Genomic DNA, 72,089 nt, shown 5'->3' with positions numbered 1-72,089 from the left:
AGGTAGGGACACAGTAGCAGCTACTTTTGTTCATCAAGAAAGCAGTGGTAGAGGCTGAAAACAGACCCAGGTCCTTTGCAAAATCCTTCCTCCATTCACTTTTCCTTAATATCTGTGCATGTGTTCTTCTTCAATTCTTCTGGAAAGTCATTAGATCTAAGAGAAAGACATGACACCTGAATAATTTTTAAAGCTAGTTATGTTGATTACACCATCTCTAGACCTACAAATCTCAGTGATCAGTGTGGATACCCCAGGTACATTGTACTTCAGCTTTTGGCTGGTTTGTCCTAGGACGTAAATGGTTCTCCTGCCTGTAGCAGCTGTATTTGTAATGCTTTGATATATCGCATTTTCTAGGGTTCTCCTGGTCTTCGGACAAGCTGTCCCTTCCTTCTCTGCTTGTTGAAAAATGAAGTTTTTAGCTCTTCTCCCAGGATCAACATGTGGCTGGGATTCCCTAAACACACTGAATAAATCACACTGATTTCTCTAGTGTTTTTGAGCATCTGTCTTTTTAATATGATTGCTATTCTGATGCATGGAAAAATTGGCCAGCTCAACATTAGTCTCGCGGTAGTTGTTTGTTTTTTCCTTTCAAATCAGACTAGCTACATGTCAGTCTGGAGTGTACACCGTTTGCCTGCCACTTTGAAATATTTAATTAGCTATCCTCTTTCTCATCCTTCCTCCATTTCCAAATGGACATACAGACAAATAGGCAGGAAGACCTTCACTTGCTAAAGTGGAAATACGTAAGACTCTTTGGGAAAAGAATGTGATATTTCATATTTCAAATACCTTACATTTTGAATTTTCTGCTTAAAATCCCTTTGAAGTTCATTTTAATTGAATTAGATGTGGAAATTAATTATCAGCAGTTAGAGACAGCTTTACCTCCTCTGAGCCTTGCTCAGATGTTAATGAATTAAGGATAGTTTCTATCTAATTTGGATTAGGTGACTAAACAACCCAAGAAAAGGCTTTTCTATTTATAGTGTCTCATTTTGTCTCTGCCGGGGGAAGTACCTGCTGGGGGATGGCTGAGGTTTAAGGACTTGTGCAGTGAGGATGCTCACTTTTGCAGCATGGAGTCATTAGGGTTTGCTCCAAGTGGGCTTTCTTGCCATGATGCTGGAAACAGTTGGGCTCTAGCTCTCCCTCAACACACAGACAGCTGCACCAAATCACTCAGAGAAACAGCCAAAAAGCACAGACAGCATGTACCAGAGTAGATGGGCATATTAATGTGGTAAATACATTCAGCCATAACCAATGGTTCACTGCTGGTGGGTTAAACAACCCACCTCCTTGCTGAAGGATTTTATTTGACAGCAAGGTAATAGTGAAACACAGAAATCCAATATCCTTTCTATAAAATACAGATGGAGAAAAAAATTATGTGGACTAGAATTACGGCTTCATATCACATTCAGTTTGTCCTTTGCTTGGATTGGTAGGCTGTGTTTCAAAGCTTTATAATTGATATTGCTCATAACACTAGGGGAAAAGAGAAGGAGGGCAGGCTATAAACTAAGAGATTGGAGCTGTAAGACAAGCATATTGTAAAACGACGATAGGGAACAAGGAGGTTCAGGGATCACTAGAGGGCAGTCAGCTCTCCAGCAAGGAAAATCGAGAAAGGGAGACATGAGCTTGTGGGGACACAAAAGCAGCATGGAAGAAAGCAGCTGTAACGCCATAAAATTCTAGAAATTGTGTCAAATTTTCTCTGCTGTGCACAAGGAATCCCAGGGCAAGCAATGTTCTCTCTCAAAAGTGGTCTCATTGTGTCAACAGGTTTACTGATGTGAGGAGAGCAGGTGGGATTTGTCTGTGCACATATAAAGCAAGGAAGAGAATTAATTCAATTTGAAAGAGAAAAGCTTAGAAAGAAAATTATATTGCCAAGTCTTTCAGTCTTGTATTGGAATGTGAAAATGTGGGAGTTAAAACCTGAGACCTAATTAATTTTTAGATACAGATTGTACACATTTATGTTATGTGTGCATGGTACCTGTCCAGGAATGCCTTATCTTTTAACAAGACTGAAAACAGTAGAGTATCTGTCTCCAGAGCTTATTAATGTTGTTTATTATTCCCATTGCACTGTTCATGGTGCATATGCCTGTGCTAACTTCAGCAGAAAAGGAGAGGTAGCCCCAGTCCTTAAGCCAATACTCAGGAACACATTAAAATAACCTGTATTCAGGATCACTTCAGCATCTCCATTCCATGGTTATAAGAAGGCAGAGATTTAGAGGCTGAGCATCACAGATCAAACAATAGCTATGGTTTAGTTCACTTGACCTTTTTCAATTCATATGAGACTCTTCTCCACATTAGCACTCATTTAGAAAAATGGCAAACACGGCTCAGTTCTCCATACAGTTTACTGGAATAATTACTAATTTTAAGGGACCCAAGATTGATTATGTTCCTACGTACCAACAAAGACCATAGAATTACGTTGAATAACATGCTCTTGCATCAGTATTGCCCATTTGTTGTTGAACTAGGGGCCGCATTTTTTAACCTGTGGTGTCATCATTTCAAGTAGAGGGTCACAATGAGAGAAGGAAATTGTTAACATTAGTCCTGTAATATTTTTTTGACTGTTAAGTCAAACTTGTCTTCCTTGTGGGAATAGAAATGGATATTTTTAGCAAGTCATCTAGATTTGCTTAATGATTTAGAATGATGGAGAAGTAAATGATTTGTCTGGCCATTTGCTTCTTCAGCCTAACTCCAAGAGGCGTCACTCTGAGACAGTGATTTGGAGGCACAACACCTAAAACCTTGGAGGAAGCGTACACAGAGAAACCATTCCCTGAGAACACCTGTCCCCTTGGAGGTCTTATCTTGGAAACAGGGCAAAACTTCTTGACTTGCAAAATTTGGTGCCCCTTTCTCATTTTTCCAGATGGATATCCTTCTCTTGACCCTGAAGTTAGCTCCAGTGTGCTTTCATCCTATACATTTAACATTCAGTCCTTGGTTCCTTTCTGCAATTAACTAGATGGGTCTTCTATACTTTCTCCTTGCAATATAGCTCATTGAATTTGAGTAAGTCTATAAGCTTCTCAACAAACACCAAAGATGGCACACCTTCAGCCTGTCATGCTGAAATGCATTTTCCAGGCTTCATATCGATTGTGTCTTTCCTCTGAACTCCGACTTTTTTTTACGTCACTTTTTTCAAAAACAGTGACAACGAGATTAGACCAGATAGCCATGACTTTTTTTTCCCAATGATTGAGAAAGGGAATGCATCCTACAGGAATATGTAAGAAGTGTATCAATGTCCCCACAAGCAGACAGCCCCACAGGAGTCAGGAGTAACTGCTAAGAGATAAAGATTAGTTGTTTATCAAATAAGATATCCATGGTCTTATGCAAGTCATCTCTTTGCAGGACAATCATCTAGTCCATTTTGTCCATGTTCTTTATTTCTAGAGGGATGAGTTTACATTTGGGCTCAACAAACCATTTGAGAACTTTCAGCACATAAACAAAAAATGCTGATTCAATAAATTCAGAGGGACATGATGGGGACACACATATTGCACATGATGAAACTGACATCTGAGACTTACCTGACATCTTGATTTTATTCCCATGCAAGCTACCTTCAGAGTTCTCATACTCTCCTAAGGAGTCCTCTGTGCATTGTCGGCAGACAAACCTTGTTTTTATAGTCTCATAGCTACAGAGAACTCATACTCTTTCATAAGAAGAAAAGAATTGTTCCTAGTGTTTCTGAAATAAAATACTTTAGAAAGGGGAAAAGGAAGGAAATGCTTTGGCTCATTTGTACTCTGTATGAACATTTCCCTCAAAGTCTTGAGATTTTCAGTGGAATCAAAATTTTTTGTGTCTACATCAGTATTTCGATTCAGATCAACAGCATACATTTGAAGCAAATTTCCTAAATGTATCGGTCACCCCACTTGGACTCTTACTTCATAATAGTCTTGGATCATGTTCTTTATCAACAAACCTAAAGTATTGGAAGGACTTCTGTAGTGCTCCAGTCACTAACAGGCCTTAAATCTCCAGTTAGTCCATAGTCAAACTACTGAAAATAAGGACACCATGGGTCTGGGTTCATCAGCAACAACAGTTTTGCTCTACAAATCTGATCCTATTAAACAAACTGCTTTACAATATGACATAGCTGGTGTACTCCAGCCAACTTAACAAATGCATGTATTTAAATGCATAAAATTTCTCAAGCAATATCCTTGCTAGCCTTCATTGTAAGTACTTACTATATAAACTTTTTCCATCAATTCTGTTACCAGCCCCAGGCAGGATTCTTAGTTTTCACAAAGGCAGGTTTCCTGCAGTCTGGTCCGACCTTTGCAGATATCAACTCAGAGTCATCAGCATGGTCTCTCTAAGAACAAATCAGAGGACCTGATAGAACCTGGAGAATCTGGTCTCCTAGATGTTGCTCATTGATCTATGACACAGTTTCATCATGCTCCATTGACCCACAACCCACAGAGGAATATTAAATTCTCATTATTTTCAAGGGATCCAAATCAACCTGCTTTCATTATCTAGCAGTGGACATCTAAAGCTGATCTATTCCCAGGAGGCTCCTTCTGTAGCCAGTGAAGAGAGATGGGGCTTCAAAAATCATTTTAAATGACATACATTAAAAACTCTACTTAGGATAGGATTTGTCTCCCAACTGAGATACCTTCTTTCCTACACAAAACCTACCCAAAGTTAACTATGTTGGATTCATGTATTTTGGTTTTTGATGCAGATCAATTCTATCTGTGAACTGCTTAGAAAGAGACGGAAAATGAAGATTTTTAAGGAGCAAAAAATTGACATTTGCATTTTGTACTGAAGCCATTATAAGTTTCAGCATAATAGAATAAAAATGTCCACAATTATAAAAATTTCCTCAAGGGAAAGGACAGGGACAGAGTTTGCTGTTACACGAAAGAATTTAACTGAGATGAAAGTATTGTCCACAGTCATAATATGCATACAATGAGCAATTATCAGTTAAGAGCTCCACTCTCGAGGCTTTTTGTAGAAAAAAAAATGTATCTAGCTCTGCTACTCAGAATCATTGTCTTAAGCTGAGTTTCACCTTGCTGGAGTAATGTAAAACCAGTGAATTCTTTTACCTTTTTTACCTTTTGTGGTGGTGATAAGGCATTTGTCATTAGTTTTCATGGTGGTACATCATCTGTTTCACACCTCATAGTTCTTACTTTTGCCTGCACTGCTGCCTTACTTGGGAATAGAAAAATACCTCTATCCCCTTCCTTTTACTAATTTATTTCCATGATGGAGTAAAGAAATTAGGATAATTCATGTCAGCCGACTGGGATTTGTGGATGTCATCACAAATCATTAAAATTGCTAAGTCCTGCCACTTGCTCCCTATTATTCTGCAATACAGTTTGTATATGCATTGACACACTACCAAAATTGCATGAGAACATATAAGGTTTCTCCATAGAGAAACATCCCGCTGCTTTATTGTCCCAGCTGAGTGATATGCTTTCCATACTCTACTTAGGTATCAGTCCTTTGCAACCAGTACAAATTCTAGGTCTCTCTCTTCCACATATTTCCTTCCTTGATTCTTTGACTTTCGTCCTCCTGTAAGTCATATAGAAATCAGCAGAGTTTATAAAGTTGTCTATAGCATTTTAAAACCTAGCATTTTTTGCACTTAGAAAACAACTGCACTTTTGCTGGTTGGTGCTATGGATCACTAAAACAAGATGGATAAAGGCCTCGTGAAAGAAAGTATATAGGCTTTTTGAACAGTTTCTTTTTAGTGCAATTGTTTTTACAAGACTTCTTTCAAAGATGGGCCTCAGAATGAAGTTTTATCTCCTGGGCATATGGAAGAAAGGCTTGTAATCGCTCTGAGCCATGCATCACACCTAAATTCTGCTCATACATCTTGCTATTAAAGGCTTGAATGGCACTTAATTTCCATCTCTATCTAGTTGTTCCCCTTGGCTCCTTTCCTTTATTTCTTATGTCTTTTAGTCCTTTGTTTCCTTTCAGGACTTTCTTCCTAAATTCAATATATCTCTTCCTGATCTGCTTCTTGTGATATTATCATAGTATTTCTTATAAGCATTTTATTTGGACCATAAAACATAAAAATATTCTTATTTCATTATTTCAGGTGTTTTTACATTCTGATTACTGTAATTAAAAAAATCAGGTTTTATGTTTGGTTAGGAGTTTTTAAAAATTATTTTTCATATCCCATCTGGTATTGTTCCAAGCTGGCACTTTACTTCAAGAAAACTATGGTTTTGAGACAGGTTTCTTTGGCCATGCATCCATTGACTTCCATTAACAGTTTTAAGACAGAATTGCTCCTTGTGTCAGCTTACGTGAAGCATTCTGTATTCTGCTGTAGTCTTGCATTTTTTGCAGTCCTACAATAAAGACAACTCATCCCTTTTCTTTTGCTGATGATCAAACTAGGAATTAATACTAAAAACTAATCCATGCCCAAAGAATGAGTCAACATTTTTTGTTGTTGTTCAGGGTGATTTTTTTTGTTTTGTTTTGTTTTTGTTTTTGTTTTTGTTTTTGTTTTTGTTTTTGTTTTTGTTTTTGTTTTTGTTTTTGTTTTTTAAGAGCAGGGAGGAACATATGGTGCTCCCTGACTTGCTTAGTTCCTAGACATATGGATGCCTTCCAGCCACCCCAATGGAAGAGTGGGCTGGAAACAGACTTTGTGCATTCAAGTGTGCCTATGGCATTGGCAGTGACTCCCCTCTGCTATGGGGGGAGCCCTATGGGGTACCCAGGGCAGAACTTCCAACAAAAAGTTGTCTTGAGGTGCCCCCCAGAAGATCACAGAGCAGTGTCCAAAAGATTAAATGGGTGGCGTATTTGTCGGTGTCATCTTTTGTAGATTTTTGTCCCTAAGCTGAAAGGTTTTGGCAAGCTACATGTTCAATTTTAAATTCTGACCCTGAGTAACTAATAATAAAGTATTTGCTGTCAGCAAAGATTAATTTATAAGTGTAATAATAGTTATATGCTTACCATTAAATATTTCTAAATGGAACGTGCACATATGGAACAAAGTCAGTTTTGTGACATCTCTTAACTCTGGTCCAGTTTAATTAACTTCTATTTTCTTCACCTGCTTCCACTGTCATTACCATCAGCCTTGGGGCAGGAACTTTTGAAGCATTCATTTTAATTACAGCACAATAAGAATGAAGCCCCTTGTGATATTTATCAGCAGAATTCTGAAGAAATTTTTAATATATTGAAAATAAATTGTGTTTATAGCACACTGCTTTCCCAGCTGTAGAAGACTTCAACTGTTCATATATCATGCATTTACCACCTTTTTAACATTTAAACAGAGCCTGAAATTTATACCCACTGATGATTCACCGGTCCCTGCTTGCTCAGATGTAATCCTCATTCAATAAGGAGTGGAAGTCCTGAGTGAACACAACTTATGCTGCAGTGCTGACTGGGGTGGCAGAGCTCAGCAAAGTGGGTTAATAAATTCCAGCATGATCTATTCCCAGCAACAGACATTGTCACTCCAGAACCAGCTGTATCTGATCAATACATACACAAGGCCAGATAATAGAGAAAGTGATACTGCTGGATGCTCAGTGCAGAAGCTCATTACAAAGGTTTATGGTAGACTTTTACTGGCCCCTTAGAGCTTGAGAAATGCAACCTTTGTTGAATGAATGATTAACCATCTGCTGGGAGCTTGGGGAAATTGAACAAATTATTTGTAGAACCTGCATGAGTAGGCTTTGGCACAGAGGACCACCTCTGACAGGCTAACTGTACCTTATTAAAGTAGGAAAACACTTCATAGACCCATTAGCAAGGAAGTGTTCATGGAAAAGACCATCTCGCTCCTGGGAGCTATTAGCACATAATACTGCATGTGGAAGGGTTGAACATAATAGCCAAATCCTTGGTCTCACAGCTCTGCAGTTGATGTCTTTTCACAATTAAACACACGAGCTGATTCTGCCATTGTCTGTGGCCTTTAGCTGTAACTGAGATCAGGCCATGGCTTGGCAAATCACTGACCCTCATGGGCATCACCAATATCTCCTTTACTGTCTGGCATGAACCCACTGCTTTGGCACCCCCAGTGCGTGCACAGTTGATGTGTCCAGGAGGTGCGAGCAGGTGTGGTAGCAATAGGCTGTAACTTACTGAAAGGATTGCCAGGATTAAGCCTGTTGCCAACCCAGTCTGGCATAGGGGGGTGTCTGCAAATCCCCCAAACATGCCTGGAGGCAGCTGTGTGACTCCTTGCATGCATGAAACTCAGCTGCTCAGAGCTTAATTTCAGCAAGGTTGTATTACTGATTTATCCCTCTTTATGATCTGTCCATACATATTTATTTAAAATGCTGTCAGATTCAAGGTATCTTATATGCCTGTGTGGCCTATATTGCTTTTAGGATGACATAGTGTATCAAGTGACACAAACCTCAGTACTGTATTTATGTGAGGTGTTGTCCCCTTCAAATGGATGCCTGGCAAACAGCAGCTGAGTGAATCAAGGTGGTTCAGGGATAAAGAAGTATTTTAGCAACCATAAAATTGTAACACATCATCTTCTCAAGGTCTGACCCTGCCTAGGTGTCTTCAGGTTGGGACATGAATGAAAGCCTATCAACGGCAGAGATGCCTCTGCAGGCTGCAGGAGGGGAAGAAAGGGGAAGATGCCAGTTAGCCATAGTCAGAACTTCCTCTTCAGAATCCAGGGCTACTCAGTGATGCCAACTCTAGCACAAAAGTAGGATCACAGAATTCATCTAATGTATATACATACACACATATGTATATACACATGAGCAGGTGTCACTGTTCATGCAATGTATTCCATTTTCCATTCCCCTGCCCACAGCCTTGTCTGTTTAAATGCAGCCTGGTTGGGTCCAGGGCTCTCAGCCCATCTATGTATCGTGCTGTGTGCTATCAATATCAATATCAGTATCATGAATCAATAGATTTCTAATCTCAGATGGCCCTTTAACTGCCACAAATATCAACATTTGATTTCAGCTAATAGATATCAATTAGTGTCAAGGCCTCATTTTTTAACTCTGAACCCTTTACTTGCCTGAAAGACCAATTTGTGATAACAGACAGATTGAAGTGTGGAGTGCTGTAACCACCTGGAAAACCCTTGTGTTTATTTGTGAAAGCAATTTTTTAGAAATGCTCCAGGACTACACACATAGTTGCAACTATGGGAATATGCTGCAAGTAAGTAACCTTTGTTAGCTTTTCTAGTTGGGATTCATATAATCAAAAAAATTAGGAACATAGTCTGTGGTGTTAATTTGTATTCTCTCCATAGAAGGCAAAGACAGACAGACGTTCTCAGAGGCCAATTCATCTTGGATGTCAAAGATCCCCTAACAGATGGCTCCACAGATCTCCTCTCCATACAGTTCAGAAAACTGAATTCTCTCCTCAGTAAAAACACTCCTTGGAAGAGAAATTAAACTTCTCTTTCAGGAACACTTTGTGTGCACTTCTCCTCTCCACACGCAAACTACAAACCTAAACGAGGTCTACTCATATCGCCTCCATATCTGTATTCCATATTCCTTTGCACTTTATTCTGCCTCATACCATTGGAAGTCTGCTGTAAAGACTACAGGCACCTGTGCTAGAATTGAAATAAAACCAGTAAGAGAGACATCCTCTACGAATTGTAGATTTTGAAAAATGCTAACACAGTAGCACTTGTTTTCAGTACTTGCTTGTTAGCCCACAGACCCACCCTCAAGTCTTAAAAGTTGTCCTTTCTGCAGGTCCGTTTTGTGAAAACCTGCAGGAGACCCAAGTGCTGGCCATCCTACTTAAATTCAAAAGGAGCTGAAACTTGTAAGAGAGTAATCACATTGAATCTGTATATTACATTATTTTATCTTTATGGCTGTGCTTTTTTATTGTAAGTTTCACCTATTTTGGTTAAAATATCTTCTATTGCTTTCTGCTGAAGACAATTATCAGTGTGCAAAGAGCAAGCAACGCATTTTCTTAGATTAAAGAGAGAAAGTGGAATGAAACACTGCTTCAAACAGTCCTTTTTTTTTTTTTTTTTTTTTTTTTTTTTGAAGGAGAGCCAAGAGAGAAATTGATTTAAAGAGTTAAGCAATTGGCACTTTGAGTTTCAATCCCACATAGGAGAAAAAAAGTTCAAGAGAACAGAAAATTCATCAAAATTGATCCAGAGTGAGAAGGGACAGCAGAACTTCTGAAAAGCCATGTAAAATAAAGGTTAATCCAAAAGAATTTGAGCCTGTAAAACAAAACCATTTCTTGCCTCTGGAAGAAATGAACAACAACAACAAAAAAAAGAGTTTGGTTGAGGGGTTTTATATTGATTTTGCTTTGTAGTCTGGGGTTTTTGGGTTTTTTTCCTATTTTTTTTCCTGTTTATTTGTTTTCTGTTTTATTCAGATTGAAAAGAAATTGGGCACACTGGATGAAATTTACCTGAGAAACTTCCTTGTGTATTACAGATTTTACCATTGCAAAGTGTGCACTTACGTTAACCTCCAGCAAGAGGTCCAGATTAATTCATTGTGATGAGTGTCTTTGTTTTATTTAAATGTGGTTGGATCAGGTACATGAATAACGACAAGCGGGCCAGTTTCTAGGATTGAAGGCTCTGGTCTCTGCTGTGCAAGCAATTGCTGATCTTCAAGATGTGCTAAAACAGCACAACATCTGTTTATTAGGCTCTCCAGGAAGATGGAGGAAGCATTTCAGTTGTGTAGATCAACAAACCAAATACAAATCAAGCATGCCAACAATTTTTCTGCGCCTTGAAAAAAAAAAGAAAGAAATCGGAAAAGAGAGAGTGTCAAAAGCCGTGGAGTTTCTCCACAAAAGCAGAGCAAGAAATAGTATAGGATGGTTTATATTAAGGAGGAAATTGTAGATTCTTAAGGTGAGAAATGCTTTTTTTTCCCCCAAGTTTTTATTGATCATATTCAATTGAACCAACCAGCTAAGAAATATGTTGTAAAGATTCAACCTGGTTGTTCTGCTCTTGGCTGCTGAGCCATGGTATTACTCACACCTTTGAAGTTGGTTGGACAAGACGTTTGTTATCAGAGCTATGCCAAGACTGCATTTGTTACTTTCTTCTTCTCCTAACTTTATTTTTGCCTTTGTAATCAAAAACTTAACTTTTACCTTGGGGGAGTAAATATGGAAGGTGGCTACTAAAAGCTTATTTTCTCTGAGATGAAATTTTACAATAATGAAATATGCTGCTCTCCCAGTGGCCACCAGTCATGTACCATGGCTTGTGAAAACACCCCACTCTAGGCAGAGATCAAAGGAACACCTGCACAGAAACTCTGCCACCCCCACAGATTAGCTCCATAGCCATCACTGTACCATGGAAGAAGCAAAAAAGTGAAGTCCTTACTTCTGATTATAATATACATACGTATTTATTTATGGGAAACAGATGACTATTTCAGATGGGAATAGGGAAATATATCTTTTTTATTCCTTTAGCAAAGCAGTGAGTTACTAATTATTAACAAAGCAGACTTGGACCACTGGCTGTAGATGTATCAACTGATGAGCTTGTAAAAATGCTGTTTTCAAAGCAGGATACTGGATAAATCCTCTGAGATATGGTGACTGTCCAAAAGATTGAACAGAGAAGACAGGAAACAAATTTTTCAATGTTTCCAAAGGATAAAGTGCTGAAAAACTAACTTTAGGTCTGTCAATTTAATGCTTACCAAGGGCAAAATCTTAGGAAAGCAAAAGAGGATGTGCTGAATAAAGAATTAAGGGTGAACAGCATAATTAATACCAGACAACACAGCTTAATGAAAGATAAAAGTTTAAATATGTAGGAGTTGCATTTATGGTGGGATTTCTAGTCTGACAAAATGTGCATTTGTTAAAAAGAGCAGAGTTATACAAGGCCATATGACTTTCTCATATAAAAATAAAGAACTACTCAAACTTCAAAGTCTGGATAAGAAAATTGAGAATTTGCTAGAGACCCTTTAAAAGAAAATATTAAATGGGAATCATCTTTCAAAGAAAACATTTCTGTTAGGGTTTTCTTACCCAAATGTAGTTCAAGGGAGTGCATGGATTGGGAGGGAAGGCAAGAGAAATTGGTGGCAAAGACTGTGGTTGGCACTAACTGAATGAGAGATAAAGATAGCTCCTAGAGAGAGGTCCAGGCAGCAGGAAAAGCTGGCTTGCCTTCTTTTAATTAAAGAGCTAAGTGCAAAGATCAAACAGCTAGTAACAGGGCATGGGGGCTCAAAGTGAAATAAAAAAAAATGAATTAATGTTGGCAAGAAATAAACCCACTCTTTTTAATGAGAGCAGATCAGAGGGAGTTCAGATGAAATCCCTAGAATGGTTTGAAATTTGGAAAGTCTTTAATGAGAGACTGAAGAAGTTCAGGTGAATTTTCTCATTTCAAGCTTCCATTTCCACCCAGTGACAGTCACAGTGAAAGCTCCCAACTCTACTGACTGTCAGCATCTGCTGAATGCCTGCCCAGGGCTGCTACAGCATCCAGTCCTGCTCATTGCAGGGTCACTGACAGTAGTTTGCTCAAAAAAGTCTAGGGATGTGAACCCAGCAGCCTCTCTGGGCAACCTGTGACACTGTCTGGCTATTTAAAAAAAAAAAAAAAAAAAAAAAAAAAAAAAAAAAAAAAAAAAAAAAAAAGAAAGAAAGTTGCATGTTAAAATAGAATTTTCTGTATTTTAACTTGCGCCCATTGTCCTGTTGTTAGCCATCTGAATTCATGTCCTTCACTCCCCCGCTTCCCAATATTTACTCACATGTATGAGATCCCTCTGAGCCTTACATTCGGCAATCACAGCTCTCTCAGTCTGTTCTCATATCAAGGATTCTCCTGTCTCTTCACCATCTTCATGGCCGTTTGCTGGACTCACTCCAGTATGACCATGTCTTTCTCGTACTGGGGAGCCAAGCACTGGACCCTGCACTCCTGATGTGTCTCACTGTGCTGACTAGAAGGGAATTATCACATCCCTTGACCCACTGACAATGCTCTTCCTAATGCAGCCCCATGCCAAGATGGAAAAGGACAGGTTAAATAGGGGACATAGAGAGGAGTCAAGAGCACATATAGGTCTGTCAGAAAGGAAAGAGAAATGATTGCAAAAGAATAAATGTTACATTGAAGCAGCGAATAGCAATAGTATTTTTTCCATTTTTAATTCCAGAGGATATAGCAGAAAAAGAGTCTGTTGAAAAAGCCAAGAGTACTAAAGAAGAACCCATGGATTACTAGAAAAGGGGAATGACTGAAGGCTGAAGGGGAATGAGGAGAAATACTTAAAGAGGGAGTGCAATGGATTTCTGCCCGACAGCTTGTACTTCAGGAGCAAAAGTGGAGAAAACAAATATCTGGAAGTGTGGAGGAGTCAATGTCAGGAAGCCATTGGAATCACAGAATCATAGAACGGTTTGGGTTGGAAGGAACGCCAAAGATCATCAGTTCCAAACCCCCTACCATGGGTAGGGACACCTTCCATTAGACCAGGCTGCTCAGAGCTCCAAATACTATGATGGGGAGCAGAGTCATAACATGGGCCCCAGCAGTAACATCCAGGTTATATTTATTCCTCATGGAATAAATAAAGCTATGTTGCCTTCTCATTTCACATGATTTTCTATTCTTTTGCACAAAGAACAGTCACCACAGCCTGGGTGCTGAGAACTACTCTAAAGAGCCCAGTGGTTAAAAAGTTCTCCAAGACAGGAGACAAGGATTTGGATTTCTTGATGCAGAGGCGTGAACTGAACATGGGTGAGTACCATAAAATGTAAGCTTTGGATTAACTCCCTTTCTAGTAGCTAATAATATTCTGCCTTAGTGTCTGACTAGTGGGGCACATACCAAAAAGAAGATACAGTTACTCCAAATCCCATTGCATCAAAGGCTTTCTGCAAATCTGGGATATTTTTAAAAACAAAAACTGAACAAAATAATTCAGAAATTGAATGAAGCAATCCAAATTATGTACATTAAGAAAAAAAGAGTCTCGGGAGCAGAAAACTCTGTAATTTACCAAGTAAATGCTTAAGAAAATTCATTAACAGTTTTATGAAACTTGGTCAGTTTTTTACTAGGAGTCAGGAAGATACTTTTAAAAGTAGGGATAGATAAACCATTGGAACAACTTTTGGGTAAGAGAGAATCAGTCTTGTAAGTCCCTAAATGAATACTACATATCTTCATAGGAAGGTAGCTTCTGATTTAGGCAAACCATAAGTCTAAACGTAGGACTCTTACTGTCAAGTTATACCAGAATTCAGGATAGCTGATTATAATGGCTCAGTCAGTTTGTTAAAATGAATTTGACTCAGCAATGAAAAAGCAAGGGGGTTTCCTCTTGCAAATTCCAGACCCATACATCTTCCTGCTGGAAGGTTTTTCCTGAAATAACAAGGAGATCATCAGTGTAAATCATATGGTGACAACAATTTGAAAACAACAAAAACCAAAAAACCCAAACCCTCCATTTACAGTTATGTAGTAATAAAATCTGATTTTATGCCACAGCACAAGGATAATTAGTTTGGTTGGATTAAGTTATAATTAGAGGAATTATCTGAGTTTGAAAACCTTTACTAAAAGTTTGCTCTAATGGGTAGAAAGAAAAGATGCCCGACTATCAGTTCCTAACTCTCGACAAAACCTGAAGCTGTTTTCCCAGACTACCACTAGTTTATTTCATTATAATGCCTTTAAAGAGATGTCATAACAGCCCTTTGCTCTCAATCTTACAGTTTGGGGAGGGTATGTGTGTATGGAGGTAGTAATTCTGAGATACTGGAAGCTTTCCAACAGGATAAGAACTGCTTTTTCCAGACATCCTGCTAACATCAATTTGTGGATGGATGTAACTTCTTATCATCTCCATTGCAGGGCATGGCTGTCAAAGACACTTCCTGGGCCACTGTTCACATAGATTTGTTTGTCCTGTTCAGAAAGATAGGGGAGGAAAAATTCAGATATTCCTCCATTAAAAGGGCTGTAATAGTTAATGTGTAAAATAGTTTGTAGACAGCATTTCAAATAAGAGATTGAAATGCTGGATAAGGGGAAGCACTTTGAGGACTGTGATCAAGTTTCATCTTTGAAATCAGCCAAAAGAAAGCAGAAAAGCTTAATGGAAGAGGTTATTCAAGGTGACCTGCCATCACTGTTCCTGAATGTAAAAGTAGCAGCTTCATAAAAAGTTCTTTTTCTTTGGATTCAGAAACAGAGCAACACAGTTAGACTGAATTTCAACCTGTTGGGGACAGTGGTGACTTCCCCCCCCACTCAGCCTTTGGGTTCACTGCTTCAAAAAGACCACCTGCAAGTGTGAATCCCATTAGAGTACAATACCAGGGGCTGACTACTGCAAAAAACATTTCCTAAAAAAATATTGTGTGTGTGTATATATATATATATATATATATATATATATATATATATATATATATACCCACACTGCAGATATTTAGCCCCAGCAGTAACATCTACCAAAGGAGGCTGGGTGAGGGATTTCTTGGAGGCAGAGGTAAATTTAATTTACAAAGAAGTCCAATGGCACAGCCAAACACCACTTGCAATATGGTACCACTATGTAGGTATGGAAAAGTCTTCTGAAGGAATTTTCCCAGGAATTTTTACCTAAAAAAAGTCTTAACCAGAAAATATTGCCAAGATCTCCATCATTTCCTATGAACATCAGCTAGCTAGCAGTATGAGAGATCTGAGTAATACTTGGAGCCAAAGGCAAGTACAGAGTGTTCCACAAGGGAAAGCAAACATTGCAACGCCCATGGTTCAAAAAATACCCTTCAGGTGACTCATTATGAAGTTTCCATATAGCAAGGGTGATGGAAAAATATCATGGTATGCCGGCATGCTGAACAAAATTGCTCAGGAGACCTTTAAATCAGCCTAAGACACACTTGCAAATGCCATGGATACTTTTTCACCTCTGCATGGTTTATGTAACATGTACCGTGAACCCTTTTACATTAGAAATATCTTGGTCATGTAGCTGACTTTTAGAAAGCATTAAAATGTTGTCATCTGTCTCAGAGGCAGGGAGAAACAAATTAAATTACACTGGACTAGAGGGACAAAGAAAAGCAGGAAACTAAAACTAATGTTGGAGTAGTGTTCCTCACTCCTGTAACAGAAGTTACCGTGGTAAAACAAGAAAAGAGAAAAGACACTACCTCATATCACAAAAGATGTGGAGAGACCAAATACATTTCAGTGTTATTTCAAGCTTTATTTCTTTCTTTCACGTGTTGTGTTTTTCTAAGAATTTATTTAAAAGATACTGTCTACAATGCTCATTTTTCTTCTTGAGTGTCTGCTGTTGAGTACAACAGTAAAATAATTTCAAAGAATTTCCACAAAAACAAACAGAAAACAAACAAACAAACCGAACCTCAGTAACATTTCTCCTTCCCTTCCCAAAAGAAAACTCTCTACCTGCTTTTTCAGATTGTCTCTGAAATGTTTTTTTCTGGGTATAGAGCAGCAAGTAAACACATATATTACTGCAGTTTCTGCAGTCACTTATGTCTTCTTTTCCAGAGATCATGGAATACTGGGATAATTACATTCTCCAAGAGGCAAAACAAAATATAAAAAAAAATTACACATATTCTTATTAAAAATTAAATAGGACTTTTATAATCAGCTGTTTCAAATATGTATGCATGAATAATGAGAGCTAGAAACCAGTCTCTGCAGATTGCTCATGTAGAGGGTGTGCAGCTGAAGTCAGGGAAAGAAAAGAATAACAATAAAGAGCAGTTTCTTGGAGCTTTTATGAGGTGATTTGGCCTAGGCCAGATAAAAGTGAATATTTCTGCAATACCCTGTAACAAGAGGGAGAAAACAGAATTGAAGTTTATCTTTTACAGCAAAAACAAAATTCAAAGTCAGCTTCTCAGGGATTAAGTCCACCGGAAAATAAAGTCTTCCTTTTCTTCCAACAGGTTTTAGCTTTTAATTCTGTAAAGCCTTCATGAAGGGATTTCTATCTTTTTGGTAAATTTAATTCACAAAATGTCCTAATTACCTGCAGACATATTAATAATTCTTTGAACAATATATTGACATAGCAGGCTGAAATGTGTTTTCAGAACAACAGTTAAACAAGGCTTAAAAATACACCCATCCAAATTTCTCGTACAGTTCATATGTAAATACATTATTGGTATTGTAAATAAGGTAAAAAACAACAAAGCGTTGAACTCCTTCAGCTGTCTACAGGTTATAAAGCCTAATAGTACTGTAGACTGCAAAAACCAGCCATTTCTGCCCCTCCAGGGAATTGCCTTTCTCTACACATTGTCATTTTCTCAGTGAATTTGAGCAAATTTTAAATAACTATTTTAATTCTCATAAAACTGAAAAGACAACTCATGGGAAGCCAACAAGATTATTTAGATACTGTCTTCAGAATAAAGCCCTGCTGCAATAATATCAACATAACTGTTGGACTAGCTAATTATGAAGAAAGTCACATAAGAATATCTAGATTTATGGGAGAAGGGTTGGAAGCAAGGGGCTTTTAAAAGTTTGATTATTTTAAATTCCTTTTTATAACATGCCAGCTCTCAAAAAAAAAAAAAAGAAATAGAGTTATGTCAAAGCCATCTCCTAAGGAACGAACAATCTTTGCCAGTACCTGAAATTGCTTCAAAAGTCTCCAAGCCTAGAAGTAAAGGCTCTGCAGACATACTTGTATCAGAACTGAGAATTAGAGTAGGGAACCCCTTTCAGAAAGGAACATGGGTGCAGCGAGCCTTAAGAAAAGGACATGTTTTAAAACAGAGGGCCTGATTTCTCTGATTCAATAGTGATGTGTTACTGACAGCCTCCACGGATAGGAATAGTCTCCCTTTTTGTTCATGAAAAGTAGTTGGAAGAACACAGCCCACGGCAGTATTGCCTTTCACTCAAGAACACTTAAAGTTTACTGAGTCACCTCCTGCACTTCCAGGCACATTCCTCAACTGTTCAGGTTTATCCAGGCACAGTCCATGAGGCAGAGAACATGGCTGTAGTGAAGTTTTAGCCTAAATATCAAGGCACTCCCAGAAGATGCCTTCAATACCATCATCAATTCTTATTACCTGCAATACATGTTCTGTGATCCTTTACAAAAGCAATGTTTCAGATTAGGTATGTGCCATTGCATGGCCCCCAAACACAGAGTTGGAATGCATTTATTTTAAGATCCCTGCTCATATTGCTTCAAAATTAAACTACGTAAGTTGTCATAATGAAATGTCAAACTCAAAGCTAAATTAATACTGACATTGGTTCTAAAAAGAAAAAACAAATTCATTAAATTCATTAAATAAATTCATTATTCTTATCTTGTTCCTCCTTTATTCCAAGTATTTTGATTCCTGGATAAAAGAAAAAAAATGCATTAGTACAGTACAATGTACAGTGTGCACTACAATCACATATTTATGCAAGGAATTATGGTCTCTAGTCGCATAGAGCTTTTTTGATTATTTGAAGCCCTTTTCAAACTTCACTTAAAATAACAACGAAACCCTTCTGCAAGATTCCAGTCCTAGCAAAAAACATCTTTGATTTTAATTCTAAATAAATAGCAGGATGTATTAACTCATGAGATAAACACATCTTGCTTCTGCTGGGAAAAAAATCTAGAAGTATTTCAAATATTTTCAGATACTTCAATCCTTAACCTCACACAGTTTGAAAGAGTGAGAAGTTCCTTCTGTTCATGCCCAGATTGCCACTATTCTCATTTAGGATGAGATTCTCAAAGCAAAGAATGATTGAGCTCAAGATCAAGGCAGATGAAACATATCTGCATATGATGTTTGACAGTCTTGCCAGAGGTGAATCACTAAACTGAGCTATAGCATGACTGGACCTACTCATCTGAGGTCCCTTTATTGATGCTGATACTTCTGCTAAGTAGTTTCTATATTTTCTGCCAGGAAGGACAAACATGTTATTCTCAGTAAAAGGAAAAAAACAAACAAATAAGAAAACAACCAGTCTTAGGAAACAAATTAATAACCTTTTCAACTCAGATTGTTCATTGCCTAACCAAGTTAAAGCTCAGTTAGCAAGACACATTATTTACTTAAACAAATGTAACCATTGTGGATTGCATTTTGGAACCTTCTTGTACAAATATTCTTTTCTCAATATTCCCATGTAAAGTAAACACTTTTTCTTTGTTTTGGGAAACCAGCATTTTTAGTGCAACTTGATCCTTCTGAAAGTATATTAAAGGCAGATTGTTTACAGAAACTTGTGGCATGCATGCTGGCCTAGTGACTTCAGGGCCCTTTGAGCATTTTTTGCTGTGCAACAGTAAACTTCATGACTTATTCTCTCTTCAACTGGTCACAAATGGCATAAATCAAGTGCTGGTTGAGACTCCAAAGAAACTTTCCCATGGGTCATGCTGCAAGACTAAACAAAGTGCAAACCCACAAACCATGTTTATTTAAAATAGTTTTATCAGGAAATCATATTTCCTCAAAACAAATTTGTGCAGCATCTTACTAAATTCCTGTTCTGCACATGGGAAAGGAAGAGAATGGGGTTTCCTGTCCCACTACACCTGTGTATTCAGGGCATAGTTGCTTTCCACAGCAAATATCTAGATTTATGCATCTACTGAAAGTGCAGAGTCAGCATTTGAGGGAGCATTTCTTTCTTATGCATCACACTGGATATACTGGAGACACGAGACAGGAAGATGTGTCACCTTGACTTCTAGATTCTGGGTTTGCTATGGTGCAGAGAATTTCAGCAAGACAACTTGTATTTCATTAAAGAAGTGCAGACCTATAAATTTCATATGTTCACGATGTGTCCTCTCCCCATTTACAGAATAAACAAAAGGGTACTTGACAGTGCCCCATTTTCATGCAAAAAATTAAAAGGTCTCTGTTACAGGCTTGCATTGCATTAGCTTTTGGTCTCTGCGAATCTCTGCATACTTGGATGCGGACAAATCTCACAAGGTGGTAAATAACAAAATGTGCAACTGTTTTAAAGTTATTCTTTTTTAACCACAGAAGCTTTTTACTCATCATTTGTGCCATAACAGTGAACAAATACTATCTCAGTTCTAAGTCCCAGCTGAGTGACGACTAAATCAGGAAGAAATTCTTTACTGTGAGGGTGGTGAAGCACTGGTGCAGGTTGCACAAAGAAGCTGTGGATGCCCCATCCCTGGAAATGCTAAAAGCCAAGTTAGTTGGAGCTTTGAGCAACCTGGTCTCATGAAAGGTGGTCCTGCCTGTGGAAGGCGGGTTGGAACCAGATGATCTTTAAGGTCCCTTCCAACTCAAACCATTCTGTGATTCCATGACATGATCTTATTTATTAAACCTCGATACCGAAAGGACAAAGGTTATCCTCCTATCCTAGCAGGTTTATCCTTGTGTCAAAGGCAGTGCAAAGGGCATTAAAACTTTCTTGATAGCATACAGCAAGACTCAGGGCTTTCTCAAGGGTGCAATAGCTCACAGATAGAAGTGGAACTTCATTATGTTGTTTTCCCATTAAAAAAGGAAACTATATATCTACCCAGAGAGTGCCCTGCTATCTATAATCAAAAAGGCAGAAAAAATTACATTCGTTAAGATCCATCTTGATACAACAGCTTATAAATATTCCTAATAAAACACAAAATGTCTGGAGGGCATTTGAATTAATGAAAACTGATTTCCTATTGCTTAAGGGACAATTGGACAATGTAACTTCTCTCCTGCCCTCTGCTCAGACATACACAATATATTCAGCCTCCTCCCCTTTTCTCCACGTCTTCTGTGATATCCATGTCCCTTTCTGAATCCCCTAGCCCCCAGGAAATCAGGGCAGAGCTGCAGCTGCTCTGGAGCTCTGCCCATGCTGATCTGCCAGAAGGCTGCAGTCAAACAATGCAGAGAATGCACCACCCATCAGAGCGGGCACTGTTTTAGGCTGTCTCCTATGCTAGTAACTGCTTTTCACAAAACACACAGAAATTTAATTATCTCTGAGACTTATAATCCCTCTCAAATTTGGCTAAAATTGGCCAGCAGCTGGAAAACCTTATTACATGCAGACAGACAGTGTGATTGTCTAAACTTAATTTCTTTAGGAAACCAGGCTAATAGAACTAACAGTGAAAAATAGAGCAGGTACATCAACAATAGAGCCCAACATTCAGTTTCTGTTGTGTGAAATTCTCATGACTGTAAAGAGTTCAAACACAAAAAACAAAAAAACAAAAAAAACAAGAGGGAAAGAGAATAAATATTTCCTCTTTGGTGCCACTGCACAGCTGGAATAAGCTCAAAAATTACCTTCAGGTCTTTACTTTGGGAACGTTTTTAACTTCTTTTAATCTTAATATATAATATGACCTGTTTCAGTTAGCTCCCTTTGAATGTAAAATGCCAGGCTGCAGACTACATGACTTGTAAGCCCTGCCTGGAGGTCAGATCTTTTTGTTTAAAATCCCAAAGGAAAGGAGAAGAATCTTCATATAATCAAAGACACTAAGACTGCTGCCTCTAACCTATCTTTTGAGAAATTGTTTTTCTTTCTTGTACCTGTTACCAATACTCGTTTTTTACTTCCTATCCATTATGATATTTTCTTTCATAATTTAATCTTTTCCTGCTCTGTTTAGTCTTCAAATCTCAAGTTATGACATAAAGGAAAAATAGATCTAGCATTACCCAACAGAAGGCAGGCTCCTTGGGAGTCATTAAGTAAATAACAGAGCAAGAGATTTATCACTTCTATACATGGTGTTTTATTGCATTAGTGTTGATGCATTCTTTGAATATATATTAAAAAAACCCTCACATGGATTGGCTGCATACATCACAGAGTCATCTGATGTTAAAACTGTGGCTGGGCTGAGCACCACTCATTTGTGGTACCAACCCCCATCCTGTCAAAGAGGGCATGTGCATCTGGCTAAAGACAAACCTCTGCCACCTCTGCAGACAGTGGCAAGGTTTCCAGGGGTGAAGGCAGGTGCTCTGATGGAGACGCTCGAGTAAGGAATCAGGGATCTTGACTGTGTCACATATTTCCCTTGGAAAAAGTACACAAATGGGGATAAAAGACAAAGTGCCCTCATTGCCTTTGTTAACCAGGCACCATCCAGCAGACTTTACCTTTGGCACTTTCACTGTGTATCAGGTGGCTGTGTCCTGCCTGCAGTCTCTAATTCTGCTATCTGCAGACTTGCTGTCTTCAGGAGGTGGCTCAGGCCTGCCATACACTGTGCTCACTTACTCACACTCTTTAATTAGCCTGGACATCTGTATCTTGGTTTCCATCATCTTCTGGACTGCCTAATGTGTTTCAGATCAGTAAAGCTGCTAATGTCTGCTCACGGACCTTATGGGAGATTGAGCTGGCACGTCCTATCTCCTCTCACCAAGACCAAGAACTGGCACAAGCCCAGGGCTTGCCCAAAGCTTGTAGTGATGAAGACACCCTTTGCCCACTTCCAGTACATAGAAAATTCCAGTAGCAAAAATATCTGATTTTTAACTATGCCTTGACTTTGGAGATGCTTGAACAGAACTCTTCCTGGAATTCATTGGCCAACATACACATCCTCACCAACTAATCCAATTCGTGCTTTTATATTTTACCAACTAAACACCTTTCTCTACACTGTCACACACACTAAATTCTCTTAGACTCTCATCATTTTGCTTCCTAGTCTTCCTAACTCTTCCATTTCTGTACTAGGGTCCTTTCATCAATAGAATTTCAACCAAATGGAAAATTCCATGATGGGCAATACATATAATTTTATTTTTTTTTACACTGAAAAGTGCAATTCTAAACTACAATCACATTAATGTCTCATTGGGACAGTCAAAAAATGAGTGGATGTTCAATATATTACGGTCAAGGTATCTTTTCTTCAAAGAATCCTTACAAATACTGGTTTTAAATCAAATGTAGTTGAGTCTTCTTGTCATAATTTTATATAGATAAAAAAAGGAACAGCTATGCATGGAAAGAAATAAAGGTAGATAGATAGATCAATAGATACAGATATAGATATGGGATTTTTTTCCCCCTCCAACTTCAATATCATATTGAAATATTTACAGCATATCCAAGCATCTTTCATTTAAAGATTTTTAAAAATCCCTAATGATTTCACTATCTTTGTTCTGAACTTAAGGAAGTACCTTGAATGTGGCTCCTTGCAGTGTGTACCTCGCATGCAAGGCCACTGAGTTTAGCTGCAAGAGCAGCTGTTCCTCCCTTCTCCCATTTGAACAGGTTGTATTTTAGATAGAATTTCTTCATGACAGGTATTGAGGACAGCCAGCCAGGGCTCTAAGTTCTGCCTGGCAGGCTAAATACACACAGACACACAATAGTTTCTAGAGAAAATTCAGCATTTAAACAATCCCATTGCTTCTACATTCTGTACCAAAAACTTACCAAGGGGCCATTATTGAGGTAGTCCAGTACATCCAGGGTTGTAGATGTTATTAGGCTGTATTTTGTTCTGGAGTCGGTCCAGGAAAGCATTATTTACCCTTAAAGTACAATAAAAAATGAATAATGACTGAAGGCAGCTGAGAAGTTCACAAACTATTGAAACTTAACATTCTGTGAGTGGCTTTCCCTTCCCATCTGTGCAGTGCCTATCTTCCCATATTTTTCAAGCCTGTGCTGCATAACCACGGACAGGTATGAGATCAGGTGGATTTAATTTTCAGTTCACCAGATGCACCCCTATCCTGCGATTAGCCTGCTGGGATTGAAAGACACACATTGCTGCTGTGCATAATGCACCAAAATTCTCCATAGAAAGGTGACCTGTGTACCACCACCCACCTTTTTAGGGAGGCTACATATTTAGACAATTCATCTTAGATAATCTTTCAGCCTTCAGTGAACAAGGAAAGTTTCTAGAAGTACTGATTTCCTAATAAAAATGAAAAAACCCACTTAAGCTTGTTACTAATAGAGACAATTTATGCAGCTGACAACTTTCTCTTCTATCCAGCTCTGAAATTCTAGCATTTCCTTGCACTGCTCTATCAATCTGGAAAGCATGGACAAATATAGACACAACTTTTCTCAATCTGTTTTAAATATTTTCACATTGGGATTGTTCAGCATGGAGAATAGAAGGCTGTGGGGTGACCTTACAGCAGCCTTACAGTACCTAAAGTGGGCTACAAGAGAGATGGAGACAGACTTTTTACAAGGGCATGTGATAAGGGGCAAGGGAGAACGGCTTTAGACTGAAAGGGGGTAGATTTAGATTGGGTATTAGGAAGAAATTCTTCACTGTGAGGGTGCTGAGGCACTGGCACAGGTTTCCCAGAGAAGCTGTGGTTGCCCCATCCCTGGCAGTGTTCCAGGCCACGTTGGATGGGGCTTTGAGCAACCTGGTCTGGCGGAAGCTGTCCCTGCCCATGTCAGGGAGGTTGGGACTAGATGGCCTTTAAGGTCCCTTCCAACCCAGATCATTCTATGATTCTCCAGAAAACTGTTTCTTTTTCCCCTTGATTACTGCTTAGGACTGACACACATGCTTAGACATGACTGTTGTTTTAATATTTTACAGTGGTGTTTGTAAGAATGAGATAAAAAGCAAAATACTGGGTTATTTCTGTCTAGGGAGATGAGATGGTCTGAATCAAAAACCCTACATTGGCTTCTGTGGGTAATTATTTTGATGTCTTTGATAGAGAAAAAAAAGAAATGAAAGCAGTCTTAAGAGTGATTGTCTACCAAAATATTTTTTATATTTACATAATGATTAGAAAAAAAAAAGGAAACAAATGGTGTTTTTACTTTTGAGCCTGAGCATTGTTTCTCTTTACAAGCAGAAAACAAAGCTGAGAATAAAGCTGTGCTTCAGGATAATGAAAAGTCAGTTAAGTAACAGAAGTGGAAGATGAGAACTGTTGAGCACAGAGAGGTCACAGTAGGGGGTGCAAAGAAATGCAGCTGCACAAGGCCTTGCTGCACTGCAGGTTTCATCTGAATCGATATCAAATCCCAGGTTTAGCTCTGTCTGCTAACCTCAGAGACAGCCAACAAAAAGACACAGCATGGACAAAGTTGACCATTCTAAAATAAATAAAAATATTGATATAAAAATAAAAATATATAGACACCTAGGTTCATATACAGATACACAGATACCGCGTGTCCCAGCTGAAGCTACAGTACAGTAGGCATCCATGAAACTATTAATAGTTTCTATCCTATGCTGTATCCTATGCTGATAGGATAAATGAAGTGAGAAAGGCACTCCGGGTCATACTGCATACAGTAAGCAGTTGTAATTATGGATATTACTGGCTCATTTGAAAGCAAAGCTAAACCAGAGGTGAGGTCAGGGATCCACATTGCAATAGTCTTCTAAAGCATGAGTGCCTGCAATTTTGAGGCCCATTCCAGGTGGGAATTCAATTGGAGTGTATTCTGCATTTTTTGCATCATACCTCCTCTGTTCATTTTTAAGTGCTCTTGTCCTGGTTTCATCTTCCTGCTTTTGTTTCAATTCCATTAATTCGGCCTGGCAATGATAAAAGTGAAAAAGAAACAAATAAACAAACTTAATTAACATACTTATGCTGCAAACCTTATTAATTCCACATGATGTTAACCTCAGTTAGAGTCAGAACTACTCTCACCAGCATTTTACTTATGCGACAGCACTATGTTAAAAACTGAGTTGGTTTTCCTGTCCAGCATGTGGATGATTTTTGTTTGTGCCTTAAAAAAATGGGAAGTTACAGGATCCAGACATTTAGATTTAAGGGGGTATGGCAGACACCAGTCATCTTCCCCTTGTCCCAAAATACAAATTTGAATTTCTTGGTGGGTCCAAGGGTGGTCAACAGCCAAAGTCAGGAGCAGAAGCTGCCATGCCCACAGGGTAAGAAGGAGACGTCCTTTGCCTCCTGCCTCTACAGAGTGCAAGCAGAAGATGAGATCTGGGGTATGTGATACAGTGTGTCACTTCCAGCTCTCTGGGGCTCCCTTTATGGTTAGGAAGGTAAATGGTACTTGTTGAAAATGGTGTGGTGGAAACATATACAAGCTCCCAGCATTGCAGCAGACTCCCAGCCTTACATAGGTAAGATATATAAACAGTGTCAAAGGGAATTCTTTCCAGAGGAGAGTTTGCTCCTGCAATTTTAGCCAGAACTGTGAAGAAAACACAATTGGTATGACCCTGGTCTGTATGCATGCTTGCTTGTCCATCTCCTCCTGCCTGCAATGCACCCAAGAAGTTGCAGATCTTTCTGCAAAGTAGATTTGGCTTGCAAGGCAAGGGGGAAGGCATAGGAACAGACTGATCTTTCATATTTTCCATAGCAACTGCACAGCAGTAGAAATAGAAACTAAAATAAAATTATGTGGTTAGATAAAAGCTTCAATAACTGAATGGAACCACAAGACTTTTCTTTTTTTTGAATCAATTTAAGTGGAACATTAAGTAAAAACTATGCAATAAATGTATGGAGAAAATCAATAACTGAGAATGTGTTGTGTATCAATATTTGTCTAGCCCTAAAAGAAGAAACAGGATTAAGAAATAAAAAAGCCAACCTCAATTTTCACTATTTTAAATAACTATTCAACCTGAAAATTAAAACTCAGTATCTGGCTTTCCAATATGCCGACTCCTCTCTTGGAGTAATGTTCTGAAATATATTGTGTGTATATGATGCGGTGTTCAAAGTGTACTGAAAATTTCTAAATCAAGCAATACATACTAAAACCTGTTCTGAAGAAAAAAAGGGAACTGACAATACCTACACGTTTTATAGCTGCACTGTGCTAGGAGGTACACACAAGACAGAATTCACAATTACATTAATAAATATTAGTCTGAAGTAGAAACGAGCCAACACATATATCCGAGGGACAATTATTGGAGCCCTTAAAATACATATTATTTACAGTAGGTTTGTTGTAAGTAGTGCATTACTCTGAACAATAGGTAGCAGCAACTGTGATGGCAAGGAGACCTTGGAACCACATAGTAAACAAGAGCAGCCTTAGAAGCAGGCAACACCTCCTTAGCAACCCATGGAAATCACTAAAGAGTCTACAGCTCTACACAAGTCCCTTAAACCAAACCCATGAATTAGCAGCACGCTAATTTACATCTGCAGTTATTTTCTCTTTGGAAGGATCCATGTACAGACTACAACAGGAACCAGCCTTACAGTCATCCAGGCTGGCTTTCAAAAATTCTTCCTCTGTAAAGGTTCTTGGAATAAGCATACACCTGATGGGATAGCAACTAAGAGAATCCCTTTTGCCCCACTTTTTTTTTTCCTCAGTAACATAGCTGTTACAATACTATGAAATGAGGACACATCCTCAACATGTAAAGAGAGATATCCGTGAAAGGGGGTGAGTAACATCTCCAGCTCTAGAAGAAACTCAGTGCACAGAATTTGTTGTGCTAAAATTCTCCTGCTGGGGAAGTAGCTTAACATTAATTTGGATGTTAGTAACAGCAGAGGCACAACAAGTGGCTCAGCACTTGCTCACATGTTTTCAAATTATTTGCTAGATTTTCAAGTGCTGCCCTCCCTATACCTTTACAGTCAAACCTGCAACCAAGACAGGTAACTTTGCACAGTGCCATCACCTTTGATAGAGGAACTTTATGTGGATATGGTACCCAAATCTATACCAGAGGGACTATACATTTCAGGCAATGCAAGATGCAAATGCTGGATGTGGAGTTCAAAGTTGAAGTTATGGCATGCCTACTTTTCAGGCAATTCAAAACTCTTTAGTTAGGCAGTCAGCAAGGGCACAGAGAGGCGTACTATAATTAAAAGCAAATCTGAGCATTTCCACATCCCCATTTGAAAAAGCAGGGCCCATGGCCCTCAATTGTCTAGAAAGAGACAATTAAGAGAGATCATCCTTAATTTCTCAGTAAGACGACTTCTGCCTGCAAGAGAGTAAAGTGCTTTCTTTAGCCTATGAAATCGGTTGCCATGGTCAAAAAACCCTCTGCACATTTATTCAAGTGGAGAGGTGAAAAGGAGCTCATTTTCCAGATGCAAACAGCCTTGAACTCAGAAGATAATTGTCCTGTCCCTGTTTAAATTTTACAGCTAGACTCATCTCTCTCACAATATTTGAAAACAGTGACGGAATCACTTTTGCTAAAGAGAAGTTCTGTGCATAGGCTACAAGTAATCAATGTATTTAATTGGTTTCACAGCATGCAAAAATGATACAATATGCAAAGTGTTAATGTATAATTACCTTCCTCTGTTGTTCTTGCTTCATTTCCTCTAATCTTCTGTTTTCATCCTCTCTAAGAGCTTGCTTATAAGCACGGCTTCTTTCCTATTGTTCAGCAGAAAATAAAAATATATCGGTGTGGTGAGAGGGGGGCCAAACTCCCAAACTTTACTCTCAAATTGTTATATGGGTAATTAACAAACACAAATGGTTGAATGATTCCAGTTACTTAAGAAACAGATCAGTCTCAAGCCTAGAATTTAAACAAGAAGTGGCCTAAAGACTCTCAGTCATTCAGTTTGGTTGAATGTCCACCTGTGCATCACACCCAGGCAGTCACAGCAAGTGCTATTCTATGTCCCAGTGACAACCATAAACATATCCTAGAAGTCAGAAAACACAGTTGGAATATATCGTAGTGAGATGGGGTATTCTGGGAAGAAAGAAAAGTAATGAAAATATTACCAAGATAAAAAAGCAGAATGGAGGCCTTGTAACAGAGGGGAATACAGAATTTTTTGTGGAGGTAGGGCAACAGGAGAGATCAAACCTGCTATTATTTGTGAGGCATCAAGAAAATTGAAAATCTGAACGAAACATTATGAATAAAGTAATACCTGTGCAATAGGTTTTCATTACAATAACTAGCCCTGGTGTTCCACAAGTTGTAATTGTTTGTAAAAAGCTAACCTACAATTAAGGTCTTAGAGGATCCTTAGGATGTTATACACTGGAACTTCTACTGTAAGGTCTTTGAGCAGGCACATAGTGTAGCACACTAAAAATGGGCCAGTATAATTTAATACAAGAATTGTGCATGTTTGACTTTAGTGAGGAATTTGTCACAGGTCTACAGAATATTCCCAAAAATTGAAACATGTATGCAGAATGACACCATTAAAACAACAGGCACATAATTTGCTAAAAAGACTGAACAAAGAAAGCAATTATTAATAGCTCAATTTTGAGCTGGGAGAAGTTGCTACATGTGTCCAGGGAGACTCATTCTGGGTCTGATATTATACATTACTCTCTGTAATGGCTTGGAGAATTGTGTGGAGAGTATGTTAACCAAGTTCGAAGACAATAAAAATCTACACAGGATTGGTCACACTTTGAAAGCAGGATTAAAATTAATTATGAGCTTGATTAAATAAGCAGGCCCAAAAAGTCATCAATGACAGAGTCACTCAAAAGAAGTCAAATTCATTCATGGAGGTGAAATAACATTTGGCAAGGACAGCTGAGCTAGGTGTGCTAAATTAATATCACTATCCAAGAAATGATGTGATGGAAAAACTTTGATCTGCATCACATTGTCCCAGAGTGTTCTCAGAAAAAGATTTTCAAATTTTAAAAAATCACATACATGTATGTATATTCCCCCTTCTGGCATGCATGTTAAGCATGTCCTAAGCTTATCACACTTCACTAATGCAAATGCATTGTTCCTAAATCTTTTAATTACTCCAAACAAAGGACACATTCAAGGTAACATCCAAATTAGAGTCCTAACTTTCCTACTGGTTTAGCATTTTGGTGCTGCGCCAAGTTTATTTAGACAAGAAGTCACTGTTTATGTGCTTTGGATTCCTGGCTCAGAGGCTGTGTCTATGCCTATAGACCGGAACTCATCCAAGCTGGTTGGGAAGACTTTGCTAACTGCATTGCTGCATTACAAACAAGTGATTATATGATTCACAAAGCTACAGAAACACAGCCACACAGAAGACAAGTATAATGTCAGCTAGTACTAAAGAACAGTACAGATAAATGATGTATTTTATCTGCTTGGACACTAGCGGAGTGAAAAATGAACTATGGCATATAATTTGGCACAGCTTTTTGAGAAACCTGTCAAAACATGGAATGAGAAAGCAACACATAGGTAGGTGAAGCAGGAGGCCAAGGCTAAAAGTAGGACCTGTACAACTGAAAGAGTTCAATGTTCCTCCAGCCATCCACCCACTTCTGTATGGGTATGAAGACAGCACACCAAAATACTGAAATCCAAGTTAGTCGTGGGGACATGAGCTCACTTGTCTGCACAGTTCAACGCTCACACCATATGAAGGCTGTAGAGCCAGGCCTTCCCTCCCAAAGAGCTCACTCCCCACTGGAGTGTTGGATGCTTCAAGAGGGAGGTAGAAGTGGTTTCAAGACATCTTTTCTCCCTTTCCACATCCTTTCCTCTTGGTTGTTCACCCAGGACTACAAAATACAGTCTGAAAGCCACTCTCCTGCAGCTGACCTTCTGTCCAGCATTGCTGGGCAGAAATTGGCACTTTCTAGCTATATATCTGCCCACATTTGCTAAAATGCCTTTAGGGTTTTCAGAGATACAAGACATCCTGAAGAATTAAAGGGGAATGGAACCTATTTTCCATATCACCTTCCCTTTTCATGCAATGAAAACCAGGAAAGATACTAGAAGCAAGACAGAGGTGTCATATATCCTGTTGGCAGCAATTTCTATAAAGGGAGGATTTTTTCCCATTTCTAAGGCATCAGAGGAAATATGGAACCAAATCTTCTTGTTACTCAACAGTTGGTGCTCAAGGCTGTATACAACACAGGGCTGCCCAGATCAGATACTTCCAAACTTCTGCTGAGTTGCTTCCAATGTTAATTTCTGTCCACTTGGCTCCCTGTTCTCTATCCTTCCCCAATTAGAAATCTCCCTGCAGGAGAAATACTTCTCTCTCAGGGTTAATACTCCTCACTGAAACTTTTTACTTTAGTTGGAAGGGTTGGTTTAGACATGAAGAGACTAATTGTATGTGAAAAAGCCTCTTAGAGTCAATTAGAATAATGAAATTGAAGCAATACTTTATCTATTTCCTAATTACACTGATACTTACTGGAGTAGTTCAAACTGGGACAAAGACCCCCAAGCAGTGTATGGAATCACTTTTAGGATGCAGTGAGAAACAAGCTTCTCTTTTGACTGGATTTCTAATGCAGTAAAACATCAGCTGACATGAACTAATTGAGATTTCCTAAAAGCTTACCACCAGTGGCTGGGTGCAGGGCATACTTAAGATTGTCATCTAACCTTAGAATATAAATCTGGTTCTCATTTATCAGAAAGAGATCTGTGAGCAGTCCTCAGCTATGTAGAATACCCTGCCAGTACAGAAGAGACAAGGCAGGCAGTCTCATTCACCCAGAAAGGCTCCTTGGTACTCACTGAGTTCTGTCTCAGCAATCAAGCTCAATTAGGATATTCTAACATTACACTATTGACAGCACCTGGAAAGCAGATAGAAAATACAGCTACGGTTTTGCTTACCCATGCTGTAGATCCTGGGCCAGGATTAGCAATCTGACAGGAATCACTCTTTGGCAAACCCATGTCCAATCTGTTCAGTAATTCATTGGTTTTGCTATGAAGAAATTCAATCCAAATAGAATTGTTAGTGCATCCATAAAAATAAACACAGCTTTTTATTCCACCCTTGGAATCTAGCTAGACGTTTTATCATGTGTCTGCTGAAAAACATCACAGGTAGAAAAAAAAGGTTAGGGAAACAGACAAATGGGACCGAGGATACAGAACACCATACTGTGGATAAGATATTTGCTGGGATGATTCTTTAAGCAAACAGTTATGGTCATTTGCATATTTGGGGTGCACAGTGGCTATGCTTTCCTCATTGTAAAGCTCCTATAAAGCAGACTCACATACCACTGAACTTCATAAGGATACAACTGCTTCACTGAATTGTTGTAAAACCTTCTACAAGATCTATAAATCTCAGCTAAGCACTTTAAAAGATTATTTTCAGGAATTTTCCTTCACAGTTAATACAATTCAGTCTTACAACAAATTACTTTATCAAGCAGAAAGGCTTTCAAGCATTTTGTACCATTGAAAAAATGCTTGTCTTTAGTTAATGCACAACATTTTCATTTCTTATTCTGGCAAGAGCAATTTTCTTTTTTCAGCTGCATGCCTAATAAACCAAGAATTTCAAAGTAGCATCACTTTTCTCAGTTTTGACCAAGTACAATTAAACTAGGTCAAAAACAAAAACAAAGAACGTGAGTTTGTGCTGCGGTGAGGATTCAGTTTCTTAACCTGCGCTCCCAGGCATGTATATTGAAGTCTTTTCTCACTCAAAGGAACAGAGTTAGAGGAAAGAAGCAATTTTATTTCTGTGTACATCTTTGGAAAACATGAAAGCACTGAAGTGAGAGCAGAAAGAGTGCTTCAAGAGATATTGAATGCAAAGATTTACTCTTCTCACAGGGCAACCAGTTAGCTCTGTGTGGGAGAAGATGCCACTACCAAAGACTTAAACTTGGAGAAAAAGCCTTGGCTGCTGAAGAGTGATTCTGATTAACAGCTGAAACAGACTACCAAGTATGTTTTTATATTTCACTCCATGATGTAAAACTGTGAGTAAATACTTTATTGGTAAAATGTCCTACTGGTCAGTGAGGAATGATACATTGAGAAGTTGGGAAAAAGAACAAGAAACCACAAGTTCTCTGCTACTCTACACAATACAAAATGTTACCGCTTCAGGTACAAAGTACTGGCTCAAGTTCTAGCAAGTCAAGCTTTTAGAGTCTCACCACTCCCAATTCACTCCCTTTTCATCCACTACCTAGATAGTTAACAGACCTCAGACAACGCCCAATAAAGAAAGAACCAGATGAAACACTGTTTTCCCTTATCTACAAAGTACCTGTATATAAAGGCTGAACAAATTAATAGTCTTCTTATACAAGTGTTAAGCACTAATTTTTTTTTTCCAATAAAGATGAGTTATTAGGTGGTAAGATTGCACAGAACAATTTTGAGAATGCTAGGATTTAAGTTACAGGTTTTGTGTTTCTCTACCTATGCTAAAACTGACCAAATAAGAATTTATTTCCACACCAGAAAGACTAAGAACTTCTACAGAAAATCTGGAGTATAATTGAGAAGGTTGAAGCTCTGAGAAAAATATGTGGCAAATTGGTGCTATACCTAGATGCCCTAATTCCTTATCAACAGCAAGAGAATGGCATGGAGTATGTGGAATTTCTCATTATTTGCATGGTGGAGGCCACTGAGTCCCCCAGATCAGCACACTGATAGGTGAAAAGCTTTCTCAGTTTTAGTATCAGAAAAGACGATTTCAAGAGTGGAAGCAAATAATGTTCCTCACCAAGACTGTGCACTGCCTTTGAATAGAGAAACACCCGACTTCACCAAATTGAGTAATACAGTCACGAAGTGGTCCTATCAAAAGAAAGGGAGTCACATTTCTGAGTTTTCTGATGAAAGACAAGTCAGGTCTTATATATGTTAATCTGTTTTGTGTCATCTCTGTGGAAACCCAGCAATGCACCTAGGATTGCCAGACAATGTCTGAATGGTATTTTTTGTAATACTAAACCTGCAGTCATAGCAATGCAGAGCACAGCTTAAACCAGGCTGCACGGAAAGAGAGATTTCAGGGAGAGGACTATTCAGTTAATGTTCTGGAAAGGAAAGTAGTATGTCCAGAAGGAAATCAGCATATCAATACACAGTCGGACAGTTGAAGCAACCATCTAATTCACTTGCTTAAACTTCAAGGGCTAATCAAAAATGCTAAAATGTGTTCCTTTAAACTTGGTAATGTTAAGGAAAGAAGAGCATGAGACGAAGAAATTGATTTGAATACAGCAGAATCCTGATACCCTTCAAACACAGCTAGGCAAAAGGAGATACAAGATTAAGACCAACCAAGAAGGCACCCTCTTAATATTCTGCTTTCCTGAGTTCTGACCCCTAAGCATCAGTCTGAAGAGAAGAGAATCACTTATATTCTTGTTAAGCTAGAGTGATCTTATGAGGGTATTTTGTCTTGGTAGCCCTGTCTCCCATTACACCATTGGGAAAAAACCTTTTGCTCTGCTAATTAAAAGAGCTTCATCCCATTCTGGTGTGTTTAATAACACCAAGCACTACTCTTAGCATGAGAACTCAGCATCCATAGTGCAGTAACTATTTCTGGAATAGTTTTGACCTGTCCCAAACAGCACTTTCGCAAATAACTCCTGGCTTCTGTCCAGGAATAAATATCAATCACAGTTCCCAACAGGCATTTTAGATGCTACCACACTATTTTGGGAGGTAAAAAAGTTTTCTAGCAATGGAAGCAGGCACTCTCAGCCTGTTGGCCTCAGAAGTGACACTTTCAATTTATCAGTACAGATGCAGAGGTGGGGGAATGAAGCATAGTACTGGATTTGGGGTCTGAATAACTCTTAAGAGCTGTCATGGAAAAATACTAACTCTGTTGCCAGGATCATTGAGTGATGTGCAAGAAGGGGCTGGTGCATGACAGTAGAAATCAGTCCATGTTGCAGATGCTCTCTGTGGGGCCTTGGATATACGGCTTTACATTCCACAGCGACTCTTCAGGCAGAGTCCTTTTTTAAAAACTGCTCTGCAAAACCATTTATTTGAAGCTCAACAAGCACGTGCAAAGTGCAGAACCGTGAATTTGCTAGGTGTTCCACTGAGAATGGTATAATTCAGGCAGCCTGCACTCACAAGCTACTTGTGAGCCCACATGCATTTCTTACTGTTTGGGACCAAATGCTGCCCACATTCCCACTAGGGTGAGATGAGGGGATGGTTCTAAAAGCCAGAGAAAGCCAAGGTTCCTCTGACCTGTGTAGGAGTTGACATGCTCTAACAGGGTCACCAGCCCTGACAGCTGAGAAGCAGAGAGCTCCACAGTTGACTCCAGAATGCAACTGCAAAAGATCTGAAGACCTACAATGATCTCATTGCAAGATCCATGGCCTAAAATCCTCTGCAGAATAAGGTCTTCAGTTTTGTGGGTCATCTGCTTTTAACCACTGTCACATCTACAAGGATAACAAAAGTCTTGAAATAGATTCATCCTTAGGGACACGAATGAGGACATGGACTCAGGACCCACCATTTTCCTCCATCCAGGAGTCACACAGCACCACTTGCTAAGATTTTCATTTGAGAAGCTTTTCATTTGTTCCTCTCAGAACAAAGGCAGAGAGAAAATAATTTTTCTGCCTATAAATAAAGTTCTCAGCTTTAAGTCTTTTTTACAGATGAACATTAAAAATGCATTAATTAAAAAGGCTTCTTGTAATCTCCATTAGTTCTTCCCAATGGAACCAGTGGCAATTAATTCTTTTGCTTTAATTGATGGATATTGAAATGCCAGTGTACCAAAAAATATACTGGCTCTTATGCCAGTACATTTGGGGGAAAAAAAAAGAAAACAAAAAACCAAAAAACAAAACAAACAACAACAATAACAACAAAAAACAAAAAGGCAGCACAATACTTTAGCATGTATCATAAATATATTTCTTTCTCTTAACAATTTGTAAAAGATAATGGCCAATTGTTACTACTACTGAAAACAAGACAGCTCATGAACTTGTTTACTCAAGCTGCAGGATCTCCACCGTTACAATTCTGCTCTAATGAACATACACAAGTATGCTAAGAATCATTCAGAAATAGTAATAAATAAAAATCAAAAAAGAACCCCAAAGCAGGTAAATCATTATAGTCATGGTAAAGAAGAGGCAACTTGAGCAGTCACTAAGACCACAGAAGAAGTTGTATGACATGGACTCATCAGCTTCCAAATTAATTGCCTGTAAGCAGTGCTAAAGTGACATTTCACCATTTTCTTCCAATTCAGCTGGAAAACTTAGAACCATGCATAATGCATATATAAAGTTAGTTTCACACATCTACCCAGAAGTTTCATGATAATTTTTAAAAATAGCAGGACTCACCCTCTCAAAAAAGAAAAACAATCCAACAACAAAAAACTCAACCCCAAATTTCATTCAAGACATCTTTTTTGCAGCACCAGCAAGTATATCTGCAACTTCTTCCCAGTCCAACATACTTAATTGGCTAAGCATAACAACTTCCTCAACTTTTGCAGAAATTAAGATCAGTTGCATAACCCTACAAAGGTTCATGGTGGGTGTGTTTTCACTGATGCCCTTGTTTCTTCCTCAGTGAGAGCTCTGCTTTGTGCATTGCCACATGCATCTTGGTCAGGCATTTGCTGTGACCCACAAAGTAGGTTGGCTGGTACTGGGGCCACTGGCCTAACAAACCAAATGCTAAAATAGAAGAAGCTCTCCAACACTTTCTTGGGGGAAAGATGGAGAATGAGACTCCAAAGGGAGGTGTAGTTGGGACTTTCACTACTGAAAATAATTTGGTAAAGGGGGAGTGAAGCCGAGAGGCCAATAATACCATTTGTGAAAATAATCCCACCAAAGATATGTGGCTTTTTCTAGTTCACAGTTGCACATGCTTCCTCTCACATGCCCTCTTCTTTGCAGACAAATACCACAGCCAGTTTACTCATTTTAAATAAAGTCAGAAGGTTACAAGCAACTACCCTGCCTCCCAAACCTGGACCATGACAAGGGCAAGGTAATAAAACCACGTCTGTCTGTCAGCAACAAACATGCCTCCAACTCCACAGGGATCATGATTCTCTTGTACTTCAATTCTCACCCTGAGCTGCCGGACAGAGTCCACCTTTTGGGTAAGAATAAAAAACAGACATCAGCCATGTGCAAAATAGCCAGCACTAACTGATCATTCCTGTAGTGTGTGTAGGTGGGGGACTCATCTTTTGTTGGAGGCTATATGGTAAAAAATTACATGAAATTATGAACACATCAAATCCATGTATGATGTTGATGGCTCTACTGCAATGCCCTGTAGTATGAAGAAAGGCCATTCTTTGCATATTTAGTCCACCTGCTTTCCAACAGAAATCCTCCCAGCAGCCACATACCGAGCTTAATACAGTATTTCCAGACTTCACTGGCAGTAACGCAAGATCATGGTGCAGATGACTTGGACAAGCCTAATGATAGTTATCAAACACTGCTATCTTTGGCTAGGAGGATTTCTTGTCTGCAAGTTCCTGAGCATCTGTTCCTGAGTTTGAGGATATGAATAAAAAATGTGGCACTAGTTCATCTTAGGTATAGGACTTCAAGGAAGTATAAAAATAAGTTGTTTAAAGAAAAATAAAAAGCAACCTTCTCAGCAGAATTATTTTCATCATTTCCTACCCACACTCAAAACTAATCTATCCTCACAACCCAGCTCCTTTTTTTGTTTCCCTGACAGGATGAAATAACACAGTTTGGCTATTTGTTCCTCCCACCAAGTTATCCAGTACTCCTGGATGTTATTTTAGATGTAAGTTTCATTTATTATCTGAAGTAATAAGCATAAATCCAGTTTTAAGGAAAATGCAGTTTTGTATAAGTCTATTGCATTCCATTCTGTGTGCTCCATCTGCATGTGCAATCTGCTTCTATATTTTCAGCCAGCTTGCATGGGCAGATTAATGCACACAATTAGGAAGCAACCTCACAGGCGTTCAATAAACTGCTTTCATTATTACACTCAAGAGAGTCCCTTTGGATGTCTATAAAAGCCTAGTTTTCTGCCTGTTAGCTAAATAATTGACAACGCTTAAAATAATCAGGAGCAAATGAACAAAACCAAGACAATTGTGGTGAAAATAAGCAAACAAAGGATTCTCAAGGCTGCAAATGCTTCTTGTGTGAGCCCTCTTTCATTCTCTTTAGCAACTTGTATTAAAAGTCTGGTCAGGTTTACACTTGCGCTTCTGTGGGGAAAATTTGTTGCCAGCCTGCTGTTTGAACCACACATCATAGGGGACTGAAAACTGGCAAGGACACTAGCATTTATTCTGTAAAAATTGATAAACAAATAAAAATTTGCAGGTTTTATTCTCCTGCATTTTATGACTTTTGAGAAAACTGCTTTGGCAGGCAAGTGTATATCAGCTTGGTTTGGTGAACCTCCTGCATTGTGTTTGGAATATGCACTCAGAGACACTCTGGCAAATTCTGTTTCCAGCTCCAAATTCTGAGCAGAATATATTGAGTGAGCACATGTACCCGAGTGCAGCAGTGCCAGGAATTTTTACAGGAATACAACCTTCACAAAAACACAGGCATGAATATGCAGCAAAGTGAAAGATGAAGTGACACAACAGTCATCATGTACTATTAGAAACTTACCCTATTTTTGAGACTGCTTTTTCCGTTACATAAATAGGTAGATGGCTATTAGAAAAAGAGTGGAATCCATCCAATTTCTGGAAAGTTGAATACAAATATAATAAAAGCATTTAACCAGAGATCTGGGCTAAAACCACATGTGAGACACCCTAAAGTTCAGACAGTGATTCACATAGCCTGCACACAAGACTCTGAAAACAGCTAGTCATGACATATCCATCCTCATTACTGTTTAAACGACAACTGTAGTGAAATAACTAAAGAGATATGTCCTGAAAAGTCCTGTTGCTTGTTTCCTTTTGGAAAGATGAGCACTCAGTTCTTCTCTTGTCACTGATAAGCAATTGCAAAGTATAGACTGACTACGCGAGCCTCCATTACCTTTTAATGCCCTCTGATAGAAACACAATCAGGCCAATAATGCCAAATGCATCCAGGATACCATGACTCAGAAGGAAGGACTCCATTTCATGTATAAGGAGTTTCTGGTAAAAAGTCAACACATACTGCCCATTTTCTAAATCTGGCATCTGCAGAGACAGAACTACAGCAACACTGTCACCACATGTGCTTCTCCTCTGTTAGTAAAAACTACGGTAATCCTGCCATGCAGCAACTTCTCCACCCCAAAGTCTGCTCCTGTGTGCTCCTAAGGCTTTTAATACACAGCTACTTCAGGAGACACCTTGTGAGTTTTCTTCTATTTTAGTCTCTGAACAAAGCCTAAGTCCACAGGGGTCAGAGGTGGACTGATGCCAAAATAGTGAGGCTTGCAGACTTTTTCATGGCAGTCTTCATGCCTGTCTAGACTACATTCTCACAAGACACAAACACGTATTCAAGCAACTGTCGTAACAGATACAGCTGACTTTCAAAGACCTGTTGTACACAAAGAAGCTAACAAGGCTTTCAAGAGATAAGAAATAACTATACTCTGTACACTGCACACAAGGTTACAGACAATCTTTCTTTTTAGCACTCACTTCATGTTAGACCCTTTGAAAGGGGATTTCAGTGAGAAGTTCTTGTTTTTAATAGTGACAGGAATTTAATCAGAAAAACGAAATTCTGGGCAGCATCATATTTTATTGTCAGAGCATGTAAATGGCATGAGAATCCTAATGCTTTTCCTTATCAAATAGAAGCGGCACTTCATGCAGGAGAGGTACTGATTGGGCTGTACCCCTTAGAGGCTGATACAGCTGGAGGTGGTGATCAATTTTAAAAGGTTTCCCAGTTAATGAGACTGCTGGTAGGCATTGATCTCCTCAGGAAAATTGTGATGTTGCAGCTACAGATCTTACAGAGGACAGACTAACAAGGGAGCTTATCTTTTGAAATGGCTCTATAGGCCATGACTTTGCAGAGGTCACTCATTATATGCAGCACGTGACCTTCCTTCCCCCCTCTCCCAGCAAGCAGAGGAGATCAAAATACTCCAGCAGAGACAGTGAGGAAAGGGGCACAACCTCATATTTGTTCTCTTTGCCTCTAGACGAAGGGTCTTAGAGGAGGGAAGTAATGAGTCACTCATTTTTGCATGATAGGCAAAAGCACATCTCTAAATACCAAGCACTTCTATATGAATCTGTCGCTAATAACCAGCAGTGCTTCAATGGAGTTACTTCACAAAAAATCTGAAATGTCACACAGAAGCTTTTCATTACTCTTGGATGCTGTGCTCCTTAATGCCAACATCTCTTAGCAATGCATCCTCAACAACCTCCAGTGGTACACCCTCCTCTTCATAAGCCCAGTAGAGAATTCCTTCAGACCAGGAAATGCACTAGTGTCACTGTCTGCTGTGGAATACATTCTGTGCAGGTAGCTCAGTATCCAGCTGCAAGTTGAGCTCTGTGGGGCTGGAGCCTGAGCACCAGGCAAAAGGCCATGAACTGCCAAACTTTTGCCTAACAAAAGGGCCTGGGGACCTGTCATTGGCCAGGGAAATGGACATTGGGAGAAAGGACAGGAGCTGACAACCCCCAGACTTCCCTGGGCTTAGACTGCAAAGGGATAAAAGCCCAGGGGTTCCTTTTTTCAAGGTGCCTCCTTGGAAGCACCAGCTCAAGCTGCTATTTTATTATTTAGTTACTGCACCATGATTAAATTATTTTAAGTATCTGGATGTCTGAGACTCTGCAATGGGAAACCTGAGGTTAAACTGATAGGGAAACCTGTTTAGAACCTGGTGTGACTGTGTGAGCATGGGGGTGTGGCTGTAAAGGGGTCTCAGCCCCAGCTCAGGTGGTGTGAGATGACTGACAGAGTGGCTCCTGGACAGTCGGACAGGCAAGTCCACAGCATGCAGTTTTGCTTAACCAAAATTCCATTCACTGGAGGTAGTTTTTCAGCTCACTTCCTCCAGATGAAGTATCTACAGGGCCCTCTTGGTCTATGTTCAGTACACCAGAACATACAAATAATGTTCTGATAGTTAAACTCAAGCAATAGAGCTTGAGACTCAAGCGATGAGTCCATCTTCACTTTCAGTTGCATCAGAGATGACACCAGCTGAGTGATCATAAGGCTTTCCTGAATCAGTGGACAGAATAGCTGCCAGGCAGTGCCCAGGCAGCCAGAGCTCCTGCACCACTAGGGGACTACCTGGCTGCTCACATAGAATCATTTGTGTTGGAAAAGACCTCTATGATCACCAAGTCCAACCATTAACACAGCACTGCCAAGTCCAGCACACAAGCATTTCCTTAAGCATCACATGAACATGTTTTTAAATACCACCAAGGATAGCAACTCAACCACTTCCCCGGACTGCCTGTTCCGATGCTTGGCCACCCTTTCGGTGAAGGAATTTTTCACTTGTGACCATTTCCTGTTTTCCTATGTTTCAGAGGGTTTGGGCCTGCTTTTGCAAAACCAGATTTACTTTTAATGGAAAAGAACACTCAACAGCAGAATCCATTTCTCCCCAAGCAAAAAAAGGCACAGACAGGGAAGGTGAAGGGAAGAGATATGTGTCATTCATAACTGAATATGCCTTAAGATAAAAAATCAGATTAAACGGGAAGACAAGAACCCTGACAACCCCCTGAGGAAAAGCAAGGCCCATAACTGAGGACCTTGCACTGCAAAGCTCTGATGTGCCTGTTGTTGATTTAGGCTCAAAGAGAATCAAAGCATCTAGTCTATCAGAAACAGGCAGAGATCTAAAGTTGTGCAGTCTTCAGAATTCCTGAGGAATCAAGGGGGGTGTATGTGTGTGTGTGTAGGCACCCACACCAGGATAAACAGCAAGCCAAACACCAATATCTGCAGGAAAATACTGGCAACAAATTAAGGGAAAGAGCTATGCCTAAAGCCAAATGGGAAGTAATACAAGGAAAAATACAAGAAAAGCAGGAATCAGTGACAAAGCACTAAAATGTCTGTACCTTAGAGAAGAGACTCTGGGCAAATGATGAAGGAACTGGAGCCACTAGCATGGGACAAAAGTGACTTCTTTAAAGGTCACAGAGGAGGGTAAAGCAATCAATCAGGCTAAGAATACAGGTGAGTAATTTCAGAAGCCAAAGATAAAAAAGGTAAAGGTGACTAGACAGCACTGTGTGTTAATTATGTGATAGAATCAGTTTGGATCAGTTAAAAACAAATAAATGGTGTAGAACAAATGGGCAAGGCAGAAATTTCACTGCCAATGGAATTAATTATATCAGGACTTAGGCAGTATCTAAATCTTACATTAAAAAGGTATTATTCTTGGGAAACAGGTCTTTACAACAGACTTCCACATTTAAGTAGGACTGTGCTAAAAAGAGGAACTCCTCATTGTTTACATGTGCGTTAGACTTCTTTACTAATCAACAAAATGAATGGGTGGAGATGTAATTTAGATTCTGTTTTGATAATTAGTCTTGGATTGAATGATTACATATTGATTCAGTTAGAGAACGAAAGCACAAAGTCATTTTATAATTCACAACTTTCATTTCAATGTGTATGTTTTAGGAAGCTAAGAGAGGGCTACAGGACAAAATTTCTCACAGAATAAAGTGTGGAGAGGGCTTGAATATTTCACAGAATCATAAAATCATTGAGGTTGGAAGGGCTCTCTGGATGTCCTCTTGTCCTACCCTTTGCTCAAGTGGGGCCGCCTTGAGACAGCTGCACAGAACTTCTGAATATGGTAAAGGATGGAGAATCCACAACCTGCCTGGGTAACCTGTGCTAATGTTCAGCCACTCTCAGAGTAAAAAAGTGTTCAGTAGGAACCTCCTGCGGTTCAGTCTGTGCCCTCTGTCTTGAAGTCAAAAGTTTCAAGTCAAAAATTGAAAAAAGATAGCAACAGAAGCCAAATCTTTCCTGAGCCCCAAACCAGGAAAAAAATGCAAACAAATAAGGTAATACTAATTAAAAATGTAAACAAACAAAACAGAAGGACAAGTAGATATAGGAATTTTAGGTAATAGGTTTCAAATTTTGCTTACTACTTTTGATCTTCAAGAAGCATCTCCCTTCTTTGCATTTCTTCTTGTCTTTTTTTAACTTCAAGTCTCTCTGCCTAGAGGATTAAAACCAGGAAAAAATACTTGAGGTTTCGAAAAAACCAAAAACCAAACATCAATTATTTCAATTGCAGTATTTCAATATTTTGGTTTTTAAAAGATCTATAGCAGTTGGGTACAGAAGTGACCCAATCTTAAATTTAAAGGTACTCACTCATGAACAAACATCTCCTAGTCAGGAGACCTGTTTAAATCAGAAAGTGACACGGTGCTCCTAGTATCCATCTACCCAAAAGGCCTGGTGAGCATTAACAGCTGTCATGTCACAGCCCTGCTGGGGGACATCTCGGGGTGCAACTGATGCAATCTTGGTCCTTGCAAGAAGGTAGAAGACCTAAACCCCTGCACCAAAGCAAATGCTAGTCCTGTGGCACTGACAGCGCAGTGATGTGAGTACATGGAGCTCACAAACCAGACCTGCAGGAGCGTTAGGTACTGCCCAGTGTAATTAATACATGCTAAGATGGATGAAAGTGGGAGACATTTGTACTTTACCAGCGTTCTTCTGCTTCACATACAGGATCTGGTGCAAGAGCCAATCAAATCCTTGACACATAAAACTCCTCTGTAAATCTGGACACCACACAAATTACTAAGTCCTTTAATATAAATTTGCACATAATTTCCAAAGGAAATATCAGTTAAGCTGTCCAAATCCCAAATTCAACTAGAATAAATTATTAAAATAAAGCAAAAAAAAACCTAGAGAACTTGCTGCAACAGCAGCAACATGCAGTTCAAGTTAAATTCCAATGAAAAGGAGGCCAGCCAAATTTTTGTTTTGGCTCACAGGATGCAGTTAGGTCCAGTGGGAAGAGCAGTTAAAAGGCAGTTCAGTGTATGAAAAGCACAAATTAGAAGTGCCAACCCGAGATTTCAGCCCACTATATTTTGAACTCCCACTGGAGTTGGTGGGGGGATGCTCCAGTAAGAGCTCCAGTAAGAGCTCCTGGGAATTGATCACAACAACTCGCATGTGGAGCAAAATACAGCCTCGAACTGTCACTCTGCTCATTGCCCACCCTCAAAATGAAAAAAGGTAATTGCTTGGTAACCCAGCAACCAGACATTGCTCTGAACAAAGTGCCCTGGAAATTTCAGACAATACCTTTCAGAGATGAGAAGGGAGGTGTAGGTGATAATGGCCCCTTTGGCCAGAGCCCCAAATCAGGGAGAGAACACTGTCTGAGCATAGGTACTGTGCAAGGACAGGGAGGACAAGGAGGGGGAAATGTTTAAGGGGGTAAGGGGTGTTAAGAACAGGGCTGAAACCCCAAGTTCCACAATCTTCTTCCTGTCCTGCAATGAAAAACATTTCAGAAAAATTACAATTCTACTGGCAGTTACTCAATTACTTCGCCTTTAGCAATTTCAGGATGCATATTTTTTAATTGGATAAAGAATGACTGTCTGAAAGAGATTTGCAAAACAAGCGCAAATTTCTCCTTCGCATGCATTGGATTAAGAAAAAAAAATCCTTTCAGATGTCTGCAGATAGGAAAAAAAGCCACTATGTTGTGTGATGATATAAACTGCTGGAAGGCAAAAGACTTAGAAGCTGTTATTTGGAAAAAGGCAGTGAGAAATAAACAAAAGGAGGAAGGCATCTCTGAATAAGATATAATGTTGCTCACTCATTTGACATGCAGAGTCAGTGATAGAACCTATAGAACTGATGCAACTCAAAAATTTAACCAAACTGTAGTAAGGAGCATCACTACACAGTATGGGTGATTTTAGAGTATTCAGAGGATATATTGTTTGCTCCTAACCTAGACACAGATGATGTTTTAGGAAAAAAACCCTCCCACTCATTTGTGCAGCTTCACAGGTTACAGGAAAAGAAAGGAAAGAGGTGGAAAAGAAATCTTATGGCTTGTCAAAGGTGATGCAGATACCCTCAAGACACCAGCCATAGCTCCCAGGCTTCTCCCCAACACTGCCCAATACAGCAAGCTGATGCCTTCACCTCTGAAAAAAAACATTGGATGTGGGATCCACCATCAAATTGCAAGGCTCCTGAAAGTTCAAAAAAAGAAATTCAAAAAGTTCCAAAAAAATCCAAAGCTCACAGGACTTGTTGTGGTCTAGCCCTTAGCTAGTGACATCTAGAGAACAGTGATATTAACTTTGATAAATACAAATCTTCAGTATCAACCCTGTCTTCTACTAGAAGAAAAAAAATAAAGAAATATCCTGCAGCTATTCTACCACCAGACTGGTATCTGAAGAAAACTCCACTATCCTGAAATTACTCACTTGTGGCTGGCATGACTATTTTTTACTCTGGAAGTTTGGCCTAGGACACCTGCTTAAGTATGCATCCAAGTGACAGGCGACAGGACGGGGACATTAACTAATGACAATCTATCCATAGACATTGCCAAAGCACTCCACATTTGGCACCATGTTCAAAAAGCCAAGAGTGGAACAGCTGTGATATTGAAGGTAAACATGTTGAAAAATGTTAGCAGAAGGTCTGTAAAGTGCCTGGTTTTAACAAATTCCTGAAAAAAGACCTCTCATGCTGATTAACACAGTAAAATTAAAGAGCACATGATTTGATAAAGAATAAAATGAAATTACAGCTTATCCTAAATAAGACAGTTTCTGAAGATGGCAGGGCTGTTTATTACATAATGTAAAAGAAAAAAATGTTGCATGCAGTAGAATTACACTGAGCCTTTTGACTTCAAATTGTTTGAATCTTCTAATATTCAGTCAAGACCTAAACTATACAAGAAAAGGCTAAAGGCAGGGTAACAGCAATAGAAACTCAGTGACTGGAAACAGAAATATCCATTGTGCTGAAGTAATCCAATTTTACATAGAACACAAATGCAAAAAGTTTAAAAAACAAGAAGCCAAGTAGCTGCTTGCTTACTTTTTGGGGAACTTTGACAGTCCTTTCACCCAATAGACACAAAGGAAATTATGATCCAATCTGGTCAAACACTGTGATGTGAAGGGCTGCACCAAAGATACAAACTCCAGACATTTATTACTAATGAGCAAATAATAAAAAAACTACCTCTCATGTACTTCAACACTTTCTGCGGATTAGACACACATCTCAGCATCAGGGAAAAATACAGAAAAAGGGAATTCCCCGCTCATCTTACCAAGTTTTTCCAAATTATTTTACTGAGCACTCAGATCATTAGCTTTGAATACCCAAACTCAGGCAGCCCACGGTTACCCCATGAACAAACCCCAACAGGGGCCCAGGACAAGCTACCTGTCATGAAGAGCACTGGAGATCTGAGTATTTGTTCACACAAGGTGGCCCTGTGGAGCACAGAATAAAGAATTTTTCCTTTCTCTGGAAGCTGGAGAGAAACAAGGTAGACACCAAGCTGGTCCTCCAGCAGCTAATAACCCCACAGCTAATTAGAGAGTGACAGAGACAGGCAGGTGGACTTGTACGGAAAGTAGGGCAGACCTTCCATATTTCAGTACTGCTTTGGCAGACACACAGTTTTCACTTGTTCACAAAGATAATGGGAAAGGGGATGCTGCTTTTCTCTGCAAAAACAGAATTAAACAGTAATATAAACAGATCCTAAGTTCACAAGCAGCACTGGCTTACAGTACATGATCCTTACAATCAAGGAAGAACTGAGCTGAGTATCAACACCCGTTCTAGTCATTGCATATTAGTCTGTAGGGCTTCACCATTCACGTATGTTGGCAAAGAAGCTTTCCAGCTGTGAAAGTTCCAGGGCTCCTGCTGATAAAGCTGGCTAGCTATTGTCTCCTCTCAGACTGTCAAACAATTTGGTTTTTTATTGAATGAATAAGAACCTTGAGCAAAAGAAGGGCTGGCCAGCAAGAAAAGACGGCCTGTGAACTTGCAGAAAGACATGCTCTCAGGCAATGCCCTACAGGTGCAGTTGAATACAAATCTATCACTTCAAATTAAAAGCTCATTTCCTTTGGTAAACAGAGCCCAATGCTGGTTGTACAGCACCAGTAGGACCCGTGTCATTCTCAAGTCTTGGGAGCCTTTCATCTGTAAACAGGGCGAGATAGCCAAATTGACACCCTCCAGTGGCTTTTTGGCATGCTCTTCTTAAACACAAAGTTGAATTTTTAATACCTAATCCTCTTCCAAGAAAAAAATTTTCATCGGCTCAATCACTGTTGTGGAAGACAATCTGAATAAAGAAATACAAACTAAGATTTCTCTTTCATGCACCTCTGTTTTGTCTGATTGCTTGGTGGGTTCATGTTTATTCAGTCAAATTAAACAGTCTGTTTTGGAAAAGATGTTTGCCGCAATGTTGCATCCTCCTTCAGAATGAACAGATACTTGCAGTTATACTATCTACAACATGTATAAAGATTTTATAATCTGTGGGAGTGAAGGTAAGGAAATTAAAGAGCATGAAAACAAACCTGATACATAAATATATTCCAGGTGTAACTAGAAATTATAGCAGTCTTGTAACATTTTTCTTGTCCAATGCCCATGGGCAAACAACACATATTAAATAATTAATCCGCTCTCTTCCACTGCTATCATGACTGCATCTGGAGCTATACATGAGATAGTAACAGCTAACAACATTTTCAGGTGATAATATTTGTTGTCCCTGTGATATATTGTGTATGGGCTTATGCCTAAAGTATAATACTAACCACTGAGAGACCAGAAACAGACTAACCCTTACTTAGACGCATTTACAGTTATTTTTGTCTATGCATACCCTTGTATGCCAACCACTATTGACGACTTTTTAATTAACTCTGAGCATTCAGTTTCTGCACAGAAAATCATTTTTACTGTTGAGGAGACAAAACTTGCAAACCTGAAATCTCCCTTTCTCTCCTTGTTTATGAGCACATCAGTATCATGTTTCCCTCTCCTTTCATTTTTCATTTAAATTCCACACTGCATTCTCAAGCAAGTACTACTTGGTTGCCACCAAGGAGACACAAATGAACTTTTACAAAGGGTTGTGCAGCACAAATGACAAGAAGATGCTTTGTGAGAATAACTAGAGAAAGTAAGCAAATTCAAAAGAATACAAGAAAATTTGAAAGTGAGCTATGATTGGTGTCAATATATGGAGGGTATTAGAAGGGAGAGTGATCTGACCAATTAGCAAGACACTTATGTGTGCAGGCCATAGAAGGGCTGGAGGGGCAGTGGAATTTCAGGGTGCTCTCAGCACAATGCAGGTAGACTACACTGACCTTTCCATGACTTGGATATCTTTTCCAACCTGACAGGCTGGATTTTGTAGTATTCTTCCCATGTGCAGAGGCAATTACGGATTTCCATAAGATCTTTGTGCCAACTGCTACAATCCAATCTTAGAGAGGGAGCTCATGCCAAGATGCACACATACAACCTGCACATTCATGTTCTCCCTTTCTGCTAACTCTGCCAGATAGATGCAATTGGAAGGCTGGAGTTTCTGATGAGCCAAAGGAACAATCAAGCACCCCAAAAACCTCAGGCAGGCACCCTTCAGTCAGCTACAAAGAGGAGGAGGACTACATTTCCTACTTCCTCAATATCATCCAGGGCTAGGCTACCACTTAATTTAATTAGCCAGTTCCAAGTAGTTCAGCAAAATCAAGCACCAAGACATGAACAGCTATATGGCTTCAAGTCTGCAGTAACCAGATTTACCTTTTCTCTCTGAATTGCTTTTTTTTTCAGGATTTCAGCTTCTTCAGCTGCCTTTTTTGCTTTTACATACTCTTCTCTCTTGTGCTGTGTGACATAAAAATAGGAAGTTATTTTACATATTTATGTATACAAAGAAGACATAAGGTAACTTGACTCCTATAGTGCACATCTTTCAAATATAAAGTGTGTTAGGGGAAATTTTCTGGATTATTTTTTCCCTTAAAATGAGACACTGAATAATGCAGGCTGTGCAGCAGCTACTCCAATATTGGCTTTAAGAAGGCTGAGAAATCTAGGACTGATAAATGGGCATCCATGGACTCACACAGCTGATTGATAACTTACAAGCATTTATACCTCTTGTAACAGGAACAACATTTCCACATAAGCACGGGACAGGGTGGTACATTGATCAATTAGTCCAAGCGTAAGCAACACGCTGGAAGATACAGCACGGTATTTAGGTGTCTTTACAGCTGTTCTGGTTGTTATTTGAGGTATCATCTGTGATACAGATTGCTACATATTTATGGAAGGATTTCTCATTTTCTTTGGTGCAGAACATTAGTTTCAGATTTTCTGCTGCTTCCTTCAGGTTTCATGACTTTCTCCCGTCAAGCAGCTGTGAGTTCATTTTACAGTCATATGAAACACGACAGGAAAAGCTTTTTCTTGAGTTCTAAAAATAAACAAACACATTTATTCTTACTGACCTTTTTCTGGTATTTAGATTGCATAAGAATCATTTGCTGGTTTTGTCTTACTTGAGCCTCTGAATCGTTTCCACCTTAAAAAAAACCCCAAAAATATAAATGGCACTTTGTATGAGCATTTTAACTGCAAATGCCAGTTATACACAGCAATATAACAGACTACATGTATGCAGATACAGGAATTTTTTCATAATTACAGCCGCTGTCTGAGATAAAAGAGAACAGATAGGAGACCTTTTTGATCATTTTTTTCATCCATCAAAAGCACTTGTCTATTATTTACAGAGCATCCACTGTATCATCCACTCTACCAACAATATGTCCCTACAATATATCATCAGTTTACTGAGGAACTATTCTATTTTCAGAAAATCAGTCATGCTTTGCAGGTGAGTTTTCATTTTCACATGCAGCTATCCCCACCTTTGCTCAGTTTGTCACGCACATACAGTCAGAAATCCTATTGCTAAAAAGTTTCTCTTTTATCAAATTCAGGATCTTGGACTCTGCCAGATCTAATGGGATGCTATCATTTAAATATTTTCTAAATAATGTCTTGGGACTGAAGGAAGAATCCCCTTTTTGAAGTGGAAGTAAAAGCCTTTTCCCACAGACCTCACATTCATATCCAGGTAGTAGTAGGTGTCCTTTTCTAAAGCCATGGACTGTCTTTTGTGAACATCTAAAGCTCTGGCCACAATGTTCAGCCTTCAATAAAAAGAAGCAAACCCCCCACAAACAAACAAACAAACAAAAAAAACCACCCCAACCATACAAAGAAAGTGATATTAGGTCTTAAGGGATGGAGGGAGTGACTTTGATTCTATTACTCTGCTCTATTTTTCAAAGTATTTTCTTGCTGCAGGAAACAAAATAATTTATTCCCTTCAGCTGTTGTAAAAAACAACATCAGTCCTCACTCCATTCTAAGGATGGGGGCTGTATTTTCCCAATTTATTGTCTTCATGAGAAATTCCCCTCTATGTGACTCCTAATTCTACAGAAAGAGCTGGACCAATCTGTTCTACCTTAGATGCCTGATATCCTGGCCTGTATCAAAAGCAGCATGGGCAGCCAGTTGAGGGAATGTGATTCTGCCCCTGTGTTCTGCTCTGATGAGACCACACCTGCCATGCTGCATCCAGCTCTGGAGTCCCCAATATAAGAAGGACATGGACCTGCTGGATTGAGTCCATAGGAGGGCCCCAAAGATGATCAGAGAGCTGGAGCACCTCTCCTGTGCTGAAAGGCTGAGAGAGCCAGGATTGTTCCCCCAGGAGAGGAGAAGGCTCCAGGGAGACTTCCTAGCAGCCTTTCAGTACGTGAAGGGGCCTACAAGAGAGATCGAGAGGGAATTTTTTGCAAGAGCACATAGTAGTAGGACAAGGAAGAATGGCTTTAAACTGGAAGAGGAGAGATTCAGATTGAATATAATAAAGAAATGTTTCACTGTGAGGTGCTGAGGCACTGGCACAGATTGCCCAGAGAAGCTGTGGATATCCCATCTCTGGAAGTGCGCAAGGCCAGGTTGGATTGTGCTTTGAGCAACCTGGTCTAGTGGAAGGCATCCCTACCCCTGGCAGGGCAGTTAAAACTAAATGATATTAAAGTTTCCTTCAGACCCAAACCATTTCATTAAATGTAAGACAATGATAGTAGGCTTTTTCAGGAGGGGACCTTGTCTAAAGGTAGCTCTCTTCATTTGCTAATGGAAGGTAACTAATCTTTAGGAGCTTTTGTGACATTCAGTGAATGGGAGATCAATTCCCTAAGTGTGGCAACATTTTTATGGACACAAATAAATCCCTAAAATAAATTCTCAAGAGAGAGTGGCCATACCGTATACAAGCAACAAGCTTAGAGTAGCAATAAGCATACAGTTGACATTGTAGAGGGTCTCTTCCTCAGGTCTAGAAAATAAAACTGCTGCTAAACAGGTTTCAAAACCTCTTGGATGCCTAATCTTTCCCTTTTTTTAGCCTTTTATTGGCAAAATTTCTTTTGTGCACTGTAGTTTTTTTGCTGGTACTGGTGGACAGCATCTCGGAACAAACATTTTTCTGATCATTATTAGAAATTGCCTAAAGCCTTTGAGCTTTGAGGTGTAATTAATTCAGGTTGGCTTGGCTGTAACATGTCAAATGCTTCACTGAGGTCAGGGGGTGTTGTGATCATATACAATACCAGAAAAGAGACTCTTGCATTTATCAGGCATGATTTGTTGCTCCACTTGCTGCTTATAGAGGAGAGTATAACTTGCATCCTTCATTGCTCTCATCCCTCCATGATGTCTGAAAGTTTGTCAGTCAAATATTACAGAGCTGAAATCCAGAATACTTTTTTCCCTATGGAAAGCAAAAGTGCTAAAAAACTTCCACTTTAAGAAACTTCAACTTTAGTTAGAGATTTTATTTAGTAATTTGGACCAGATGTGTAGTCCTTTAAAATCACTCTGAGAAAATAACATATGATACTTTTTTCACTTAATGAGTACCTACAGTGGTGAAATTAGAGATGCCATTTCAGCTCCAAATTTTTTTCCTGTGGGAATGATATGTTCTAATAATCTTTGCACCTAAAAATAATATGTTCTTTTCAGAGGCACTGAACACAGTGCCTGTGTCTCGGTCTCAGGAGTCTATGTGGCAGCTAGAGTGCGACTAATGACATCATATTTTCTTTCTTTATTTTTTTTTCCTCTTAAGTTGCTTCTTTGCCAAGAAAGATTTTAAATGCAGTGGGGCTAGAAGTTAAGACTCCTGACACTCAGTCATGCAGCTTTAAGGGACACCCTCAATCACGCAGACAGCACACACACACCAAACATGTCAAATTTCTTTTTTCCAGATTTCACTTTCTTCAGCAAAAAGCTCTACAGTCTTCTTGTGACAGAAGTATGTCTTCTAGTATGTCTTCCCAAGCAAGAAGCAGATGTTACATGTGAATTCACAAAGACTGTGTCTGGCCACACAACTGTACATGATGGTGGGAATACAGGGCATTGCTGCCACTGCAAACAACTGTGATTCAGCTGCAGGGCAGAACATGTGGGACCAGGATCACCTTGAGCCAAAAATCAGCTCTGGGTTGGAGTCAGTTCAAATTCCTCTGTCTCCCACCTGCTGTCTCTTTTTATGCACTGTATACCACCGCAAACTTAACTTGTGTAGCCTGGCAGAGAAAGAACTTAATTTGCAGGTCAAAGCAGACCACATCCTGCACTGTGCACCCCAAATTCTCCTACAACAGCCAAGGTAAGGAAGGGCAGCTCTTCTTTTCTAAAACCTTTTTGAACTAAATCTGAAATGTCACTAAATTCAGTACTCTATAGTTGTTGCAATTCAAGACATCTCCTACACTTTGCCTCACCCATCCAGAAAACATTTTGGTTATCTTGGCAAACACATCAGTTATGTTCAGGGTGTCTTAAGTTCTCACAGCTTTTAACCCTGTTTTTCATTTTTTTTGTCTGTTGTTATCTCTACAAAATTGGTAATACAGGGTTTCACACACATTTAGCCTGCAAATCCTGAAGCTGCAGGGATCACTTTCACCTCTTCAAGAGCCAGAAGCCAGGAAAGCACACATAGGAACACAGAGGAGTTTTCTTATGGGTAACTGGAGGATCTCCAGCATGCTGTCCATCTGCACACTAATGAGAAGTGTGTGCCCCCACAGAGAATCAACCACAGACAGTGTCAACAGCAGGAGGGTTAATCCACCTGTTTTCCCCAAACGTTAGTACAGATTTTGTACTCTGATCTTGACAGATTTCTTGACTGACAATCTGTGCTGTTTTGTTTCAGAAACATCTTCCTCGCCATGATCATCAAAAAGCACAGAGCATATACAGTACGCTCATGTCAGCTCTTATTGACACTGAATCTCTTTAATAGGTCATGAAGAAAAGTGAAAAATGTCTCATGTCTTGGAAAATTTAATTTTGCAATTCTCAGTGGCTGATTTACATGTCTTACCCAGTCTCTGTGGCACCAACGCAATTGGCCCTGGCTTGTGTTCTTTCTTCCATTGCTCCAGGTCATTGAGCTCTTTCTTAGCAACTGAGCAGGTATAAAAAGAAATAAATATACACAAGTTAGAGGAATACTAAAAAGCAGCCATTATTGCTAATTGCATGTAATCCTGAAGACCATCCAGAAACAAACTTGTTCTCAAGGGATGCAGACACCCCTACAAGAGGTTACACAGTCACTGCAATGATCAGCTAATAAGGCAAACATTTTCCTTACCTTGAGACTGCAGTGGTGAGCAACCCTAGGACTTAACCCTAAAAGTAAAGCAAAAACCAGCTAGGAGACTGCCAATTGACTGCTTTTTAATCCCTGGGAACCGATAGGTAAGTGCCACAGTGTTTACTCCTGCAGGTAAAGAAGAAGTTGTTACAATGAAGATGTTATTGCTACATAGAGGGAAATCCTTGTGGTGTAATGCTCCCCAGCAGGGAAATGAAAAGTAATTTTCTCTCCCAACCACATGCTCCCTAAATAAAAACAGGAGGGATGCATGAATCAGCTTCAAATTAAGACACTTCAACACAGGCACCCACATGTGAGATGGACAGCAAGCTCCAAGTGTAGTCAGGGGAAGTCAATACAGCCAGGGTGCAGCCATATGCTCTAGGATGGCTGATTTAACTTCTCTCTTTGTCGACTGACAGAGGAGAACACACAACAATTCCTTTCCATAGCAAGGCCAACAAAGCCTATGGAAGAGGAGCTGTGTTTTACACAAGCACTGCAGTTGCTCTAGGGGCTTATTTCACCCTTACCAACCATATATCCTAATGCCTGACTATGGCACTTGGAGGCTAACACCAGCCCTCTTCTAAGAGGATAAAGCCAGTATTTGGCTAAGCTTCTAAAGAGACCCAAAAAAGAGAGAACAGCTTTTTATTTCACCTTTAAAACAAGCATTTAAGTAGAGACTACATTCAGTGAGGTCCTATTTCTACCAGCATCCAAGACAGAAATATTTGAAATGCTTCAGACCTTTGACACCGGCACCACAAAGTAAAAACAGATCTTTATTAGAGCAGCAGCACCTGTGCTGTTAACATCACAGTCAGGTCTAAGATGATCTGCTGCTATTCTTCCTTCAAAAAGATTATAGTTTGGTTCATGACAAATCCATTTTCTTTCTTGCAACCAAAGGAAACCCAACCCATGCCAGCCTGTGGTAAAGCGTTTCAGCCAAATTCACAATGTTTGAGAAGAAAGGATTTAATTGCACTGCTTCCTCAAGGACTCAAGACATGACAAGTGCTGACTCACAGTCCTTCAGCTTTCATGGCTTGCATAAATCAATGCCCAGGTGTGTAGGACTGCTGTGCTCATTCACCTCTTTATACAGAATTTATTTCACAATTGACTCTTGCTGTAACTTTGTCAATAAAAGATTTCAATGTACTTCTGACTTTTCTGGTAGAGATTCAGGGTGTCCTTGCTTAGCTACTTTCACCAGCAAGACTCAAAGCCAAGTAAAAGTGACCGTAATATCCACAAATACTTTCATCTAAAATGACTTTTACCAGCTTCAGTAAAAGACCTGCCTGCAACCCTTAAATGCATGTTCAAGAACCAACAGCATGTGCAGTTGCTTTTGTTTCCACATGGGAGTATTTTCAAAAATATTTCTTATTTATATTTTTGTTCTTCCTCCTCCTAACCCTGAGACTGTTCAAAGTTCCCTGATAAGAATTCAATCCTGTAAAAGTTGGATAAAGCTAGTTCCAGAATAGTCTTGTGGAAGCCATCTTGAACAGCTCCTGCACTGAAATTACCAAAATCCTTCTGAACAAGATTTATTCTGCATGAAGTAAATCCAGATGATGAGTCAATCTTAAGAAGAGCTACATGATCATGGAGAATGCTCATAGCACTGGCATTACTATCATAGCTGTACATAAAAAAGCATTGTAAAAATGAGAATAAAAATTGCAAGAGCAATAAAATGCTAAAACCCTAAAGTTATTCAAGTAGAAATAATGCATTATGATATTAGACAACTCAACTTACTTTGCTGCAACTTTTTTCTTCTGGTTTCATTTGGAGTTACCAAGACATATGGGCCAACACTAAAATGAAAGAATAAATTCTTATTTTTCCTGTTTACACAAAATCAGGACTAGAAAGAGTTCCTTCATCAGCAAAGTCAGTTTTATGCTGTTGTAACAAACAACTTCAAATAAAGACTGTAATTTATTCTGATTCAGCTCTGTAGGAATTTTTGGTTAGTACTCTAGAAATACTTGTTATATTTGGAATTGGCAGCAGATATCAAGGGTAATATTTTCAGGAACTTTTAGCATAGACTTTGCTGTTCTTATTCAAGTCTTACTCTAGACTGCTGATCTCAAATCTCCTACATTTCAAATCAAATCACTTCCATGAATCAAAATGTCCCATGTGGAAGGCCACTGTCTACTGGGAAGAGCCCTGGTGCTGCAGTCCCTCCCCTTCCCTTGTGGGCACCAAGCACCTTGTGGACTTAAGCAGTCTGCCCAAAAGTTGTCCAAGGAGTGTGGAAAGTCACACTGTTTGTGATGGACCCAGATGGCGTACTCTCTGCCTGAGCCTCAGTTTCCTTGTCAGCCTTTCATTTTCAGGCACCAGGAATTCCTCAGGCATATTCATCTTGCTGTCACGCCTAAGGTGCAACTCACTGAATCAGGGCAAGGGCCCTGTTTTGCCAGACTTAATTCAAAATGCAGTTGCTGTCTCAAGGAGCTATCAATCTAATGTGACAGCAAAGAGGCAAGACAGGGTTCAGAGTGTATTAAGAGACTTGAGGTGATCAAAAGAGTGATGAAAACATGTCAGTTCTACTTGGAGAAGACAAAGGGTTTTATCTTCATGGTGTATTGTGTGAGTTGAAGTTTACACGGCTCCCACTCAGCAGAAGCTGTGCCATGGGGGTGCAGGTTTACCAGAAACGCACTAAGCAGCAGTTAGGCCCACACATCAGAGTCTTGGCAGGGTTTTATATGCACATGTGGGCACAAATATTTCATCTGGCTTCATTGCAGGGAAAGCACAAGGAGAAGTACAGCTAGCAAAGAGTATTTAGGGGTTGAAAGCTGAGCCTCTTCAGGAAGGGCCACAAGGAGTGGTTAGAGGACAAACCAGTAAGCAGAAAGAGAAGTTGGCAGTGGAAAAATAATGAAACAATAAGGCCCAAGACTAAGACTTAAAAGAGGAATGAAAATCATGCAAAGAGATCAAAGTGCCCAAAGCTGCCTGCTGCCGTATCACTGTAATTCAGGGTTCGGTAAGAGAGTATTTATATCCAATTACCTCTTTCTCTTTGAAGACTTATTCTAGGAGGATGTGGATTAATTTATGAGATTAAACTAGTAAAGATAGAGCTGTGAGCTTTAATGGTGCCATTTAATATGATCTTTTCCCTTTCTGCCAGCATACTCTGGTGCCCCCGAGACGGTGAGACTGTTCTGAACGTCTCCACCGAACCCCAGACCCTCAGAGGCAGGAGTGAAGGGAGCAGCAATGCCCCACTGGCATTCACCACACAACTGCAAACATTACTTAAAAGAAGCTCTGACAACACATCTCGCTTATGGCATAACATTCCCCATCAGTGATGTTGTTTCAGATTTTTCTCTATTTGATTGAGTAGTAGCATTTCCAATTTATCTCAAAGTGCCTTTAACAAGCTGCTTCACAGTTTATCTGTTTCAAGACTTTTTTAGTAGATTTGTTTTTGTTTCAGATATTAAGATCATATTTCTATAAAGGTCATACACAAAAATTATTAAGTACCTCTTAAACTCCCCTCCCTACCCTTTGGCAGTGATAAAAGTGGCTGAAATTGTGGGTTGCAATGCTACATATCTTCCCCTCCCAAAAATCGATCAGTGCATCTCGGATATCGCACTGCTTCACAGCACTAGAGGGCAGAAGAGTTTTTATACCATTTACTTGGATGACTTCAAACAGCGTTTGTCTGGTTGATTTGTTTTAAGCTATAATCAATTTTTAAAAAAATGACCTTGGCTTGTCTGAACATGTATGAGAAATCACGGTATCAAATCTAGCCCTTTAGCCATGGATCATTTCCTTTATCTGCTCCTGTTTTTTTAGCTGGAAGGCTGAGACCTCAGGAGGCCAGGTGGGGCTCACTCTTCTGGTACCTGACCGTGGCCTCATCAGCAGCACCTCGGAAGGATTGCTCATGAAATATAGGACAGATCAATCAGTTTACAAGAGGTAGAGGTGACAGTACATTTGCCATCTGTTCTCCAGAGAGCAGATTAAGAGTCATTGTGTTTAAAACAGTGCTTATTTAAAAGCCAAATTGGTTTCCATTTTATTGAAATAATGGCAAAGAAAGTAAGGATGCCAAGTCTCCAGTGGGGGAGGGAAGGGGAGAACAGGACACCAACTTTTCTTTGTCTTTGATCTAATGCTTTGTTTTAGTTATTATTAGAAATTATAAGGGGAAAAAAAAAAAAGGTAGAGGGAGCATTATTGAGTTTATTTAACTTTACAATATTCACCTTGGTCTCCGGAAACACATATCAGAGTGTGGGTTTGGGTACTGGTATCAGGAATGGCTTTAGCATTTTAGCAGGACAGGTTTAGGTTAGACATTAGGAAGAAAGTTTTTCCTGTGAGGGTGGTGAGGCACTGGCACAAGTTGCCAGAGAGATTGTGAATACCCCATCCCTGGAAGTGTTCAAGACCAGGCTGGACAGAGCTCTGAATAGCCTGGTCTAGTGGAAGGATTCCTGCCCGTGGCGGGTGGTTGGAACTAGATGACCTTTAAGTTCTCTTAAAGAATCATTCCATGATTCTCTGATCCAGGGGAAGGAGGAGTAAGTACATGGTGAACCTCTTGTGGGAGGGGTGAAAGTCAGGGTACAAACTGGTTCCTTGCCTTTTAACCCTAGAGGAAAGGAGCCAGATGAGCTATTGCCTGAGAAGTTTCATCTGCCCTACCAGTTCTAAAATCTGCACCTAATATCCCTTATTTTCTTGAGATTCTTTCCTTGAAAGAAAGAAAGTTAATGCAAAAACCCACCACCAGCTTTCACCTTGTGTTTCTATCCATTTTGCAGGGTATTGTATGTCATTTCTTTGTTCACGAATAACCTCTGATCCAGTTAAGCCTATAAAACCCACTACAGCCTGTCAATTTAATATTCCAGTCAGTTTCTGGGTTGCCACAGTAGCCATAAGTCTGGAGCAAATTATCCTACTTACCTGAGGAACAATTAAGGAAATGTGAAAATTTGAGGCTATCAGTGGTTTGCAGAATTTTGTGCTTTATACCAATACATAAAGTGCTTCAAAATCCACAGACAGAAAAGCTGATAAAGAATTTAACTTTACAGTTTCCCTAATAATGATTCTAATTGCTAGAAGACTTAATCCTATGTTTGAGGTAGGGTTGTTTTATAAATACAAATACAGAAATCACTGGAAAGGGGAGAAAGAACATCTTGCCCCAGTTATAGCTCTACAAAAAAGAAAAATCATCTTCTGCCTTTATGGATAATATCAAGCTTGATGACTGTTTTTTGTTTTATTTTCTCTGCAGAAAATGGGAATGTATTGACTCATTACACAGACTGAACAGATATTAATGAGAGTAAGAAAGTTATAACCCAATAAGAGAATCTATCTATATTGAAATAAAAAAAAAAAGAAACCTCTTACGATTTTTCAAGCAGATACACATAATATACCACAGTTGTGGGATTATAAATACCTATGTAACAATATATCATTGTGGTTTAACTCCAGTCAGTAACTAGGCACCACATGGCTGCTCACTCACCCTGCCCCTCATGGGATGGGAGGCAGAATTAGAAGGTTATAGGTGAGAAAACTCATGGGTTGAGACGAAGACAGTTTAACAGGTAAAGCAAAAGCTGCACACACAAACAAAGCAGGACACAGAATGGATTCACCACTTTCCATGGGCAGGCAGGTGTTCAGCCATCCCCAGGAAAGCAGGGCTCCACCACATGTAATGGTGACTTGGGAAGATAAACTCCAGCACTTTGTGCATCTCATCCCTCCTTCTCCTTCTCCCAGCTATGCATGCTGAGCATGATCCCATGTGTTATGGGATACACCTGTCAGTTGGGGTCAGCTGTCCCACAACTCTCACAGCTTCCTGTGCAACCCCAGCCCACTCACTGGTGGGGCTGGAGGCAGGAAAGGCCCCGACTCAGTGTCAGCCCTGCTCAGCAATAACAAAAACATCTTTGTGTTATCAACACTTTCAGTCACAAATCCAAACTGTAGCCCCACAGCAGCTACTATGAAGAAAATAAGCCGTACTCCAGTCAAAACCAGCATATACAGAGAGAGACATAAAACTTTCAGTCAGGAGAAACATGCAGTACAGTCATAGATAATCTGTAGTGATAGCTTACAATTTGAGTGATCAGTAACATTAAGAACACGATGTCTGAAAACTTAAATTCTGAATCATATGTGTAAGTCTACCTTCTAACTAGCTCAAGCACACCTTTTCAGTGCTTTCAAGGCATTGACCATAGCAACTTTTGTTCTACTGTATTTCAGGTTTGTATAAAATAGTTCATTTCTAAAATTGAAGAAACGCATGAGGAGTTCACTGGTAATAGTTTTTGCAGAGCTGTTGTGCTCTTTAGTTTTTCCTCAAGTCCACTCCAGCCATCTACCACAGGAGAGATTTTCAAATGAAGTGTGAAATGGTTTAAAGAGCTACAAAAGGAATGGGTGTTAAAAACAATTTCCAGTTCCACTGTGTTTTATACCATGGGTGCATTGGTACATGAATGTCACAGAGCTGAAAGCCAAATATCTTGCTCTGCTGGGCAGACTGCTCTGCATAACAGACAGAAACTAAGGAGAATGAAGTTGGAGAGCAACAAAAATGACTAAAGCTCGGGAAGGAGACATGGGCAGATACAGTCTCAGGAGGGATCTAGGGAAAGACATGAGTGAGATACTGCATTAGACAGCATGTTAAGACTGAATTTAAAAAAGAAAAGAGACTGAATTTAAAAGAGAAAAGAGACCAAACTGCCAAAGTCAACTCTTGAATTCTCTTCCATGATACACTAACCTGAACTTTGTGTTCCTTTATCAAGAATTGTTTTAAGAGCTGTCAAGTCCCCACCACCATAAAGTACTGTTTTCACCAAGGCTCCCATGCCTGATGGAGCAGCCATATGCTGCTGAGCAGCACAGAAGCTGCCAAATTAAAGGGCTACAAGATGCCAAATCCCAGCAAGTAGACAACTGTCCTGTAGGTATCCCTATTTTGCAATGCACACACAGTCAGACGCTAATGATAATTGACAGCCACAGTTCTAGACCTCAGCTGAGCAATATGCTCTGTGTCCCAGCAGTGCCATAAGCAGAGCTCGAGGAGAGTGTACAAACCTTGCATGCAGGCCTGGGACTCTGGCTTTCCCTCTTTATCAGGGGCATCATCTTACCAGTTTGCAGCTCAGAGACAAAAGTGATTTACTGGGGCTTAGCATTACACACTGTCTGATTCATCCTCACTGTGTGTGTGCTGTTAACACATGAGGCAGAAAATTAACTGCATTAGCAGGAAATGTTTATCACCAAAAATCCACCTCCATGGATTTTGCCCTGTGTTTGCCATGGGCCAGGAATGCAATTAATTACCAAAGTTCAAATGATGTCTGGAAGATTATTAAAGCAGAGTAACTCACTTCTATATCTGGTCCTTTTCATTAATTAAGAACAGACAACATTTTTGCATTGTGAGGCTTTCAGTTAAAGCAAAGAGTTAAATCCTTAAGAAGTGAAATTGCAAGGGGGAAGAGTGAGAACAGAAAAAGCAGCAGAGAGCAGCCCAGGAGAAAGTAAGAGTCAGAAATCTGCAGGAAAGAAACAGCCCTGAAGTTCTGCTGTTACCGACGTGCTTTTAGAGAAATTCCTGAAGTTAAATTTGGTCCAAAGACTAAAACTGAAAGTTGGAACTGAATTTCCAGCAGTTTAGATGAGGCTCAGACTCAGCAGCTTGTTGTGGTCTTAGCACATCAGAAACAAGTGCAGGTGCTTCAGCCAGTACTCTGTTTTGGACAATCTCATCTTGGATCTCTAAAGATCCAAGCAAATTGCCATCCTGAAGGATCAAATCAGGGAGCCAAGGGGTACCTCTCAGCCCACACTTGGCTCCCAGCACAGCTTTCTCTCCTCTGAAAACACTAACGTGCCCTTAGTTAGTCTGTGCTTGTGGTCAGATTACACCACAGGGCAGAGTTCATTGTGGCAGGGTTGCAGATCAGCATCAGACCCAGCAAAGTCTAGGAAAGTCAGACATGGCCATGCTCATGCTGTTCCCACATCCTAGAGCAGCTCAGTTCCCTCAGTGTAGCACAGTGTCAGGGATGTAGGGAGCATGCCAGAGCCAGCTGGAGCACCCGGTAATCACTAGCCCTAAGGAGCATGGAGCATAATCATACATGGGCAGGCCAGGCACTGGGCTTGGCAGCACAAGTGCTGAGCCGAGCTATCTCCTGCAGGGGCGTGCATGTGTTGCATGTCAGGCCTGCCAGCATGCCTGGAGAGCTCAGCAGGTCAGATACCATATCACAAGAACACTGAGATTTGAGCTAGTGGCATGCTCATCTCTGCTTCCCCCCTTCTTTTCTTTTCAACAATGTATTTCCTCCTCTGCTGTCTCTGCACCTGAGAATTTGTTCTTTCATTGCCCCTGCCTGAAGAATGCAGCATCCTCCCATACATTCCTTATTCATCACCTTGCCACAGCTCCTCATCAAGCTATGCATCAAGAGAACATGTCAGAGCTTGTTCAAAACAAGCTCTTCCAAAAAAGCCTTCTAATACAGAATTTGGAAGGACTTCTTTCTGCCCCACTGAGCATTATATGGAACAGCAACCCCCACAATCCAGACTAATATAGTTCTTGTCTTACATAGACCCTGCCACATATCCTGTGGCTGGAGAAAAGGCTGGTTACTGACCACTGTGAAGCCAGGCGTCTCTGAAGTGCGCCACTGGGCTGTAAACATTAGTATGTCAGCTGGAAAGACAGAGAGCTGGGAGACTTCTCCTGTGCAGTAAATGGAGAACTAAACTCTGAACAGATTTTCCATGATTCAAATCACCTCTCTTGCACTCCCACCAGCAGCTGGGAAGTGGGCAAAACAAGCATTTTTCTAAAAACCGGCCTACAGTTTTGTAGACTAACTTTTTTTAAAAAATTTTATTAAAAAAAAACTTCAGTTCATAAAAAAAAAAAATCAGAACTGCTAAGTACAGTCTGTCAGCAATAGGATGAGGGGTCTTGTAACACCATAGATTTTTTTTTTTTTTTTAATTCAGGATTAAGACTGAAAAAGGAAGGAAAGAAAGCTCTGATAGATTTGGCTCCAGCAGTCAAAGAATACAATTTCTCTTGAGTCAAGCATTCCAGCAAGTTCATTCTCCTTTCAAACAAAATGATGAGGGACTGTTACCAGCTGTGCGGCAATATATCTTCAGGCTTTATTATTTTGAATTTCAGTTTTTAATGGATTTTACCAGAACCAATATTATTCTTGGCAGCTTTAAAGGCACTAAAGGCAGACTGCTGAATGGGGGCAGCAGTTTCTTTTTCAGGCTCTAGCTATAGTTCACCCTCTAATTTCCCCACTTTCCTCCACCTTTCTTCTGTACAGACTTTTGTTTCTGAATAGTATGAACTGGGGCAATTTGGGAATCGGTTTTCTTCCAGTTAATTTCATGGCACTTAGCAGACAAAGTGAAGCCACTTAAATGCAAGCTTATTATTATAAGCAGTTTCAAGCTCTTGTCATCCTGGTGACTTTTTTCTCTTTTTTCTTTTTTCTCCATGGCCTGAAACCACATTCTACATATAACTGGATAGGGATGTGCAAAATGTGACTTCAATTTTTCATTTGAACAAGTATTTTTCTTAATTAGGAACATTTTATTGTCACTTCTCGCCCTTGACATATCATATAAGGGCTTTTCCAAAGCAAAACTATCCTCTAATACCAGCTGCCCACCTTGTATTTTTAATAGTCCAGTTTGAATATTGAGTACTGAACAGGACTGCAACATGCTACATCCCACACATATTTCATGCATCCAGTCTAAATAAAAGGTCCCCTGATCCGATCCTAAGATGGTCCTGAGAATGTCTTTCCACTACCGATTTCTCTCACAGCCTGAGACATAGAGTTTGCATGGAAACAATTCACACAGAGCCTTCAAAAGAGATTCCAACTCCTGCTTTGCTGGCAGCAAAACCACATCCCTGTCTGTTTCCAAAAAATAGCAAGCAGAAGCTGGAATAGAGACACTGCTTGGCACAGAGGTATCCTACTTGGGCCCCTCATGTTCCCTCTGCTATGCATATTCCAGAAAGCCTTTAGTAATGCTAGTCTGTGCTTTTTTTTCTCCTACCCCATTACTTCAGATCTCCAACTGCTCTTGTTATACCAGAGCCTGAAAACCCAGACCATTCTGAGGGTGTCCTAGTATTTTAGTTTCAAAGGTCATATTAAAATGGGTTGGTGGCTAATACCTGAGTCAGCTTTATTACTGCTAAAATGATATTTTAATCTGAAATCTTTCTTGAAGTATAACTTGAGAAAATGAACAAAGTAATAATGAGTGAAACTTTTTTTTTTAAAGAATAAAGATCTCTGCTGTTCTGTTTCAGTATTTCAGATGCTATCTACTCCTTTAATCTGTGTTAGTTAAGAAAATTGCAGTTTAAGTAGCTTCATCCCATTCAAACTGCCTGGTAGCATCCCCCTTCTCAAGGGAAGGATGGAAACCCCACTCGTGTTCGCTTCATTTTTTAAGTATTAGTTAGCCACTCATATTACGTGGTTTCTGTTTCAACCTGCCTTTTCCACATCCCTCTTCTCATTTACTGAATACTAATGCAGACTTTAATTTGTGCATCCAAGATTCAGGAACTAATTCTTTGTTAGAACTTGATGAAGACACAGGGAGAATTTTTTCATATGCAAAAAATACTACTCAGTCTTTGCAGTGGATGCACACCAGCTTTATGTCTGCAAGAATCATGTAAGATGAAAGAGGAAACAGGGAACAGGGATTTGTGTGATTATACGTGCCCTGGCCCTAAATTCTGTAGGGAGCTCTGGCAAACTAACTGATTAATTATTCACCTAACTTCTACCAGGGGGTTTGTACGCCAGACAAAAACTGGGTAAAGGCAGTCATGCCAATGGGAAAACTTCCACTAGCCCTGCTCCCCCCTCCTCCCCCTGAAAAAAAAAGAAAACAAACAAACAAGAAAGCAACAAAATGCACACATCACAGCTACAAGAATAAACTGGGGCTGTCCTTGCTCTACTGTGGACACCTGGCACTGTGAGATCAGGCAAGACAGAGAATTTTTCATATTTGGAAGTGACAGAAAATAAACAGACTGTAATTTAGGAATTGTTGTTTGCTCTCCTGAAAGTCAGTCATTAAAGTGCTGATGGATTTTAAAGGGACTCAGCTCTTGAAAATCCTTGTATCATTACTACCTAATAGGTTAGCATTCATGGGTTTCAGAGGAAAGCTGCTGATCTCTGCTTGCCATCAGCTGCCTGCCACCTCCTCCACTGGTGGCTCCACCTTCTTCATCCAGAAAGAAGGGGAAGGAAACTGAAACAGCAGTTCTGCCAGCTGCGCTTTGAAAACCGGATGAAAAAGAAGCAAACTAAGCAAAGTCAGCACATAACAATAAAAACAATCTTAGCGTTACATGCACTGTTACTGAGAAGTCAGAAAAAGCACATTAGGGGAAAAAGACTAAACACTTAGCTATGGTCATCTAAGTGTATTTATATTAAACACATGTGCATGAAATAAAAACACACAGCTTTCAGTTTCTGTTCTGTATTATATCTGCAAGACACAGCTTATGCAAGCTATCTATTGCAGGATAGTCCCTGGAACTCCGGAGACAGGCTAAGCATAGTTTCCAATAAAGTACAAAATAAAATCGAGAGCTGAAGCTTTGGTTTTAGTTTTGTCAGCATGAAGTTTCTGGAAGCTGTTCTGTGTCCTTGACTGCATTCAGAGCAGTGCTGGAATGCAGCCTATATCCATCTCTTAAGACAAAGTAAGCATTTTTAGACTTTCCAGGACGAAATATTAGGAAACTCAGAAAACAGGGAGCTAGAACCAGATTTGAAATTTCACTTTGCAAAAAGATGCCAAGAAGCAGACACCATATCTGCCAGTATCCAAGGTACAGAACTGGCCACTGCTATGGCACAGTGTGTAAGCCATGCTATCAAGAAGCCTGCCAGAACATCTCGGGTCTCACATAGGAAGCTTCAAGACGATGACAACATGCTGCTTGTGTGCTCAGCCACATTTAAGCTCTCTATAAAGCATTTGCACTCTTAAAGGTGTACACCTCGAGTAAGTTGGAGAACAGGCATCCAATACAGGTAAATCATCTTAGTAAGGCTCCTTGTTACTTACTGCTGCTCTTGCTGTCGTTGGTGGGCTGATGCTTGGCCTCCTCCTTTCTCTTCAGATGCTGCCAGCTTCTGGGTGTTTTCACCCTTTTCTGTTTCATTTTTGCCATGGCAGGGGTTACCCTGAGAGGAAGATGGAGTACTGGAGGCAGTAGCTGTCCTGTACCTGCTGCCTTCCCTCCATCCTCCAACACCAGACATGGTTTTGCAAGTACCTTGCCTTGACAGAAACCAGTATTGGTGCTACAGCTAGGGAAACACTCAAAATTTTGGAGTTACCACAAATCAGTTTCAATTCCTGGTAAGCTCCTCCCCTTCCTGAACTTTGGACTGGCAGGCATGCCAATACGTGTACTGGTTTCTGAGGCATCCTGCAGCTGAAGCTCAAGTTTCATCATCTCAATCAGGCAGACAAGAGTCACAGGGTGACAGAAAAGCTGATCTGCATTAATAAACCAGGTGACATCAGCTTGAGCAGAAGCATGGGGAGGTCTGACATTTTTCTGATATATTTCTGACGAATATTTCTGATATATTTCAGATTTTTTTTAACCCAGCGCTTCCCTGTGACAGAGGGAATAACTCTTGGGGGTGTTATGACTCACCCGTGAAGGTGAAGGTAACCCAAGTTCTTGCTAATAGGGCAGATTAGAGTGAAAAAACACTGAATGATCAGTGTTTTCTTTTATATATATATATATATATATATATATACACACACATATATATGAACAATTTGGTTGCAATGGAAAGCAGCTATATAGCCATTTTGGTTATTATTATCCATAGTTATATGGCATTATGAAAGCATAAAGATATCACTTAAAATGTGCAAGGGGAGAAAAGGAAGAAAGAGAAAGAAACGGTGAGAGTAGAAAGATACATAACTACCACCCCTGGATTTACAATGAGACTTGAGTGTTACTGTTGGTCGAAGTGGTGATTGAAGGTCTTGATCCATCAGTAGGGCGTGTGTTTAAGGGAGGGCAACTTGGCATGGTGGAAAGCACCATCCTGTCTCCACAAGATCTGCCTCTTATTGGCCTCAAAACCCAGCTTGTAAATTCTGGCAGTTATATAAATTCACTCCCTCTGTCTTATGCAGACCAGAGGTTTGCCATTGCACACCCAAAACCTCATCTCTTTCTTGGGGGGTTGTAACCTGGTCTCAGCAAAGCACCCTGGTGCCTTCACAAATGAGCAATTGTTTTGAGCCATAGTCCAGTTTCTCACAAGGGGTTTTTCTGGTTTCTATTTTGCATGAGTGTGCAATGAAAGATGAAAGAGAAACTAAAAACTAACCTTTAGATAAATCTTAAGGCAATGGTCCTGAAAAGTTCCAATTCGGCCTTTCAATTCTGCTGAATCAGAAAACTTTACTTTGGCTTTCCTAATTCTACCTGAATAGAGGACAAATACATGATCCATTTATTGAAAATGGAGATCCTTTGAGTGATCACAGATAACTAGTGGTAGTGTATCTATGGGATCTGCAGGGCTGGGGATAACCAGCAACCTTCTTAATATCATTAGCAAATAAAAGATGTTCGGCAACTTCTAACCCAAGCAAAAAAGAACTAGCAATACTACTCCAGGTTAATGCAGCAGAACTAAGGAAATCCAGCTCCACATATGCAGATCTCATCAGTCTGTCCTCAGCTGATCAAGCTACACTACAAACACACCGCTGGCCAGGTTTCCTGACTGCCCAACCGCCTAGGTCTTACAGCACTGTCCACACATGCAGGGGAAGGAGTAAAGTAAAATGCCATATGGAAAGCCACAGGCTTCCTGGTAGTTGTAATGTTCCTTGGGACCCTGCCACCAGCATCTCACCTCCCAGAGCTTCCATATCCACAAGGGACACACCTCGTAGGGCTGCCCCAAGCAGGCAGCACCAATGGTCTCTCCCTCCCCCTGCCCCTCCTAACATGCTCTACAGCAGAGATGATCTTCAATTGTACACAAATCATTCTGCAGACTTTGGAGTGCAAGGGCAGTGTAGTCTAAAGGGGTGAACTGGTGCATAGTCCCTTGCATCACTTCTCTTCACAAATACATATATGTGTTTAATGTACAAGGCAAATGAAAGCAAGAATGCAGCTTACTCCCTTCCATATAACTGCAGGGTCAATAAAGGAGATGCAGAAGCACTAGAAGTAGCACAGAAATTATAGCAAAGTCATGTTTGAAGACTGCAAAGATTTGTGGGATAGCAGCTGTGCCTACAGACACCCTATCTGGTAAAAATCCAGCTTTGACATCTGGAGTGTTCTTATCCACGCAGATTGAAGTCTTAATAACCCATATTTAATTATGAAAATTGATTATAATTAATGTGGCCACTGCTGCTGTGTCTTCAATCCCATAATGTTATATAAAATTCAGATCTAGTGTCATTTTCCTGTAGAAATTTAGAAACTTTTGGCTGAAAACAGTAACTGTAGAATCTAAATATTTGTATCTATATTGCTCAAAAAAAGAGGGATGCGAAATGAACCCAAGAACTAGAAGCTAAATCACTTTTTCACTTCCTTGCTCATTTATTTCACAGCTCTGTTGTGGATGATCCAAACTAACCCTATCCAGGATAACATCCATGCCTGGCTCTAAGGATGGTTCATGCCAGACATGATCCCCAGAAAGTCAGTATTAACAAGTGTACCAGATTTACTTTGTCCACCCTAGACATCTCTTCATCACTATCCCAGCAATCTCAAACTCACCCCATAGCCTCTGTGTGATACTCTGTTGGAGTTCTGGAAACTTAAAATTTGGGGTTTTGGTGTATAGTAATACATATGAGTCAAGATGGAGGATTTTGGGTGTTGTCTTTGTCCTTCTTCTTCACGTTCTTCTTCATGGGTTTGGGTGGTTTTCTGCAATTGGGTGAAAAAGGTCCGCATTGCGGGCCTTGAGTGGTCATTATTGGGTCAAAAACATAAATAATATAGGTGTCACCTTGGTATTGGGTAATTATCACTTAAAAGACCTTGGAAAGGGTTAGAAGCTGGCCATTTAACCTTCTTTTTCTAAGAGCTCACAGTGTGTGAGTCTGTAAATACTGTAAATAGATAAGAGATCATAAACATTCCAAGTCCAAACTCAATCCTATGTTTCCCGTGTATTATTCATCCTGACCTTGGCAGGGAGAAGAAAAGAAGCCAAAACTACCACAATACTCCAGTGTATCATTCATCAGCCCTACAGTTTAACACTACTTAAACACAACATCTCACAGGCTGCAACCCAACTCTTACATTGCTTCAGATGCATTGAGATGAAATGTCCTCAAATAATAAACAAGTTCTAGCATCATGGCAGTACCACCTAAGGCTCTCAGGACTCATAGAGTTTGGTAAGAACATGCATTTTGCCTCCACTAGGATCAAGTCAGCCACTTAGCTACTTCTAGCCTATTGGAGGCTAGTCTTGGGCAGCATATATATGTCTGTACTAGCTGTATTTAGGAAAAAGGATCAGCCTCCAGCCCTGTTTATTTAGCGTCGTAGATGTTAAACAGACATTAAAACGTCAGAATGCCAATGTATTCAGTCTCCTGAAACATGCAAACACCACCAAATCTCAACCCTTCCCAAATCCTCCCATAAGGATCTTAATTCAGTACTTATATTTTTCTAGACCCACCAAGTACTGCCTGCCAATTCTATCTGAGGGGGTATATTTGTAGTTGTTGCACATCCCTAACTGCTTCTGAGGCTATGATGCACTGGCCCTTGCTATCAACTGAGTACTCAAGCAGCTGGTGGCCCCATCCCTCCTCACCAGTAGAACAGGGGAGAAAACAGGAAAAGGAGTGCGAAAATTCATTTGTCAAAATAAATCTTTTTTTTGTCTGTAAAACTCTGTTGCCTACAGCTATTAACAGCCAGTTTTTTCTTTTATTTTCTGGGAGACAGAAAGATAGAAAATGATCTTTCTTTTGCTCTGAGAAAATTCCTCAGTGGACATGTGAAATATTAAGAATCGTCATATTCCCTCCCTCACCTGTGTTTCTCATGAAATTGCAATAATAAACCAAAATAACTTCTCTTGAGGAACATTTTGTACTGAAGTTTTATTTTCAACTCTGCAGCACCATGAACTATACCAAAAATGAGAGGTATTGGAGATGTTTTCTCACTATAAAGGATCTGGGTCAGCCATGTCATCATTTCTTTGGGAATGTCAGATAGGATAAAACTCTCTTCTATGAAAGAAATAGTACTAAAACCCCCATAAAATTAAACCAGTGTAATGTTTCTTGTCTTTCCTTCCCTGAAGGAAACTGTTTGTTCTTCATTATTTCACTGTTGGTTTATGGTATTTTAAGGTTTTGCATTTTTAAGGTTTTTTTTTCCCACAACTACAGACATGTTTCATTAGAAGTTTTTTATTTAATCCAAGGATACTAGAAGCCTAAAGTCTGAAGAAAAGCATCAAACTGAAGGAGACCTTTGAAAGGACAGCCAGGACAGGCAAGATTTTGTATAACCCACTCTTTATTTTACTCAGAAGCTAGGAAATGGAATCAGAAGGCCTTGATTGACGGAGAAATGCTTTATCCTTTGTCATCAGCACTAAAACACTTAGTCCAACAGCTGAGTATGATGCTCAAGGGTTCACATACAAAACTTTTTTCCCTGGATATTTTGGCTAAGTAGGTAAGACACACAGCTGAATGTACTACAGACCATATTGAGTAATTGCTCATTGGGAACATATTCCTCTATTTTAGAGCAATGGCAAATGATGACAAATATCCCTAGAGGAACATCTATAATTAGCAGTGCTTATAGAGTTGTTATACCATCATGGCAAAATAAGAATTGAGTTTTTAGAGGTGCATTTTACTTTACCAATGTTTTCCTGGCTGAGTACTCTGCCTTGCTGTACAATTATGTTGATCGCTTTCTGCAGGGTTGATAGCACTAATTGTTACAGCTGAGGGTGCTGGAGAAGAGAAATTTCTCTGCTCCCTGGAGAGGAGCCCTAGGAGGAGGGTGAAACGTCAACATTTGGTTAAGATTTATTCTTGTTTAGATTGAGGACTGGAATTTGTCAGGTTCAGCAGAAAGAATGCCATTAGCTTTGACAAGTGCGTGTCTGTGGATGTGTTGGGTAATCTATTTAGGAGATGTAAAATGCTGCACACATTTCCCATTTTATTGCAAAAAGCTGAAATTGACGGTACCTGTCGAAAACTATCATCTTCCACTCTCTAAGAGAAAATTTACCCTTGCTTTCTCTACAGTATCCTTCAGCATTACAGCAGGTCCACCTGTCCTTTAGCTAATACTGCTTTAGCAAACTGAAGTGGGGATTGAAAATATAATTAACCTGATGTCCAGAATTTGCTGTATTGAAGTCCAGTGCCTGAAGGTTATTGCTACATTTTAGGAGCACCTCTTTAGCTGGGAGAGTGCTATGCATATCTATATTGCTATATAAATAACACTAAATAATAAAGCAGGGCTGTTTTAAAGGTCTGATGTTATAAAAACAATCAGGACTACAAATGAATGTTTCATACCATTTAAAATGCCTGCAAAAAATCTACTGGAAAAGGCAAAATTAACTGGTAAACTGCAGAAATGGTATCAGAAACAAAGATCTCTAAGAGCTATTGCTCCAGCTGTGCGTCTAGAAGGAAAAAGTCCTTGAGAAGCCTGGCAGTACTAAAGTAGTATTTGCAATATTCCTGAATAGATCTTTTTCTTAACAGCTTTTAAAGCCTAGATTTACTTACTCACGAAAAATATGTGAGCTTTTTGGCATATATACTATCTTCTTCAAGGAATAATTATACTCTTTGAATTCCTAAAGGCCATGATTAGTTCCAGCTTAGGATTTTATATAATATTATATAATACCTTGTGGCACCTAGTCAACCAAAGGTGTCATATAGACAATTATTGTGTCTAGAAAGAACATTACATTCTTTATTGTGTTATGTTTCCAAATACATTACCTAAAGAAAGTAGTAGAAGCCCACAGCTCATGCCTCTTTTTACTTTTATAGTATATTGTGGTAATTAAATATACAACCGCTTGTAGGAGAATTAACTCTTCCAACTTCTATTCCTGGCTGGGAAGATTTATTCTTCATTCATTTGTATGCACATGACAATCCAGCAAGGTTCAAGTACTGACTTTTCCAGTTTTATATGATATGCCTCATGATTTCCTTGATAACTTTCAATTATACTCTCTTCTCTGCTTGACCTCAGAAACTTTAATCATTAGGATGAAACTTTGGTCCCTGCCATTCCTAACTTCACTGATTGGGTGCTACATTTACAGGTTCTTTGGAAAT

The 72,089-nt window shown here is 39.6% G+C and overlaps 1 protein-coding gene across 2 annotated transcripts; it reads right to left on the bottom strand.

Annotated features, from left to right (window-relative positions):
- Positions 1–18,364: 18,364 nt before the first annotated feature.
- Positions 18,365–66,015, bottom strand: EPSTI1 (epithelial stromal interaction 1). Of its 2 annotated transcripts, XM_066176222.1 has the most exons (11): positions 65,778–66,015; positions 55,320–55,378; positions 53,262–53,345; positions 49,285–49,358; positions 48,572–48,655; positions 42,853–42,926; positions 31,626–31,719; positions 28,355–28,438; positions 25,555–25,628; positions 23,531–23,628; positions 18,365–18,471 (listed from the first exon to the last, which is right to left on the bottom strand). In XM_066176222.1, exons 1-10 carry the CDS (start codon positions 65,972–65,974, stop codon positions 23,541–23,543), a joined length of 912 nt encoding a protein of 303 aa, XP_066032319.1. In that variant the 5' UTR covers positions 65,975–66,015; the 3' UTR covers positions 18,365–18,471; positions 23,531–23,540. The 2 variants fall into 2 exon arrangements, with proteins under 2 accessions (XP_066032319.1, XP_066032320.1); XM_066176223.1 differs by lacking the exon at positions 55,320–55,378 and having other exon boundaries at positions 18,366–18,471; positions 65,778–65,968.
- Positions 66,016–72,089: the final 6,074 nt, after the last annotated feature.

Source organism: Chamaea fasciata, unplaced genomic scaffold, assembly GCF_029207755.1.
Source record: "Chamaea fasciata isolate MVZ Bird 193981 ecotype frontalis unplaced genomic scaffold, bChaFas1.0.hap1 SCAF_2, whole genome shotgun sequence".
Classification (NCBI taxonomy): domain Eukaryota; kingdom Metazoa; phylum Chordata; class Aves; order Passeriformes; family Sylviidae; genus Chamaea; species Chamaea fasciata.
This window is presented reverse-complemented; position numbering and strand designations above follow the sequence as displayed.

What these genes read in the sequence shown, in the direction of transcription:
- EPSTI1 (XM_066176222.1), bottom strand. Translation starts at nt 65,974, where the DNA reads ATGTCTGGTGTTGGAGGATGGAGGGAAGGCAGCAGGTACAGGACAGCT. An exon ending in AAGAAAAAAGTTGCAGCAAA is followed by an intron (nt 53,346 to 55,319) that starts GTAAGTTGAGTT and finishes ATACCTGCTCAG; the next exon opens with TTGCTAAGAAAGAGCTCAAT. An exon ending in AGCAAGAACAACAGAGGAAG is followed by an intron (nt 25,629 to 28,354) that starts GTAATTATACAT and finishes TATCATTGCCAG; the next exon opens with GCCGAATTAATGGAATTGAA.